The sequence below is a fragment of the Bubalus kerabau genome, chromosome 10, assembly GCF_029407905.1.
Source record: "Bubalus kerabau isolate K-KA32 ecotype Philippines breed swamp buffalo chromosome 10, PCC_UOA_SB_1v2, whole genome shotgun sequence".
Taxonomy (NCBI): domain Eukaryota; kingdom Metazoa; phylum Chordata; class Mammalia; order Artiodactyla; family Bovidae; genus Bubalus; species Bubalus kerabau.
Genome location: NC_073633.1, coordinates 43,909,083 through 43,981,171, shown reverse-complemented (window position 1 = coordinate 43,981,171; position 72,089 = coordinate 43,909,083). Strand labels below are relative to the sequence as shown.

The 72,089-nt window shown below is 36.0% G+C and overlaps 1 non-coding gene across 1 annotated transcript; it reads left to right on the top strand.

Annotated features, from left to right (window-relative positions):
- Nucleotides 1–29,862: 29,862 nt before the first annotated feature.
- Nucleotides 29,863–29,945, top strand: LOC129622185 (small nucleolar RNA SNORD86). The gene has a single exon (XR_008699862.1). It is a non-coding gene; the product is annotated as a small nucleolar RNA SNORD86 (small nucleolar RNA).
- The last annotated feature ends 42,144 nt before the right edge of the window (nt 29,946–72,089 follow it).

Sequence of the window (72,089 nt, the reverse complement as noted above, 5' to 3'; positions counted from 1 at the left end):
AGGGAAATAATAACAATTTCAGATCAAGAGTTGCTTATTGGAATGGTATTGCCCAGTTGATACTTGGAAATAGGTGTGTTGGTGAGGGCTGAGTTGGAGTTATCTTATAGGACTCAGGAATGTAGGCAAGTGGAGTGCTTGCTACTGTCATTTAGAGAATAGAGAAAGGAGAGGCTAAAGGTTGTTCGCTGTGAAAGAAGGGACCACAAAACAATAAATATCTTGCCCCAAATGCCAATAGCTCCCTAGTTGAGACACATTACCACGGGAACCCAGCTTTAAGACACAGTGAAAAGTCTCTATAGCTGAAGAGGCAGCTTTTAAATTATTATTATCTTTAGGGTTATATAAGTTGTGTCTTAAGAAATATATTAGTCTGTTAAGATTTTCTATTTCTTCCTGGTCGAGTTTTGGAAAGTTGTACTTTTCTAAGAATTTGTCCATTTCTTCCTCGTTGTCCATTTTATTGGCATATAATTGTTGATAGTAGTCTCTTATGATCCTTTGTATTTCTGTGTTGTCTGCTGTGATCTCTCCTTTTCATTTCTAATTTTATTGATTTGATTTTTCTCCCTTTGTTTCTTGATGAGTCTGGCTAATGGTTTGTCAATTTTATTTATCCTTTCAAAGAACCAGCTTTTGGTTTTGTTGATTTTTGCTATGGTCTCTTTTGTTTCTTTAGCATTTATTTCTGCTCTAATTTTTAAGATTTCTTTCCTTCTACTAACCCTGGTGTTCTTCATTTCTTCCTTTTCTAGTTGCTTTAGGTGTAAAAGCCCAGGTCCAGACGGCTTCACAGCTGAATTCTACCAAAAATTTAGAGAAGAGCTAACACCTATCCTGCTCAAACTCTTCCAGAAAATTGCAGAGGATGGTAAACTTCCAAACTCATTCTATGAGGCCACCATCACCCTAATACCAAAACCTGACAAAGATCCCACAAAAAAAGAAAACTACAGGCCAATATCACTGATGAACATGGATGCAAAAATCCTTAACCAAATTCTAGCAATCAGAATCCAACAACACATTAAAAAGATCATACACCATGACCAAGTGGGCTTTATCCCAGGGATGCAAGGATTCTTCAATATCCGCAAATCAATCAATGTAATACACCACATTAACAAATTGAAAAATAAAAACCATATGATTATCTCAATAGATGCAGAGAAAGCCTTTGACAAAATTCAACATCCATTTATGATAAAAACTCTCCAGAAAGCAGGAATAGAAGGAACATATCTCAACATAATAAAAGCTATATATGACAAACCCACAGCAAACATTATCCTCAATGGTGAAAAATTGAAAGCATTTCCTCTAAAGTCAGGAACAAGACAAGGGTGCCCACTTTCACCATTACTATTCAACATAGTTTTGTAAGTTTTGGCCACAGCAATCAGAACAGAAAAAGAAATAAAAGGAATCCAAATTGGAAAAGAAGAAGTAAAGCTCTCACTGTTTGCAGATGACATGATCCTCTACATAGAAAACCCTAAAGACTCCACCAGAAAATTACTAGAACTAATCAATGACTATAGTAAAGTTGCAGGATATAAAATCAACACCCAGAAATCCTTTGCATTCCTATACACTAATAATGAGAAAATAGAAAGAGAAATTAAGGAAACAACTCCATTCACCATTGCAATGGAAAGAATAAAATACTTAGGAATATATCTACCTAAAGAAACTAAAGACCTATATATAGAAAACTATAAAACACTGGTGAAAGAAATCAAAGAGGACACTAACAGATGGAGAAATATACCATGTTCATGGATTGGAAGAATCAATATAGTGAAAATGAGTATACTACCCAAAGCAATCTATAGATTCAATGCAATCCCTATCAAGCTACCAACAGCATTCTTCACAGAGCTAGAACAAATAATTTCACAATTTGTATGGAAATACAAAAAACCTCGAATAGCCAAAGCGATCCTGAGAAAGAAGAATGGAACTGGAGGAATCAACCTACCTGACTTCAGGCTCTACTACAAAGCCACAGTTATCAAGACAGTATGGTACTGGCACAAAGACAGAAATATAGATCAATGGAACAAAATAGAAAGCCCAGAGATAAATCCAGGCACATATGGACACCTTATCTTTGACAAAGGAGGCAAGAATATACAATGGATTAAAGACAATCTCTTTAACAAGTGGTGCTGGAAAATCTGGTCAACCACTTGTAAAAGAATGAAACTAGAACACTTTCTAACACCATACACAAAAATAAACTCAAAATGGATTAAAGATCTAAATGTAAGACCAGAAGCTATAAAACTCCTAGAGGAGAACATAGGCAAAACACTCTCTGACATACATCACAGCAGGATCCTCTATGACCCACCTCCCAGAATATTGGAAATAAAAGCAAAAATAAACAAATGGGACCTAATTAACCTTAAAAGCTTCTGCACATCAAAGGAAACTATTAGCAAGGTGAAAAGACAGCCTTCAGAATGGGAGAAGATAATAGCAAATGAAGCAACTGACAAACAACTAATCTCGAGAATATACAAGCAACTCCTACAGCTCAACTCCAGAAAAACAAATGACCCAATCAAAAAATGGGCCAAAGAACTAAATAGACATTTCTCCAAAGAAGACATACAGATGGCTAACAAACACATGAAAAGATGCTCAACATCACTCATTGTCAGAGAAATGCAAATCAAAACCACTATGAGGTACCATTTCACGCCAGTCAGAATGGCTGCGATCCAAAAGTCTATAAGTAATAAATGCTGGAGAGGGTGTGGAGAAAAGGGAACCCTCTTACACTGTTGTTGGGAATGCAAACTAGTACAGCCACTATGGAGAACAGTGTGGAGATTCCTTAAAAAACTGGAAATAGACCTGCCTTATGATCCAGCAATCCCACTGCTGGGCCTACACACTGAGGAAACCAGAAGGGAAAGAGACACGTGTATTCCAATGTTCATCGCAGCACTGTTTATAATAGCCAGGACATGGAAGCAACCTAGATGTCCATCAGCAGATGAATGGATAAGAAAGCAGTGGTACATATACACAATGGAGTATTATTCAGCCATTAAAAAGAATACATTTGAATCAGTTCTAATGAGGTGGATGAAACTGGAGCCTATTATACAGAGTGAAGTAAGCCAGAAAGAAAAACACCAATACAGTATACTAACGCATATATATGGAATTTAGAAAGATGGTAACAATAACCCTGTGTACGAGACAGCAAAAGAGACACTGATGTATAGAACAGTCTTATGGACTCTGTGAGAGAGAGAGAGGGTGGGAAGATTTGGGAGAATGGCATTGAAACATGTAAAATATCATGTATGAAATGAGTCGCCAGTCCAGGTTCGATGCACGATACTGGATGCTTGGGGCTGGTGCACTGGGACGACCCAGAGGGATGGAATGGGGAGGGAGGAGGGAGGAGGGTTCAGGATGGGGAACACATGTATACCTGTGGCAGATTCATTTTGATATTTGGCAAAACTAATACAGTTATGTAAAGTTTAAAAATAAAATAAAATCTAAAATTAAAAAAAAAAAAAAAAGAAATAGATTAAAATAACACTAACGTGAAAATGGCTTAAATGGTATGGTAGAGAAGAATATCAGTAGGCATTTTTATATATTCAGTTTCAACTAGTTACTCAAGAAGAGTGTTCTTACACAAACCTAGTGATTCAGGAAAACTACACTATTGAAGTTTACAGAAGTAAATTCAGTATGCCCATACCATGACTTAGTATGTCACCTGGGTTTAAAAATAAAACTACACAGCCTCTCTTTAGGAAATAAAGTAGGTAAGCAAATATATTTTTTGAATTATTGGAAACAAAACAATTTTTGGGATGTAAAAAATTTTTATTTATTGGTTTGAGGGCTAAACACATTTTTTTCCTAAAGAATATTTGTGTGTTGTGAATTGTTGGTAATCACATTAATTGCAAGGCTTTTCTCTGATCTAATTAATTATTATTTTCCCTGTTACTAACACCTGTTGGTGGCTGTCCTAGATTTAAAAGCTGAGAAACATTTCTTAACCTACAGATAAGAAGGTTAACAGTAAATTGAAATAGAGAAAATTTTTCTTGTTGGAAGGTTCATTCAAGTAAGCTAGTCTTCAAAGTAAAAGAGATTTATTTTTTTTTAAATATGTTCAATTCTAAAAAAAATACACAACAGCACTATCCAATAGAAACATAATATAAGCCACAGATGCAAGGCATACAACTAATTTTAAATCTTAAGTTTAAAATTTTTCTAGTAGCCATATTAAAGTTAAAAAAATAGGTGAGGTTAACTCACTAATTTCAATAATATATTTTATGTATCCAAAATTCTATTTCAAAATACAATCAATATAAAACTGTTGATATATTCTTTGTTTATACTGAGTCTTCAAAATCCAGGATGTCTTTTACACTTAAGGCACATCTCCATGTGCACAGCCACATTTCAAGTGCTTGGTAGCCTCATGTGGTTAGAGGCTACTGTATTGGACAGTAGAGGTCTCGAGGGTCTTCATCCCCTACCAACTCTTTCCAAATCTTTTGTTCTTTTATTTTTTTAAAGGATATACATGCCTTCATATATCCTACTGTGTTTTAAAAACTTAATGAAGAACCAAATAGTTATTGTAGATACCAGCTCTTTATTACTCTCTCTGACCTCAAGAATCTTACATAACAATGAAAGAAGTAAAACATATATAGAAATAACCATAAGATACAGGATATGATGAATACATTAAGAATTAAAAAATAATGCCATAGGATGTATGTCTTGAAACAATATTTCTTCCATGCCTCTATTTTGCATCATCTTCCTTCCTATTCATATTTCCACATCAAATTATTTCTTCTCACTATATAAATAAGTGATAATAGGAATTTAATTTATTGTAGTTTCAATGAAGTTAAATAAAATCAAATATAATCCTCATTTTAATAATCACATGAACCTAGGGAACTCTAGAATATATTTTATATGATAAAAAACATATATCCCAAAATAAAAAAGTCAGTGCTAGCAATCATCCAGGAGAAGGCAATGGCAACCCACTCCAGTACTCTTGCCTGGAAAATCCCATGGACGGCAGCGCCTGGTGGGCTGCCGTCTATGGGGTCACATAGAGTCGGACATGACTCAAGCCACTTAGCAGCAGCAGCAGCAGCAGCAGCAATCATCCAGAGAAGATTATAAAGAAAAATAAATAAGAAAAAACTCATTAGGAATAATTTACTCCCAAAGAAATTGTTATGTGATCATTATCTTCCACTTCCTAGTTCTTAGTTGGTAGAAAATAGTCGTTCATTGTTAACAATATCAAGTTTTACAGGAAATTTCTGACTGATTATTCCTCCTCCTGCCAAGTCTGCGTACTCCTTTTTTGATGTTATATACAGGAATTCTATTATGTCCTCTTTTTGTATATATAAATACTCTTAGCAACAAGAAAAAAAGCTGAATGGATTTACTCTGTGCTGTCTCTGAGATTTAAAGCTTATCTGTAAGAGGTATATGTGCATGCCAATGTTTAATTCAAGAGTTATTCAACTGAGGACCTTTAAGAATGAACAGATATGTTTGCATCTCACATAAGTGGGGAAGCCACTTGGGGATACAACTTGGAGTTGAATGTCGAACATTATAACTGGACTGTTTTCTTGTACTTGAAGTACAAAAGACCTGTTTGACATATCTTTCTGTTATTTATACTAAATAAATGATGCTTGGAGTATTTTCTGTTGGAGGGTACTGTGTCTCCCAGATTATTTACTCAGCAGGCATGAATTGGGAGAGGAGGGAAGATCCAATGGCCAAATTTCTGTGGATATGAAGTAGGGTTTCCCAAAGCGTTGAGGACAGAGATACAGACTATAGAGTTTTGAGAAAGAAGGTCCTCTTTGAGAGGTAGGAACACCTACCTCTCAAAAGCATTATGGCTAGAAACTAGATTGAGTCCATAAGAGAACTCCCACAGGTGGGGTTTAACCCCTGTATGCTTACCATTGGAATAAGGAAAGAGTCATATTTAGAAAACAGTTTTAAACGTGGAAACCATTATGTATTTATTTCACACTTCAGCGAAATCTGACACACCTGGCCAACCTTCAGTTGACATTGGTGGAAGAGCAATGGAATGGAACAGAGAAAGAGATGTGGCTTGCTTTGTATCCATCTCCTCAGCCCAGGCCCATACATAGCACACAGTGGGAGGAGTGACAGGCTGCAGGAGTTTGGGAATCCTGCACAAAGAAAGCGCCAGGCCCCAGTGAAGTTAGAGACCACACGGAGGTGCAGGCACCCCGGGATGGAATTTTCAGATATGGGCCAGAAATGGATATGGAACAACCTTCCTTTTTCTTATGTATTCAAAGGAGGGTACTTTTATTAGAGAGATGGTGTAGCATGTAAGAGGGAGGCTGGAGGAAGATGCACCTACTTTACACTACTGTTATCCATAATTAGGACAAGATAGTGATGAACAAGTTGAGCTCTTAAGTTAGGATAGATGTATGTTTGTATCCCATCACTACCAATAAATAGCTGTGTGAACTGAGGCAAGTATCTGCTCTTGGTTTTCCATCAATAGAAGGGAAATAATAGCAATATCTCTTTTGTAGTGTTGTGAGAAATAAATAATACATAAGTTTTTAGTACAGTACCTATCAGAATCAAATGTTTAATATTATCTAATATTGCAATTGGTCTTTTTACTTTAGTCTTTATATTTTTATGTTTATATACTGACTGTTTATTACATTAATACTCAGAAAATAATTTAGTATATCATGTTGAATAAATATATTTCCATGCTGTGGAAAAGAAAAAGAGAAATTGACCATTAAGGGGATATTCTGAAATGTAAAAGCAAAAGACTCTTACTTTCAGCTGAAGTTTCTGGCACTTAAGAATTCTCTATTCAAGTTGTAAATTACTTTCAAATTATATTTCTTTAATTTTTAATTATCAGTAATGACTGACCCTGAGAAAATTTGAGCCATTTATAAGAAGTCATCTTTAGAGAGGTTGTAGTTGAAACATGTAAATAAATCTAGGAAACGTGAAGACAGCCAAGACAGGGTAAATAAGAGACAGACTAGAAGTTTTAGAGAGCTGAAGAATAAAAAGAAGCACAATATGTTAGAAGCAAAAAGGAGAGAATTTCAAGGAAGAAAAGATAATTAGTTTCAAATTCTACAGAGAGAAGAGAACTGGCAGGATTGTTAAATTTGACAAAATGCCAAATTGAAAGAATTTTTTTGAAATAACCAGAAAGTTTTATAAATATCAGTATTAGGCTATTTTCCAAGAACTTTGAAAAAGAGGGAATAGATAGTGAAAAAATAAACCACAGGAGGGTAAGTAAGGGAAAGATATTTTTGGTGCACAGGAAAGCCAATCGGTTTGGAGGTGGAAGGCAATTTGCAGGTTGGCACTAAGGTTTTAAGGTCTTCTACATGTTTTTAGTACCTGAAGGGACATAAAACCACTGAACTCAAGAAAGGGGCCCCAACATCTCAAAGTAATAAATCTTACAAACAATCTAAATACAAAAAGGAGCACGCATGTTTCTCACCCTCTGTTCAGTGTGGGCCTAGCTGCCTGGGGTTGTGCATAACAGTTCCCAATTCACAAACCAAAGCCATCAATATCATTTATCTGGATTTACCGTCTCTGACAAGGCTGCACAGACTTATAGGTCCCTTTGGTTTCCTTCCTAAACTCCCTGTTCTGGAAAACAGTACATCCTCTTAATAATCAAAGAAATTTCTCTTCAACTAGTGACAGAGAGAAACTAGTGGTACAATTTGTTTTTCCTCTTTGAATTTCGTAAAATATGCAAAGGTTTTGAAAAGGGTTGAGAGAATCTTTCATCCAGCCCCCTCCCCCATATCAGTTATAATACTCATATTAAGCTTTTTAGAGAAGTATCTTCAGAATCATCATAATCATCAACTTTAATGTGTGTCTTAGAAGATGGAAACTTAGACTGAGTGACTTGTCCAAGGAAATTAGCCACTGGATAGCAAAGCTCCTCACCAAATCTGTGCTTTCTAACTGTTGGTCAAGGGTTTTCAAATTAACCAGACTGTCTCTTAGTTTTTGTAATGACTAAATTCTTAGTGATGTGCATGCTCAGTCTCTGTGTTGTGTCCAACTCTTTGTGACCCCATGGACTACAGCCTGCCAGACTCCTCTGAATATGAGATTTTCTAGGCAAGAATGCTGGACTGGGTTGCCATATCCTACTCTAAGGGATCTTCCTAACCCAGGAATTGAACCCACGTTTCTTGCATCTCCTGCATTGGCAGACATATTCTTTACCACTGAGCCACCAGGGAAGTACAAGGCAACAAATTGTGGAATGTTTTACTGCAGAACTGAATCTTCCTATTATCCATGAATATATTTCTAGTAGGCAAGATTCTCTTCAATCCTTCCTACTTTAGACCTTGACACAAACTGTTTGCTCTTTCAAGAAAAATTATCCTGTTTTTCCTGAAACTCATCATATGATAACTCCTCCTCACATTTCATACTGAAAACTGCTTTCTTCTGTAGAATTCTGTAACATTCAGACACAAGTCACTATACTCTCTATTTCTATACCATGTTTTAATAATTATTTGTGGATTATTATTTAAAGTCAGTCTTACAGACTGGACTTCAGCTATGTGCATCCATTTTCTGTTCTTCAAAAATGCCAAGTGCACTCCTGTCTCAGGGCCATTGTGCTTGCTCTTCCCTCTACCTGGAAATTTCTCTCCTCAGATGTCCACCCTCTTCCTTCTCATCTCTGCTGCAATGTTACATAAGGGAAAGCCTGACCATGCTAACATAAAATCTCCTTCTCCTTGTTCCATCACTCAGTATCTCCTTGATTCTGCTTTAATATTCTTTATAATGATTATTACCATCTATATTATTATTATTAAATATGTATATATATACATATATACTTAATATATCAGTGTGTATATATATATAAAGCTTCCAGGTGGCACAAGTGGTAAAGAACTTGCCTGTTAATACAGGAGATATAAGAGACAGGGGTTTGATCCCTGGGTCAGGAAGATCCCCTGGAGGAAGGCATGGCAACCCACTCAAGTATTCTTGACTGGACAATCCTATGGACAGAGGAGCCTGGCGGGTAATAGTCCATAGGGTTGCAAAGAGTTTGATAGGACTGAAGTGACTTAGTATATATATATACACACACACACACACACACACACACACACACACACACACACACATCTAAAAAATGTTGCTTTCTTTCTTCTACAACTAGAATAGAAGCTTCATAAGAATTGAAACTGAGCTGTTTTTTTATTGCTATTTCCCTAGGATCTACAAAAATGCTTGATACATAGTACATGCTCAATAAATACTGTAGCTGTTGAATGTATTACTAGATTAGTCATACTTCCTAGTTCACATTTCTGTTTTGATTACTTGTACAAAATCAACAAACTAAAAAGTGAACTAAATGTGAATTTGAATTCATATTCTATATTCACACTGAATTTCACTTACTAATACATTCAAAATGTTTTTCAAAATTGTAATATTTACTTTATTTTCAGCATTATTTTACAAATTTATAAACTACATTGAGAAATTGATTTCTTTTTGTAAGCTGGAGATACAATGCATTATATCAATAACAGCAAACAAGAATCCAAAGTTAGACAAAAGCAGTATAATCCAAATGAACTAAAACATGTTTCCTGAGATGGTAAAAGTAAAAGAGCATTGCTCAGTCATGTCCAACTCTTTGCGACCCCATGGACTATACAGTCCATGGAATTCTCTAGGCCAGAATACTGCAGTGGATAGCCTTTCCCCTCTCCAGGGGATCTTCCCAACCCAAGAATTGAATCCAGGTCTCCCACATTGCAGGCTGCTTCTTTACCAGCTGAGCCACAAGGAAAGACCTCAGATCAATGTTAGCTAAATTATCAATTCAGTGCCTATGGTCTATGTGCAGCCTTAAAAATGCAATCATTTAGAAGAAAATGATGTTTTCATAAAATCATAATCTCACATTTCAGATTTATTATGGGTATGTAAACAAAAATTGTTTCAACTTCTTTTCTTCTAAAATGACCAAAATACCCAACCCATTTGCTAGACAACCAATGGTTTAACAGATTAGAGTAGATATTTTTAAGATAAGAGCTTCTCTGGTGGCTCAGATGGTAAAGAAACTGCCTACAATGCAGGAGACCAGGGTTCAATCCCTGGGTCCAGAAGATCCCCTGGAGAAGGGTATGGCAACCCAATCCAGTATTCTTGCCTGGAGAATTCCACAGACAGAGGAGCCTGGCGGGCTATAATTCATAGGGTCTCAAAGAGTCAGACACAACTGAGCAGCTAACACTTTCACTTTCCCATATAAAAACCTAGCTCAGATCCATAATCCATGCCTCCTTATTATCTCAGGTTTTGCATTTTTTTAAAAGCATATTTTATAGATAATATGTCTGTCACTTGTTTCATCAGGATATTGATGACAGATATATCCAGTCAGCCACTTCAGCTAGACAACTAATAATCAATTATTACAGAACATTCTGCTGGGGAAAAATGGATTGGACTTTAGATGGACAAGACTATTTTATTGTAAAGTTATTCAAAAGAAGAGAAACATGGGTAATAAAAATTCAAGAGAGAGGCGTACTTAGAACATTTTTTCCAGACCATGAATTATTTCATAGAATATAAATGGATAAAACATGTAAAACAGCTTTCATACAGTACAAAGTTAGAATTTGTATAAATATAAATATAATATAAATATATAAATAAATATAGATATAAGTGCATTTATATCCATTTATTCATATGCTTATTCATCTATTCAAAAAATAATTGAAAAATTATTACACGCTAAGCGCTAGGGATCTACAAATGAAAAAGATCATCCTTGAGTAGAAAGGTCGTACTACAGACTCTCTCTTCTTAAATATTTATTTTTCTGCTGATATTTTCCTGTCAGTATTCTACTCAAATATCTTTACTATAAAGTATCAAAATAATCTTTTGAATTCTAGAGAAGGTATCGTATATATGTGATTATACTGTTATTTTTAGGTTTTTTTTAAAGTCACTAATTATAACAATAGTTTACCAGTTAGAAATAACTTATTCAAAAAAAGATTTAGAACTACTATTCATAAATAAATCTAGACTAAGACAGCAGAATCCACCTAATAAGTATTCTAATGTGATTCAAAGGACACATATTAGAAAGGTAGCAGCCCCCATGCAAAAGTAGTAAAGGAGAATTACATTGCTTAATGGTTTGATGGATGTGTAGAATACCTATTTGAATGTTTAAATGGCAGTGTTTTGCAAATGGAATGCATTAGTGCTTAAGCACCAATATCACCTGAATAAATCCAAGCTTATAAGAGTACAAGCCTGGATACTCTCTTTGTATATGTATAATCCAGGTGATTTTCTACAGATAATGTGACACAATATTCCTTTCTTCCTTAAACATGCTGCTGGCTAAATAAAGCAAGAAAGTATCACCTGTTCTTGCTAAATTGAAACACATGTAATAACTGTGCACCTTCTAACAAAAAAGACATAAAGGAAAGTTTGAGTTAGTACTTTTAAATTTTGTTTGAATCAGATCAGAGCAGATCAGTCATGTCTGACTCTTTGCGACCCCATGAATCCCAGCACGCCAGGCCTCCCTGTCCATCACCAACTCCCAGAGTTCACTCAGACTCACGTCCATCGAGTCAGTGATGCCATCCAGCCATCTCATCCTCTGTCGTCCCCTTCTCCGCTTGACCCCAATCCCTCCCAGCATCAAAGTCTTTTCCAATGAGTAAACTCTTCCCATGAGGTGGCCAAAGTACTGGAGTTTCAGCTTTAACATCAGTCCTTCCAAAGAAATCCCAGGGCTGATCTCCTTCAGAATAGACTGGTTGGATCTCCTTGCAGTCCAAGGGACTCTCAAGAGTCTTCTCCAACACCAGAGTTCAAAAGCATCAATTCTTTGGTGCTCAGCCTTCTTCACAGTCCAACTCTCACATCCATACATGACCACAGGAAAAAACATGAGTATAGAAATAAATTATTTTCTTTCTTCCTTTATCTACTTATATTGAATTGGGAATGCTTAGTGTTTTGTTGTCTATAAATATATTAAAATATTACTATAGCCAAAACCCATCACTTTCTTTTTTTTTTTGGCCATTAAAATAATGAGACTTTAGTAAAAAAAAAATCATAAGATATTACATATAGTAGAAATAAGAAGATGGAAAATTTGCTGTAATAAATGCTTTGTTTAAGTTTATACTTTGTAAAGAAGTGTCACAAGGCAAGTTTAATGAAAGCTCTATTTTTAAGTAAAGAATAAAATAAAAGGCATTTACAGACAGGAATAATTTGGATGACAGTTTGGATGCAAAAGCTGGCAAGATAATCATAATAATGTTAATAATAATAATGATAGCTGATAATCATAGAAACAGCAAATCCACATATAGGAAATGCAAATACATGAGGTTCTAATAATCCTTGATTTGAGAAAAATCTATAAAAAATATGGCCTTTAGTAATGAAAGCAATTCAACGGTTAGTGTTCCTGAGAGCTCTTGATTTTTGTTTGTTTCATGTTTGTAATTTATTTTACTGCATTCCATTAGGGAAGAATGCTGCTGAACTTCACAGTGAGGATTTTGGTTGGCCAATGTACCAAGATTGAGATTTGAAACCAAGAGTGCATTGATGGATAGTATGCATTTTTCTTTTTAATGGAAGAATTTGAAGTCTGATATCACTTAAAACATATTTAATCTTCCATTAGAAAATATGGTGACCCTGTGATATCACTTTCACATTAACAGTTGACACATACACTCTTTCATAAGTCAATTGTTTAAAATTCTTACTTGAGGTTTGCTCTCAGCCATGACAGATTAGTTAATACTAGGCTATCTCTCCCATGAAGAAAACTTCTAAACTAGAAAAAAATGTATGCAGTCCATTAAAGAATATTTGAGAGGGGAGACAAACAAATGGAATGCTTGATAGTGGATTGTATCTTGGACAAGGAGATTAAGAAAACTAACATGACAAAAGTTTAATATGTAATGTGATTATATACATAAAACATCAATATAAAATTTTTTCTTTGAAATTTATACTGTAGCTATATAAGAGAATATCTTTCTTCCTAGTAAATGCATACTATGTAGTAGTAAAAGAGCATTGCTCAGTCGTGTCTAACTCTTTGTGACCCCATGGACTATACAGTCTATGGAATTCTCCAGGCCAGAACACTGGAGTGGGTAGCCTTTCCCTTCTCCAGGGGATCTTCCCAACCCAGGGATTGAACCCAGGTCTTCCACATTGCAGGCAGATTCTTTACCATCTGAGCCACAAAGGAACCCCAAAAATACTGGAGTGAGTAGCCTATCCCTTCTTAGTGGATCTTCCCGACCCAGGAGTTAAACTGGGGTCTCCTGTATTGCAAGCGGATTCTTTACCAACTGAGCTATCAGGGAAGCACTAAAAGAGCATTATATCTCCAATTTACTTGCCAGTGATTTAGGAAAAATGTATAACTATATTAAGCCCTGTGTATCTGTGTGTAATACATGTGTCTTAATGTGTGTATATATAGAGAGAATGATAAAGCAAACAGAAATGCAAAAATATATAAACAAATATTGAATCTGAGTGAGAATGTTTAGAATTTTTTTATTTTATTTTATTTTTTAACTTTATAATATTGTATTGGTTTTGCCATATATCAACATGAATCTGCCACAGGTATACACGTGTTCCCCATCCTGAACCCTCCTCCCTCCTCCCTCCCCATACCATCCCTCTGGGTCGTCCCAGTGCACCAGCCCCAAGCATCCAGTATCGTGCATCGAACCTGGACTGGCGACTCGTTTCATATATGATACTATACATGTTTCAATGTCATTCTCCCAAATCATCCCACCCTCTCCCTCTCCCACAGAGTCCAAAGACTGTTCTATACATCTGAGTCTCTTTTGCTGTCTCGTATACAGGGTTATTGTTGCCATCTTTCTAAATTCCATATATATGCGTTAGTATACTGTATTGGTGTTTAGAATTAAATTGTACTGTTCTTCCAATTTCAAACTAAGTTTCAAATTATGTAAAAAAATTAGAAAGAAAAATTCTTACTTTGTAACAGAACTGTGTCTATGAAAAAATTTATATGTGATACAAAAAATATCTAGAAACTAAAAAGGGTGTTTTAATAGATATCTCAAGGAATTTCTGAACACTGTGAGAGAGTACCTAAGCCTAATACTTGATGAAAAATGCCCAGGAAAATAGATTCATAAAAAGATAATACAAGACCCACAGCAATAAATTTAAAATTCAAATTGCAGCCTATGTGGTAAAGAATTAAATATACAAGTAACAATTTCTATTGTTTAGGTTTTGATGAATGAAGTATCTATTTTTAAACTGAAATTTCTGAGTAAGATAGCCACTTTTCTCAACTGAATTTTGCTAGCACCAGTTAGGATTTAATATTTATATTATTTTTATTCACATCTATTATGAAGATGGACATTGATCAATGATGTAATTATTTGTTCCAGAATGAAATTAACTTATATCTAAATGGACAGTATATGGGTCCGTCACCAAGGAATGTACAATTTAGACTGAACAATAAAATTATACTTTGCCTCCATTATACACAGAAGCCCAATTTTATTAGGCCTTCAATTGCCATTACACATCATTACCCAACTGGGTAAGCTACTAGCCCATGAGTTTCAAAGCAACACATGGGATTTTGCCACATAACTCCTACCAAAAAAATTCTTGCTTTATGCAATGAAACTATAGGGTTCATAGATTTTGGGAATGGAAATGTCTCATTAGATCATCCAGTTCATTATTTTGAAAAATTATTACTCATTACATGGTCTCTATTCCCAAGTGGTTTACCCAGTCAGATTTTTAACTTCTGTGCCATTACAACTTTCTCTGCTGACTTCTGAAGACCACTTTATAATGCCCCAGGGATTTCTTTATAGCCTACATGTATATTTTCCTCAAAGAATTTAAAGGATGAAGTCCCAAATTTTCTTTTATCTCCATAAAAACTGAATCTCTCCACTGATTTTTTTAATGTATTTTTTTTCTTTCTACTGAGACTCACAAAGTTTTGCTTCAAATTTGCACCACAAACAAAAAAGAATACCACTGGCAAGATTTTTTTTAATGCTTATGATTTCACTTGCCAAGATATATACCATAGAAATAATATGGCTGTAAATGCTTCAGCCATTAAGAAGGATCCCATTAATAACCACTTGAAAATTAACACAACAACAATATTGTTCTCCAGAGAAAAATTTCACAGCAAAATCAATTTTAATTTATTATGTAGTATGCCCAGATAACAGAGAAGGCAATGGCTACCCACTCCAGTACTCTTGCTTGGAAAATCCTATGGATGGAGGAGCCTGGTAGGCTGCAGTCCATGGGGTCCTAAGTCGGACACAACTGAACGACTTCACTTTCACTTTTTGCTTTCATGCACTGCAGAAGGAAATGGCAACCCACTCCAGTGTTCTTGCCTGGAGAATCCCAGGGACAGGGAAGCCTGGTGGGCTGCCATCTATGGGGTTGCACAGAGTCAGACATGACTGAAGTGACTTAGCAACTTAGCAATGCCCAGATAAATAAGACACAAAACAAAGCTTAGTTTTCCTCAAATGAAATTAGATTTGAGAAATCTTATATCACATCTTATGTCAAAACTAATGTGGCCAATTTTATTTATTTCAGTTACATTTTTGCCTTATTTATGAACTGGCATTTTGGAAACTGTCTTGTATTCTTATTTAGGTCTTGCCTCTAGTGATGGGTTCCACAAAAGGATCTGAGATCAAGGATTATAGTCACCATCAAAGCATTCTAACATTTAGGAATACCCTATTCCTAAATCAATTAGTAATTGAGTTTCATTATTAGTCAAGGCTATGGTTTTTCCAGTAGTCATGTATGGATGTGAGAGTTGGACTGTGAAGAAAGCTGAGCACAGAAGAATTGATGCTTTTGAACTGTGGTGTTGGAGAAGACTCTTGAGAGTCCATTGGACTGCAAGGAGATCCAACCAGTCCATCCTAAAGGCAATCAGTCCTGGGTGTTCATTGGAAGGACTGATGTTGAAGCTGAAACTCCAATACTTTGGCCACCTCATGCGAAGAGTTGACTCATTGGAAAAGACTCTGATGCTGGGAGGGATTGGGGACAGGAGAAGGGGATGACAGAGGATGAGATAGCTGAATGGCATCACCAACTCGATGGATATGGGTTTGGGTGGACTCTGGGAGTTGGTGATGGACAGGGAGGCCTGGCATGCTGTGATTCATGGGGTCACAAAGAGTCAGACACTACTGAGAGACTGAACTGAACTGACTGATTTCTATATTATTCTCATATTAATGTAATATAAATATAATATTTTGATTGTGTCTGGAAAACATTAGTGCTCTCTGTGAGAAAGTAAATTTAATCTAATTATTTGGTTTTCATTTTTAAGCATCCTGAAATATTTATTTTCAAGTGTTCTAAATAGTGTATTAATTAAATGATTTAATTTCTATTTTCTTAAATATATTTTAATTTAATCCATAAAGGATATCTCAATAAATTCCCCAAATTAAAAATAGTATAAAACATATATTCTTACTACAGTGCAGGACATATAATATTTAAGAGAAAAAATTAAGTAAAATAGTTAAATCTCAATCATGTATGAAGTAACAAAATAACACAAACTTCTCTCTGACTCTTAAGAAAAAAATTCAAACCCACAGTTATGAATTTCTGACAAAAGTTTACAGAAAATCTACATTTTAATGGATAAATTTATAATCGTATTTAATCAGAAAGAGAGCTCTCTGTTAAATAGAAGCTGTAGGAAATATCTAAAAGTAGAAAGCAAATAAGAAGCTCCACAGTAATCTTCAGTTGCAGACAATAATTCTACCACAGAATATTAGAACAAACTCATGAATTATCAATATTTTTAGGAAAGTCAAGACACTGAAATAGAACCAGCAAATACAATATGCAGAATTTACATCTAAGGAAAGAGACTTAAAAGAGTAATCATAACAGTAATGTAAAACAAATGCATTTCATATGTGCCTAAAAAGAATGAAGCATATTCACAGTAACAAAGCAGGAAAAGTTATGAAAAGCATCACTTACAAAGGTATAAATTTAATTGAAATTTAATTGTTGAATTAAACATTTCCTCAGATTTTAAAATGGCAGAATGGACACAAAGACGTAGTGTCTTTAAAGTTCAATCTGAAAAATCATTCCTAAATATCATTAATACCATAAAAGTTGACAAATAAGAAAAGTATCAAGAAGTTTCAATATCTTTTACTTACTCTCTAAAATGAAGACTTACTAATGAGATTTGACTTACTCTCCAAAATAAATGTGAAGAAGACCATGAGCATCCTACTAATGAGATCAGACAAGTCAGCTTCTTGGTTCAGAGAGCACAGTGGAGGGGAAAGAAGTCCATCAGGAGGGACAGTTTCCACACAATGACTTTTGTCCAATTCTAATTGGATTGTCTCTTTCTTGCTGCCTTGCAAGATACAAAGTTTTTTGTCTTCTCCCTGTTTGCAGCTAACCTTTTAACTCTCTTTGTAGTTCCTTTTCACCCACAGAATGACTTGATTTTTATAGAATTATACTTAGAACATTTCTCTCTACATAGTTTTTCTTTTTAATTAAGTTGTGTGTGCATGCTGAGTCATGTCTGACTCTTTACAACTCCATGGACTATACCACCAGGTTCCTCTGTCCATGAAATTTTCCAGGCAAGAATATTAGAGTGGGTTGCCATTTCCTCTTCTAGGCAATCTTTCCGACCCAGGGATCGAACCCACATGTCCTGTGTCTCCTGCATTGGCAGACAGATTCTTTACCACTGAGCCACCTGGGAAGCCCCTTTTACTAAATTATTCTATTTCAATATTTTTGTAATCCATACAGAAAGCATCTGCTTTTCTCATTCTACAGATTAACAAAACAGCCTTCAAATGTTGTATTATGGCAAAACCAATACAATATTGTAAAGTTAAAAAATAAAATAAATAAAAATCTAAAAAAAAAAAGGAACAAATAACTCATCTGTGAATTTTCATTCAGACATTTTGAATCCAAAGCCTACACTCTTACATTTTCTGCTATATGACCCATATTGAATAGTTTGCTGAACGCAGCTGTACAATTATACATGTCTCTAAAACTCCTAAATTTAGACTTACAGTATCAGACTGTATATATTTGAAATTCTGATGAATATTGCCAAATCTCTTTCCTAATTTTTCTACCCACTTGTTATCTTTGAGTACTATCATTTAAAAGGAATATTATGCTAATCTTATAAGTTTAAGTGATGTTATATCTTAATTTGCCTATATTTAGTTATGAGTTAAGTTTAATATATTAAGATTTGTTATTTTTTTATAGTTATTTTTTCCCCTGAGGAATTTTTTTTAAATATATTTTCTCCTCTTTCTACTTGGCAGGTATTCTTTGTCTTTTTGGTACTGATTTGAAAATTTAAAATGTTTCCTCCTTGTCAATACCTGTTCCCTCCACTGCAATTTTGTTTTTATTTTCATATTCTTTATTGTTTTTGACAAATGAAAGATAAAATTTCTAAGATAAAATTTCAATCTATAAAATTTCTATTTATTACTTTTTCTTTATAATTTTTTATGGATTTTGTAACATACAAAATTCTGTTATGTTATTGCTAGTGCTGCAAATGGTATTTTTATTATATTTTAACTGATTATTAATTATTGTATATAAGCTTTTGAAAAATAACCATGTGTCTATCTCCTTAATCAAATTATTTTATTATTTCTTATAGGTTGTTCAGTTTTTCCTCCTAGAGTAGCAAATACAAATCATATCACTTAGAAACAGTCATTCTTTTTGATCTTTATGGTAGTGGGAATTCCTCTAATGTTTTACCACTATGCAAAGTATTGTCTTTCATTTCGAGATACATTTCAATATTTAGTCCAAATCCATCAGTTCCTTTTCATAATTTTTTAAAAAATAGATGTTAATATTTCTCAAATGTTTTACTAACATTCCACTGTATATATTTATAAAACATTATATTATATAATCAGTTTGACTTCCTATTTGTCAAATATAACATTATATTATCATTAATTTCCAGTTCTGAGATAACTATATCATTAAACATTGTATTCTATGGATATAGCAAAATTTATTTTAAAACTGTCTTGCTGTACATCTGGTTAGTTTCCAATTTTCTTCTATTATAAATCAATATTGCAGGACCATTCTACCTTTCTAGATTCTACTTTTGCATATGCTATCCTCTCTTTTCTGACTGTATTTCATCTTCCTATCTAAAACGCATCTACTCACTTTTGAACACCCAGCTTAACGGTCAGTTTTGAATATATACATGCTATCTTTGTAAATGTACTCTCTTTCAGTCTTCTCATAGTAATTGGTTTATGAGTCTTCTATGACATTTGTTAATTTATGGTATCATTAATTTCTCTGAATGTCAACCCCTGTGAGACCACCGGATCAATTACATCAGCAATTTTCTCTTATTCATTGATCTTTTCCTAATACCTACCTCAGCATCTAACACAGAATAGGCCATCAAAAACATCTGTGCAATATTAAATGATCAGATGAAATAGTGAATAAATAAAGGATTGAATAAAGAAACATGAATAGAAAGACAATGAAGGACCATGTTGATAAAGGTTATATAGGTTCTTTAAAGATGTCTGGAAGTTAGTTGTAGATAATTATGAGCCAATGAAGTGTTGAGCAAGTTAGTGCCATGGTTATCATGAATTTCTCTTTACCATCACTTTTGTATTCACAATCTATCCACTTCTCATAAATATCTTTTGTGTGCTGTGCTTAGTCTCTCAGTTGTGTCCATCTCTATGCAACCCCATGGAGCCTGCCAAGCTCCTCTATCCATGGGGATTCTCCGGGCAAGAATACTGGAGTGGGTTAGCACACAACACAAAACCAGGTAAGTCTAACACATGTGTAGCATAGAAACACAAAACCAAGTAAGTCTAAATTCCATCACAGAGGTGACTTGTTACAATGGAAGGATTTAATAATTCAATATAATTTTTGATACTAATAATAGAAACAGCAATAAGAATGATCATTTAATGGATGCCTTCTCTAAAGGAACAATGAAATACCAGATTGTTTTAAAATATTTATATAAAAACCGATTAAATATATTTTAATTCCAATTATAGAGAAAAAATACAGATTTAAAAAGAATAAATAGGCTACATAGGGCTTCACTGGTTAAAAATCAGTGAAACTAGTATCCAAACCCAAATATACTTGATTCTGAAGTTAATCTGTCATCTCTAATGGCACAAACACAATTCTAATCTATGTTTTACATCTCTTACTACAACAGTATGTTTTCTTTTAAAAGTAAACCATTATATTCCATTTACTCCATAAAATTCCATATAATCCATTTAATAAATGATTTCAAGATCTTTATAAAAATAATTTCTGAGAACACAAAGCAACTTTTCTGAGGTTACAAATTAGACAAATTTATTAAAAGAGCTAAAGCAGTTAAATGTCAATTCATCTCCTAATTATTGTTAATCTATTAACTCTTTCATTTTGAAAGAAAAAAAGCAGTTCAGTTCTCAATTATTGTAATAAACTTGCTCAGAAGAGAGCTTTGAGTAAGGGCGGTTCATGAGATAATTGCGTCTCCTCTCTTGGTTTGGTACTTCCTTCAAGGTGGACAAAGTTCTGGTCACACGAGAGAGATGGAAATGTTCCCTAATGCCATAGTCACCAGCATTAAGGAAAAAAAAGCTAAAAAAAAACAAAGGTCTTAAGCACAATGGGCACTTTACTTCAAGTAATTTTCCTGAAAATTTTGGAGTATTATGCTCTTAAGATGTCAATTATACGGTATTTCTATAACAAAGAATTTTACAGAATTGTTTTAGAAAGAGATTATTGTAATTGGGGACTCATAAATATCTTATGGGGAACTTAAGATTCAAAATGCACGGTTGCTAAGAAAAGCTATATAAAGAGGGTGCATTGATTATATATTTATTATAATTTTTCAAATAGTATAGTGTCTTTTTGAATAACACTGCGAAAAATGTTTTTATGCCAAAGCCCATTTAATTAGCTTTTCTGTATACATTATCATGCCACAGAATTACTGATGAGTTCTTTATGTATTCCATTTATAAAACATAATTTCAAGAGCTTATAGTCAAGCTATCATTCAAATCATTAATGTTATACTGTTCTCTCCCTTGTGAATACTCAAGATGTACTTTTTCTAATCCTTGAATAAGTTTTTTTTTTAAGTCTATGCTAAGCTTTTATATTACTGAATATGCTAACAAATAGCAGCAGCCTGATGATTCTGTAGATATTTTATGTAAAAATTTGCCAAATGTTCCCTGTAGAAATTCTTCTCTTGAATGTGATGGGGGCTTTGGGAAAATTATTTTAGAATCAAAGTTGGTTCCCTATTTTCTGAAGTGAATGACTTTTTAATTCCCTAGTGCAAAATAGCCTTTTGTGAGTTTTGAATAATGCTTTTCTAAGGCAGTGCTTATAATTATGCTCAAGCATCAGTGGAGAAGAAGAAAATAAAATCAGACAATGAGAATAGAATGTCAGAGCATTAAGCTGTCAACATATTTATGTTCCCAAGATTATTCACATTAGGACATTATATTTAAAGACCAGGATAAAGTTCAGTGAGAGCTGTAAGTTTTTAAATTTCTGCCAAAGCTTTTAGTAAATGAAATGGAAAATGCATTGTTTCAGCTTAGAATCACTTTATAAGATGAAAGCTTTCAATGCTTTCAAGTTTAGACCTATATAAGAACAAACCATCCCTCTAAAATTCCATCATCTTTCCTATTTCTGACCCTAAGGTCATATGCTTCTTCCTATTATTGCAATTCTATCAAATTCAGCAAACTGATCCTGGAAAAACACATCTATAGAGCAGGATCTCTCACTCAAGAAAAGTTGACAGATGAGGACAAAATGGATTATGCTATAATTTGTTAATGTATTTTCTTAATCATTTAGTAATGACACTGAACTATAGAAGCCCTTTTACTCCTTTAAAAAAGAAGTACTACTCTAAAATGGATACATATTTTCTAAATTAAATAGGAGGAAATCATACTGCCCAATCTTACTGTTTGAATTATCTTTTCCATGAGTTAGCCCATTCATAAATGTTCAAGATATTCCTTAAAAGATAAGATTAGTAAAGTCATATTTTGTAAACTAAATCATATTGTCTACCTACGACAATAATATTTAAGAAAGATCTTCCTAAAGACATGTGAGACTGGAGAATTCACTGTAGAAGAATGGAGGACAACAGAGAGATTCCTATTTCTAACTCTACTACTTTTCAGAATGATTTTGGGCAAGAACATTAATGCCTGTATGCTACTGCTTCACCTAATGTAAAATGAAGGAGTTTATACTAATCAGAGATGGCAAATAGGTTTTTATTTATGGGTCAATTCTTAATTAATAGAAGTGGTTACATGAAGTACATGTTGAAAATTAATCAGAGGCTATGTGACCTTGAAGATCAGAAGGTGAAAGTGTGATATATTAGAATCATCTGCCTAATCATGGGATGGGTCAGTGGTGACATCTATGCCTGAAAACAATCATCTGGAGGCTACAGGACAGTCAAACCTCTCCTGCTGCTGCTGCTGCTAAGTCGCTTCAGTCGTGTCCGACTCTGTGTGACCCCATAGACAGCAGCCCACCAGGCTTCCCTGTCCCTGGGATTCTCCAGGCAAGAACACTGGAGTGGGTTGCCATTTCCTTCTCCAATGCATGAAAGTGAAAAGTGAAAGTGAAGTCGCTCAGTCGTGTCCGACTCTCAATGACCGCATGGACTGCAGCCTACCAGGCTCCTCCGTCCATGGGATTTTATGTCTATAAATATAGTAGCTCTGTAGATGCACTTCAGGGACTACAATAGAGAAAGAAATAAGATTAAGATATTAAGGTTTCAATTGCTTACACACACACACACACACACACACACACACACTTCAATCAGTACACCTCTTTAAATTTTCTTTCAGGTTATTTTATATGTCGTGCTTTTAGATGAAATTCTCAATTCAGTCATTCCACTGCACACCTACACTAATACTTTAAGTCACTGTATCAGAGTAAAAGATAAATTTATTTTTATGAAACTGTAGCAAGTTTCTTATAAATAGATGCTATGGAAAACAATTCTATGTGACTGAAAAGATTTAAGCTCTCCCATCTCCCAAAGTCTGAGGTAATTAAAGAGAGATTCTAAAGGGAAAGTGGTCAGTTCATTTCTCACCCCATGAATGGGCTCTGAGGTCCAACCACTGCTCTCCCTTTAATCCTCTTAAAATTAGAGATTATCTTTCCACTGACATCATTGGAGGATCCAGGTTTTATTTTGTGATACGTTTTGGTATGCGATATATTTGGTATGTGATATATTTTGGTATGCGTTTCCAGGAGTGAAATTAGTAAGTGATCCTCAAGAAAAAAGATGAATGTTGAAGATAAGAGCTGAGACTGTAGGGCTGAGCCATTTTCTGCAGAGGGTTTCTTTCAAATCTTAAAAATGTGAAGTTATTTAAAAGAATCAAAAGTTTCTCTTACACAAGAATGTCAATAAATAGATGGAACGGGCTCTAGTGTATTCAACCTCATTTTGTCATAAGGAAAAAATACTGAAAAGAACTAAACACATTAAGTTATATAATAAATATTAGATAATTATTGAGACATAAAATAAGAGATCCTAATGTAATTTCTGGGAGAAATAAGAAATTCTTCATGAGAAAAAATATCGTTAGTGTGAAGAGTTTACCAGGTAAAAAAGATAGGGAAGAATACAGTTAGGTGAGAAAGCCATGTACTCATAGCAGTGAGCTTCTACATAAGATGAAATGGAAGAAGTACAGGAGTAAAGGGAGAAATCAGAACAAATGGAGAAGGCCAGAAGATTATAGGAAATGAGACTGGTGACTTAGAGCTCTTATTTTAAAGAACTTTTGAATGACATGGGATTCAACTAAAGCAACAGATACGTTTTAAGCAACCAAATGATTTGATCAGATTTAAAGCAATGTTATCTGTGTATATATATGAGATTTTAAATAGAAAATGTCCTTTTTTGTTTTCTGATTACTATGAGAATAATATAAATTTAGACATATTTTCATTCTTCAGGTGCTAAAAAGAACAGAGTTGTGAAAAAATAGATTATTGTTATTCCCAGAGTGTCCTGGAAATTTTCTAGTTGGATTTCAATTTTTAATATTTTTCCACACAGAAATATGATATCTGTCAAGATGAGAAAGCAGAATCATGTTGACACTGCCTAAATAATTGCAGCATTGTAATAAATATGAAACCAGTGAGTCTGCATCCTTATAATAATATCATACACAATTATGGATTAATTGAAATTCTTATAATTGTATTATGCAAATGCCTGTGCTGAAAATTCTATCTAGAAATACATGTGGGGGGAATACTTAGCAGCTGTATTTCTAAACCACCAGCTAACTAGAAGTAATAGCACAATATTTGACTATACTTAAGTGCAATATGAAATCACAAGGCAAAACTAGAAAAAAAAAAAAAGTTGACTCGAATCTACTCTAGTTTCAAAGTCATTACCAGAAGTATTATATCTAAACAGGTAATATTCCACTACACTCATTTTGAGACCATGTCTGGCAACTACATTTTTCCCATTAAGGCAACTGCTTTAAAAACTATAGTGATATAACTGATGTACTGTCTTTAGCAACTTGAGTTACAAAGCAAGGTCAGAGCAACCATTCATGAAATCATGGAAATCCATCTTTCTTCCCAGCACAAGATTCCTTCCTATGATGATAACTTTATTTTGTGCTATGGAAGTGGAAGTGTCTGTCACTCAGTCATGACCAACTCTTTGCAACCCTATGAACTCTAGCCTGCCAGGCTCCTCTGTCCATGGAATTCTCTAGGCAAGAATACAGGAGTGGGTACCAATTCCCTCTTCCAACGGATCTTCCCGACCCAGGGATTGAACCCGAGTCTCCTGAATTGCAGGCAGATTCTTTACCATCTGAGTCACCAGGGAAGCCCTATTTTGTGCTAAGCCAAATATAAATGAGGGTGCTTGTCATTTCTACAGCACTCAGTCCTGCATATATTTCCTCAAACAAAGGGAGGAAAACAACTTATTTATCTGGCAAACACCACTGATCTCTGAGGGACTGTCTGAAAGTTGTCTCCTAACATATGGGGAACTTCCCTCTATATTATTCTAAATTATAAAAGCTGCATTACAGGTGTATGTGATACATGTCCTTTCACTTGACACAATAGTCATTGCCTATCACCATAATGTGTGTATCATGGTACCAGGGTGGCTGTGTATGGAAAGGAACCAAAATACAACCTCAAAAAACCTCTTCCTTGAGCCATTTCTTCATAAGACACCTTGAGTTGATTCCTTATCATCTGACTCACTAGAGTTGTTTCTCTCCTAATTGAATGAAAGGTCTTTGCTGGCTTTGGGGAGCCTTTTGTATTCCATGTCATTTTCCTATAGTTGGGGTCATCTCAGTCCATAGAGACATTATAACAGCTTTGAACTGTAAAATAAAAGGTTCTCCATAGCAGTCCTCCAAAAACAGTCCTTAGCCTCTCTGTGAATTTGCAGCTCACAATCTCAAAACACTAATTCTTGGGCCTTTGAAAATTTAACTCAATATAGCTACAAAGCTGGAATTGCAGTCTGCATATTTCACCCTGAAAGAGTTTGTATTTGTTCATTTTTTATGTACATAGTCAAAATGAGCCACATAGATAGATAAATAGCTATTGTGTTGTAGAAACCAGGAATCAAGAAACCAAGCACCACACTCAGAGAGGTGGAGAACTCAGGTTTATTATGCTGACAGGCCCAGAGGAGTTAACACTCCAAACTCTGAGCCCCAAACAAAGAGGTTACAGAGTTTTTATAGACAGACTAGAGTGGGCAACACTAGCTGCTAATAGGCTGGTTTAAACTAAAGGGGTTTCATGTGCACAGGAACAGCAGTCAAGACAGGGAGGGGGATGTCTAACCTTTACATGGACAGGCATGATTAAGCAGGTTTGCAGGGGCTGGGCAATTGCAAAGAGCAGGACAAGGGTGAATGAGATAAGATCCAGTTGCTAGTATTGTAAGTCCCCACTTTCTGAGACTACGTGACCTACACGATCCAGACTTTACAAGGAGCAAGCTGAGTTACAGAGGCAGAATGAGCAGGAGGTTATGTAAAATTTTAATTTTTGCCCCTCAATTTCAAGAGGGACTTGATGTCTTCACATTTAGAAACAGAAATGGCTGCTAACTTCCTTTGAAAAAATACAAATAATAATACCAACAACAAAGAGAAGAACAATGACCACTTACTTGAAGTTTCAGAATAGGTATTCAACAAATATGTGATGATCAACTAATAAAGACAATGTGAGATTATAATGTAGTCCAAGTACAATATGCACACTACTGTTTATTTTTTCAATTTTTAGCCAGGATTAAAAAACACGCAAAATTTCATTAAATATGTTATCAGCTTGAGGGTTGAAAGGTTTGATTATAACTATATTTCTAACTAGAGTATTATAAACAGACAAGATCTGAGATTCTTTTAAAGCAATGATTTCTAAATGACAGTGAAATGTACAAAAATGGAGAAGGAATGAAAGATCAGTCCTAGAGACATATATCAGGGAATCATTTGCATGTGGATGATGAAGAACTAGCACTTACTTGGCACTGCAGACCAAGAGCCTAGAAAAAGTTCTGCCTCCTTCTTATCCAGTTATAATTACCTGAAGAATTTATTTTAAGAAAATATTTCAAAGAAAGAAAAAGCTGTTTACTGATGGATATTAATAAAAATAAATAAATATATAAATAAATAAGAAACAGACAACACCAAATGCTGGCAAGGACGTGGAGGAAGAGGAACTCTCATTCATTGCTGGTAAGCATACAAAATGGTATGGCCACACTGGAACACAGACTGGCAGTTTCTAACAAAATTAAATATACTCTAACCATACCAATTCAGTGATTATGCTCTTTGGTATTTACATGAATACATTGAAAACTTATGTACAAACAAAAATTTGTATACGAATATTTATTAGCACATTTGTTCACAATCACCAAAAATTTGAAGGACACAAATTGTCCTTTAGTAGATGAATGGATGAACAGTAATGCACCCATACAATGGAATATTATTCAATCCCCCAAAATTAGATATTAAGTTATGAAAAGACATAAAGGAACTTTAAATACATATTAGTATGTATTCACATTAATACATATTATTGAGTATTCATAATAATACGTGTTACTCACTTAAAGAAGCCAATCTGAAATGGCTGCATACCATGAGTCCCAATGATATGACATTTTGGAAAAGGCAAAAACTCTGAAGAAGGCATAAAGATCAGCTATTGCCAAGAGCTGAAGGGAATGAATAGGTGGCACTGAGGATTTTTGAGGCAGTGACACTATTTTATATGCTATATGTCATTATAATGATAGACACATGTCTTGTGTTTGTCAAAACCCATAAAATGTTCCCTCATAGCTCAGTTGGTAAAGAATCCACCTGCAATGCAGGAGACCCCTGTTTAATTCCTGGGTCGGGATGATCCACTGGAGAAGGGCTAGGCTACCCATTCCAGTATTCTTGGGCTTTCCTTGTGGTTCACCTGGTAAACAATCCACCTGCAGTGTGGGAGACCTGGGTTCAATCCCTGGGTTGGGAAGATCCCCTGAGGAAGGGAAAGGCTACCCACTCCAGTATTCTTGCCTGGAAAATGCCATGGACTGTGTAGTCCATGGGGTCGCAAAAAGTCAGACACGACTGAGCAACTTTCACTTTCACACTTCACATAAAATGTTCAATACCAATAATGAATCCTAACATAAACTGTAAACTGTGGGCTCCGGGTGATAATGCTGTGTCAGTGTAGGTTCATCACCTGTAACAAGTGTGGTACTCTAGTGCAAGGTGCTAATAGCTGGGAAGGCTAGGGGTGTGGAGAGGTATCAGAGGGTAAATAGAAACTGTACTTTCCATTCATAATTGTTGTGAACCTAAAACTGCTCTAAAAAATAAAGCCTATTTGAGGAAAAATAAGAAACATCCATATGATGTATCATAAGCATCAGGGTAATTAGTATACACCAGCCTAACATAAAGATTATGAGTCGTATAGAAACATATGAAATGTTTTACAACACAGTAAGGAAAAGATCTAAATGCCAAGGTTTATATTTCCTATGATTACAGCTATGAAAAAATCTATAAATAGAAATCCTTAAAGGGAACATGGACTTTTTGAGTAATTTAAGTGAAATCGGGAATATAGGTTATTTTTGTTGCTTTAAATTCTTGCAATTACTGTACTATGTTGTTCAGAATAAATGTATTTCCAAAGGAGGACCATGTTATTGTAGGGTTCATTCAGTTGGTATTTCAGTGAGAAATAATATCAATGCTCACTCTGGATAAAGTCTTACTTTATTTGAGGACTCAGAATTATAATTTTCAACAAATAGTAAAATAACATTAGCATATTATACATATTGCTGATTCACTTTGTTGTACAACAGAAACTAATGTAACACTGTAAAGCAATTCAGTTCAGTCGTTCAGTCGTGTCCAATTCTTTGCGACCTCATAAATTACAGCACGCCAGGCCTCCCAGTCCATCACCAACTCCCGGAGTTCACTCAAACTCACATCCATCGAGTCAGTGATGCCATTCAGCCATCTCATCCTCTGTCATCCCCTTTTCCTCCTGCCCCCAATCCCTCCCAGCATCAGAGTCTTTTCCAATGAGTCAACTCTTCGCATGAGGTGGCCAAAGTACTGGAATTTCAGCTTTAGCATCAGTCCTTCCAAAGAACACCTAGGACTGATCTCCTTTAGAATGGACTGGTTGGATCTCCTTGCAGTCCAAGGGACTCTCAAGAGTCTTCTCCAACACCACAGTTCAAAAGCATCAATTCTTCAGTGCTCAGCTTTCAGTATAGTCCAATTCTCACATCCAAACATGACCACTGGAAAAACCATAGCCTTGACTAGACAGGCCTTTGTTGGCAAAGTAATGTCTCTGATTTTTAATATGCTATCTAGGTTGGTCATAACTTTCCTTCCAAGGAGTAAGCATCTTTTAATTTCATGGCTAAGGCTTAAATGTAAGGTCAGAAAACATAAAGCCTTTAGAGGAAACCATGGGCAGTATACTCTTTGACATAAATCACAGCAAGATCCTCTTTGGCCAACCTCCTAGATTAATGGAAATAAAAACAAAAATAAACAAATGGGACCTAATGAAACTTAAAAACTTTTGCACAGCAAAGGAAACAATAAACAAGACTAAAAGACAACCCTCAGAATGGGATAAAATAATTGCAAATGAAGCAACTGACAAAGGATTAATCTCCAAAATATATAAGCAGCACATACAGCTCAATATCAGAAAAACAAATAGCCCAATTAAAAAATGGGCAGAAGACCAAAACAGATATTTCTCCAAAGAAGACATACAGATGGTCAACAAACACATGAGAAAATGCTCAACATTGTTCATTATTAGAGAAATGCAAATCAAAGCTACATTGAGGTATTACCACACACCAGTCAGAATGACCATTATCAAAAAAATCTACCTACACTCCCTGACCTATACAGGCCTCTGCTATGGGGGTGATGGCCAGTCCTTGTGTCTGAGTGATTCCCTGGGCCCAGCAAAGGGACCAAGTTTCCAGGTCAGCAACATTGGATGCCTTCCCTCTTCCTCTGGGAGTGGTGGGTTGGCATGAGGTGGGGTAGAAACCCAACCTGGCCTGAGGCTCACTCTGGAAATTGTGGGGAAAGGGAAGGGAGGCACTGCCTTAGCTAACACCGTTGAAGTTTCTGATCTTAAAAGTCTCCACTGAATATTCTTCTCCCAGAGCCTTGAAGACAAGGGGTAACATCCCAAAATACAGACTCATTTTCCACTCTACCTTCATTGGCCGAGCAGCTGCCAAGAACAAAGGTTGCATCTCCCGATACCTGGCAAACAAATGCAGTATTGCCTCACGAATAGATTGCTTCTCTGAGGTGCCCACCAGTGTTTTTGGGGAGAAGCTTCGAGAACAAGTTGAGGAGCGGCTGTCCTTCTATGAGACTGGAGAAATCCCCCGAAAGAATCTGGATGTCATGAAGGAGGCAATGGTTCAGGCAGAGGAAGCGGCTGCTGAGATTACTAGGAAGCTCGAGAAACAGGAGAAGAAACGCTTGAAGAAGGAAAAGAAAAGGCTGGCTGCGATTGCCCTGTCTTCTTCAGAAAATAGCAGTGCCCCGGAGGAGTGTGAGGAGACAAGTGAAAGACCCAAAAAGAAGAAAAAGCAAAAGCCTCAGGAGGTTCTTCAGGAGAATGGAATGGAAGGCCCTTCTGTCTCTTTTTCCAAACCCAAGAAAAAGAAATCTTTTTCCAAGGAAGAGCTAGTTAGTAGTGATCTTGAAGAGACAGCTGGTACTGGAAGTCTTCCCAAGAGGAAGAAATCTTTTCCCAAAGAGGAGCCAGTTACTGACCCTGATGAATCAGAAAACAAGAGGGTCACCAAGAAAAAGTGGAAATTGTCTTCCAAGGAGGAGCCACTCAGCAGTGGACCTGAAGAGGCTGCTGCCAGCAAGAGCAGTGGCTCCAAAAAAAAAAAGAAAATCTCTGAAAGCTATCGGAAAAGGAAAGTTAGAATGGACCCTAGTGGGGCATAACTTAACACAGGTATTCCCCATCCCATTCCCTAGAGCCGAATAAAAATAAAAACAAAACAAACAAACAACAACAAAAATCTACCTACAATAAATGCTGGAAAGAGTGTAGATAAAGGGAACCTTCTTGCACAATTGGTAGGAATGTAAATTGATGCAATCACTATGGACAACAGTACGGAGATTCCTTAAGAAACTAGGAATAAAAACTACCAAAAGACCCAGCAATCCCACTACTGGGCATGCTGCTGCTAAGTCACTTCAGTCGTGTCCGACTCTGTGTGACCCCATGGACAGCAGCCTACCAGACTCCCCCGTCCCTGGGATTCTCCAGGCAAGAACACTGGAGTGGGTTGCCATTTCCTTCTCCAATGCATGAAAGTGAAAAGTGAAAGTGAAGTCGCTCAGTCATATCTGACTCTTGGTGACCCCATAGACTGCAGCCTACCAGGCTCCTCCATCCACGGGATTTTCCAGGCAAGAGTACTGGAGTGGGGCGCCACTGCCTTCTCTGACTACTGGGCATATACCTGAAAAAAACATAATTGAAAAAGATGTATGTACTCCAGTGTTCATTGCAGCACTATTTACAATAACTAGGACATGGAAGCTACCTAGATGTCTGTCAACAGATAAATGGATAAATAAGGTGTGGTACATATATACAGTGGAGTATTACTCAGCCATAGACAAAAAATGAATTTGAGTCAATTCTAGTGAGGTGAATGAACCTAGAGCCTGTAATACAGAGTGAAGCATGTCAGGAAGAGAACCAAATATTATATAGTATCACATATATATGGAATGTAAAGAAATGGTACTGATGAACCTATTCACAGGGCAGAAATAGAGACGCTGACACAGAATACAGACTTGTGGACACAGTGTGGGAAAGAGAGGGTGGGATGAATTTGAGAGAGTAGCATTGAAACAACATACATTACCAAATGTAAAATAGCTAGCTAGTGGAAAGTTGCTATATAATACGGAGTATGCAACCCACTACTCTGTAACAACCTAGAGGGATGGAAGGGAGTTTCAGGAGGAATGGCACATATGTATGCCTATGGCTGATTCATGCTATTGGATGGCAGAAACCAATACAACATCATAAAGCAATTATCCCCCAATGAAAAAAAAATTTAAAGATCTAAGTTGTCACATAAATATAATATAATTTTATGTGAAAAAATAAATCAGGGAAGGAAAATAGGAAATGCTTGGTGAGAACAGTGTATAAATTTAAGTGAGATGTGAAGACTTATTGAGAGAGATGGTCTCTAACATCACAATATATTCATTTACTACTCATGTATTCATTTGCTCAACCCTACTTTACTTTTGTTTTATTTTGAAGAAAAAAAAGCTTCAGAATAAGTCAAAGAATAGTAAAATGAATAATCTCATAGTTTTCACCTGGAGTCCTCAATTATTAACATTTTGACACATTTGCTTTCTTGTAAAACTGTTTTTGCTTTGTTTGTTGGTATAGGATATCTTATGTTTCATTATCGCCTGCTTCACTAAAGAGTTTTAGTTGCTTTAAACAATAATGATTTATTATTTCACATGACTCTGTAGTCTGAGATTTAGGCAAGTTCAACTGGTTTTTCTATTTGGTGTACATGACACTAGCTGAGTTCACTCACGGCTGCATTCGGATGAGAGTTAACTGAGACAAGAATATCCAAAATGACCTCTCACTTCACAGGACCTTTCTCCATGTGGTCATCAATCACTTGGGAGTGTAGCCTGAATTTCTTAAAATATAGAAGTTGGGATCCAAGAGCAAAGGCTGAAGGTTCTTGGATGAGGAAACTTAAACTCAAGCCAAAAACCTTGCCTGGGAATGGATACTGTCTTGCTTCTGCTCTGCTGCAGTCTATTGTCAGAGCAATTCACAAGGCTGGCCTACGTTCAGGGACTAGGGAATAAACTTCGCTTCATAATGGAAGGAGAGGGAAAGAATTTGTGGCCATTTCAATTCTATTATATCAAGGATCAGTCATTGCATTAAGTTGTTGCTTTGCTGTAAGCAACTTTAATTTAGAACAGCTTTTTTTTTTTCATTTTTAGACAATATATTTCAATCAACTGTATTCACTATTCTTTGTGATGCTCAAATGATCTCACAATTGGCTAGTAGGTCCTTCCTTGACTTCTATGTGCATTAAACATATATTGACTTCTATGTTCATTAAATATAGGGTTTAATATATGTTCATTCATTAGAAGGACTGATTTTGTCATTGGAAGGGCTGACGCTGAAGCTCCAATATTTTGGCCACCTGATGTGAAGAGCTGACTCCTTGGGAAAGACCCTGATGCTGGGAAAGATTGAAAGCAGGAGGAAAAGGGGGCAACAGAGGATGAGATGGTTGGATGGCATCACCAACTCAATGGACATGAGTTTGCTGAAACTCTCAGCAAACTTTGGGAGATAGCAAAGGACAGGGAAGCCTGGTGTGCTGCAGTCCATGGAGTCACAAAGAGTTGGACACAACTTAGCAAATGAACTGAATTAAATATATGTAATTTATAAATTCTAAAAAAGATGTTCTGCACATGCCATGCATTGTTTTCTTATTCTTTTTAAAGTGTTGAACACACACAGAATAGCTTTTCACAATATTATCTTCTTTTCATTTGTAGACAAAGACAATGTCAAAGTTTTTATATGTTTGGGGGAAAAAAGAACAAATAATAGTGTTGAACACACACAGAACAGCTTTTCACAATATTGCCTTCTTTTCATTTATAGACAAAGACAATGCCAAAGTTTTTATATGTATGGGGGGAAAAAAAGAACAAATAATAGATGTCTTTAATCTAGTTAGGAATGTAGAAAAATAATTCTCCAGGAAGAAGATATGACCTGAGTTCAGAAGGATAAGTCAACCTTAATTAGGAAGAAAGGGGATGAAAAAGCACTCCAAATAGAATGTTCCAAACATGGATTCCCTGGTAGCTCAGGTGGTGAAGAATCCGCCTGCAATGCAGGAGACTCTGGTTTGATTCCTGAGTTAGGAAGATCCGCTGGAAAAGGGATAGGTTACCCACTCCAACATTCTTGGGCTTCCCTGGTGACTCAGTGGTAACGAATCCACCTGCCATGTGGGAGACCTGGGTTCAATACCCGGGTTGGGAAGATCCCCTGGAGAAGGGAACGTACCCACTCCAGTATTCTTTCCTGGAGTATTCCTTGGACAGAGAAGCCTGGCAGGCTACAGTCCATGGGGTCACAAAGTGTCACACAAAACTGAGCAATTTTCACTTCACTTTAAACATATAAAAATGTTTGGGGGTGAAAATAACAGGGTATATGGATAAGATTTAGACAAAGTTGGTATAACTACAGAAAGAACTGAGGTTTGAAAGAGAAGTAGGGCCTAGTCAATGCAAGGCTTCCGGGACATGTTGAAGATTGTCATCCTAAGGATGACATAGGAGGCATTTCAGAGTCCTACACGAAAGACTGGAATATTTTAGCTAAGGTGGCAGAGTCAGACAAAAGTAACAGATCTGAGATGTAAACAAAATTCATCTAGTGAATTGACCACAGACTAAATTAAAGAGGTTAATAGGTCACAGTTAAGCTATCTTAGCATGTCCCAGAGGGATGTTCTAAAGTTCTTTTCCAAACTGCCACCATCTTCATATTCCACCACTTCCTTTCTGCCACATATGTTCCATTCACATGGAACGATTAGTTTGGCCACCTCATGCGAAGAGTTGACTCACTGGAAAAGACTCTGATGCTGGGAGGGATTGGGGGCAGGAGGAGAAGGGGATGACAGAGGATGAGATGGCTGGATGGCATCACTGACTCGATGGACATGAGTCTGAGTGAACTCCGGGAGTTGGTGATGGACAGGGAGGCGTGGCATGCTGTGATTCATGGGGTCGCAAAGAGTTGGACACGACTGAGCGACTGAACTGAACTGAACTGAACTGAAACATGGTTCACTCTAACATATCTGCTTTTTGCCTTACACTGTTTATACACTTTTGCTCAAGATTTACTAGCTTAAATTTTACCTCTTCTGTGAGTTTATTTAAATTTTATTTATATAGATTTATTTGTTCTCAAGAACACCATCGAAAACTTTTCTGATGTATGGCAAAACCAATACAATATTTTAAAGTAATTAGCCTCCAATTAAAATAAATAAATTTAAATTTTAAAAAAAAAGAAAATTTTTCTGTGCCTTACTGAACTGTGTCCTGTCAAATTTCATATGTTGAAGCCCTAACTCCCCAGTGTCTTAAAAAGTGACTGTGTTTGCCAACAGGGACTTTATATAATTAATTAAGTTTAAATGAGGTAATCAGGATGGGACCCTAATCCAATTGGCCTAGTTTCCTTAAAAGACACAACAGGGATGCACATTCAGAGAGGAAAGTTCATGGGAAGACAAAGGAAAGAAGACAGCCATTGCAAGTCAAGATGAGAGACTTCAGGAGAAACCGAACTTGCTGACACCTTGATCTTGGACTTCTAGTGTCTAGAACTGTGAAAAGCCTGTGTCACTCCAGGAGTATTCAAAGTCAATTGTCCATTACCTGTCTAAGTTAAATAAGCAAGGTGACAATATATAGCCTTGACGTACTCCTTTTCCTATTTGGAACCAGTCTGTTGTTCCATGTCCAGTTCTAACTGTTGCTTCCTGACCTGCATACAGATTTCTCAAGAGGCAGGTCAGGTGGTCTGGTATTCCCATCTCTTTCAGAATTTCCCACAGTTTATTGTGATCCACACAGTCAAAGGCTTTGGCATAGTCAATAAAGCAGAAATCGATGTTTTTCTGGAACTCTCTTGCTTTTTCCATGATCCAGTGGATGTTGGCAATTTGGTCTCTGTTTCCTCTGCCTTTTCGAAAGCCAGCTTGCACATCAGGAAGTTCACGGTTCATGTATTGCTGAAGCCTGGCTTGGAGAATTTTGAGCATTACTTTACTAGCATGTAAGATAAGTGCAATTGTGTGGTAGTTTGAGCGTTCTTTGGCATTGCCTTTCTTTGGGATTGGAATGAAAACTGACCTTTTCCAGTCCTGTGGCCACTGCTGAGTTTTCCAAATTTGCTGGAAAAAATACAAGCTGGAATCAAGATTGCCGGGAGAAATATCAATAACTTCATATATGCAGATGACACCACCCTTATGGCAGAAAGTGAAGAGGAACTAAAAAGCCTCTTGATGAAAGTGAAGAGGAGAGTGAAAAAGTTGGCTTAAAGCTCAACATTCAGAAAACTAAGATCATGGCATCCGGTCCAATCACTTCATGGGAAATAGACAGGGAAACAGTGGAAACAGTGTCAGACTTTATTTTTTTGTGCTCCAAAATCACTGCAGATGGTGACTGCAGCCATGAAATTAAAAGACATTTATTCCTTGAAAGGAAAGTTATGACCAACCTAGATAGTATATTGAAAACCAGAGACATTACTTTGCCAACAAAGGTCCATCTAGTCAAGGCTATGGTTTTTCCAGTGGTCATGTATGGATGTGAGAGTTGGACTGTGAAGAAGGCTGAGCGCCGAAGAATTGATGCTTTTAAACTGTGGTGTTGGAGAAGACTCTTTAGAGTCCCTTGGACTGCAAGGAGATCCAACCAGTCCATTCTGAAGGAGATCAGCCCTGGGATTTCTTTGGAAGGACTGATGCTAAAGCTGAAACTCCAGTACTTTGGCCACCTCATGCGAAGAGTTGACTCATTGGAAAAGACTCTTATGCTGGGAGGGATTGGGGGCAGGAGGAGAAGGGGACGACAGAGGATGAGATGGCTGGATGGCATCACCGACTCAATGGACGTGAGTCTCAGTGAACTGCGGGAGTTGGTGATGGACAGGGAGGCCTGGCGTGCTGCGATTCATGGGGTCGCAAAGAGTCGGACACGACTGAGCGACTGAACTGAACTGAACCTGTCTAAGGTCATTAGAATATGGAAATTTGGTTCTGAAACCTACCTCAAAATAAATATTGGAAATTATTTAAAGTAGCACTCATTTTTTTTATGCTAACAAATGTCTCATCAGAAATCTCTTGCCCTTTTCTGAAGTTGAACCTGGAGAAAAATCAGCTGACCAATTCTGAAGCTAAGATAAGTGGACAACTAAAACTTATTAGATGTCTTAAGTTGTTGGTCAACTGTCAGTTCATTGACAAAGAGAAGAAAATGAAGTAAAACAGTTTTCCATAAAATTGATGCCTATCTTCAAAACCAGTTAAAATAGCATTTTATAACATTTGTGAATTAGCCATCTTGGTATAAAGTTAATAGTAAACTTTATTACTAAATCAAATGTTCCACTGATCAATCAAATTCAGAGATAATCTCTCAAACATCTTTTTTGCCCAATAGCAACAACAAATGACATTATGTGAGCTATGCACTCTTTGGTTAATGCAGTTATAATGTCTTTACTATTATAGTTTTAAAAGCAAAATGATGAACAAATAGGAAACAGACTGGCATTGGGAAGGGGGCAAAGGAGGTTATCCCCAATAAGGTAGTCAATTTTCAGGTAACCAAAAATTGACTGCATACAGAGTCTGCATCTTGCTGATTTATAGTAATAATTCTTAAATGTGGCAGTTCTCCACTTACATTAGCCTTGAAATTGGTCAGCTGATTTTTCTCCAGGTTCAACTTCAGAAAAGGTAATGGACAACTGACTTTGACTATTCCTGGAATGACACAGGCTTTTATTTTTGACTATTATTTATTTTCTACCTTCTACATACATATTTAGGTAACTTGGATTTTTTATTTTTGGTGTCAACCTCCATGAAGTTTTTTTAAAATCAGTTTAAATGCCAATTATAAAAGCATTGAAACATTTAATCTTCAATTCAAATATTTTATTTTAAAATCTACAATAACAAATCAAAAATAGCCTACCTGAATTCACATGTTATTATTGCAATGGCTTCCTCTCCAGTCATTATGTTTCTAGCTCTAATATTTTAACATCAAAACAACTGATCCCACATCTTATTTCCTCTCTGGTTAAAGTTTATGTGAAATCCCCTTCGATGTTTTCATATGCGGGGATTGAAGAGATGAAGGAAAGGTGCAGCCTATTATGACTTGCTTCAGTTTTGTTTTTATTATTATATTTTTATTTTTTCTGAGCTCAACTTTCTAGAAAAAGAAAATAATTTGTGATCAATACACCCACTGGGATCAAAGATTTAACTGACAAGTGGTTTCTAAAGTGTTCACTTGAACATCAGGCAATAACATCTGTACAAGGATTGTATACTGAAGATAAACTATCAGACAGGGTAGGCAAGCAGTCTAAGCTATTTTTAGTGCAAAAAATATTTTAGAAATAATTTTTCATAGATTTTTAACCCTTAGAAATATTTCACTGACCATTTCAGAGCTACGTGAAGAATTACTAAAATTTTCAGTAAACTGTTCAGTCAGAATATCTTTCATGCTTATCATTATTAGCCCATTACTTTGCAAATTTGAGGTCATTTTTCTGACTCCATATTCTCAGCCACCATTTATTTCTTTATTCATATCTGCTGCATGTCTGCACAGACACTGGGCACCTGTGCTTAAGTAGATCTAGTCAACACTGAAAAAAATAATATATAAATTAGCTTTAATAGTATACCCTCAACATGCTACTTTAAGTGACTACAGACTCCATTTTTATCTGCTACACTATAGCCTTTTACAGTACAGACAGCATGAAGCCAAGTTTCACAGAGATTTTTTTAATAATACAGGCATCATGACACATTTATTAATAACTATGCATCCTGAAATAAGCAAAGTTATTTTTGCAATATGATCTGCATAGTGCAAACAAGTAAAAGATTTTTAAAAACCCATGCAGTACACACAGCAGGTTCATTGGAATACAGATTCATAGGTGCACAAAATTTAGACAAGCATGAAAAACATCTCTCACTTTGTAATTTTTGCTTTTCTTTCTATTCTTTACCTTCCTCAGGAAAGACTGAAAAATATTTTTGTAAGAGCTGATAAGCCTTTCATTTTTTGTCTTTTTTTCTCTGACAATAAGAATTTTTACACAAAAGCGAGAAAAGCATTTCTAATAAGTAATGTGTTGCTAAGAGCAGTCCAAACTGTCCAAAAATAAACTGTAGTGAATCACATACTGCTTTCAATGATTAAGGAATTTAAGTGTTCTAAAAGCAATACCTGAACCGTGAACTTCCTGATGTTCAAGCTGGTTTTAGAAAAAGCAGAGGAACCAGAGATCAAATTGCCAATATCCGCTGGATCATGGAAAAAGCAAGAGAGTTCCAGTAAAACATCGATTTCTGCTTTATTGACTATGCCAAAGCCTTTGACTGTGTGGATCACAATAAACTGTGGGAAATTCTGAAAGAGATGGGAATACCAGAGCACCTGACTTGACTCTTGAGAAACCTATATGAAGGTCAGGAAGCAACAGTTAGAACTGGACATAGAACAACAGACTGGTTCCAAATAGGAAAAGGAGTACATCAAAAAGGCTGTATATTGTCACCCTGCTTATTTAACTTATATGCAGAGTACATCATGAGAAACGCTGAGCTGGAAGAAGCACAAGCTGAAATCAAGATTGCCAGGATCAATAACCTCAGATATACAGATGACATCACCCTTATGGCAGAAAGTGAAGAGGAACTCAAAAGCCTCTTGATGAAAGTGAAAGAGGAGAGTGAAAAAGTTGGCTTAAAGCTCAACATTCAGAAAACGAAGATCATGGCATCCGGTCCCATCACTTCATGGCAAATAGATGGGGAAACAGTGTCAAACTTTATTTTGGGGGGCTCCAAAATCACTGCAGATGGTGATTGCAGCCATGAAATTAAAAGACGCTTACTCCTTGAAAGGAAAGTTATGACCAACTTAGATAGCATATTCAAAAGCAGAGACATTACTTTGCCAACAAAGGTCCATCTAGTCAAGGCTATGGTTTTTCCTGTGGTCATGTATGGATGTGAGAGTTGGACTGTGAAGAAGGCTGAGCGCTGAAGAACTGATGCTTTTGAACTGTGGTGTTGGAGAAGACTCTTGAGAGTCCCTTGGACTGCAAGGAGATCCAACCAGTCCATTCTAAAGGAGATCAGTCCTGGGTGTTCTTAGGAAGGACTGAAGCTAAATCTGAAACTCCAATACTTTGGCCACCTGATGCGAAGAGTTGACTCATTGGAAAAGACTCTGATGCTGGGAGGGATTGGGGGCAGGAGGAGAAGGGGACGACAGAGGATGAGATGGCTGGATGGCATCACTGACTCGATGGACGTGAGTTTGAATGAACTCTGGGAGTTGGTGATGGACAGGGAGGCCTGGCATGCTGCGATTCATGGGGTCGCAGAGTCGGACACGACTGAGTGACTGAACTGAACTGAACTGAAAATCAATTTATACAGAGTGAAGTAAGTCAAAAAGAAAAACACCAATACAGTATATTAACGCATATATATGGAATTTAGAAAGATGGTAACGATGACCCTATATGCGAGACCGCAAAAGAGACACAGATATAAAGAACAGACTGTTGGACTCTGTAGGAGAAGGTGAGGGCGGGATGATTTGAGAGAATAACACTGAAACATGTATATTATCATATGTGAAATAGATCGCCAGTCCAGGTTCGATGTATGAGGCAGGGTGCTCAGGGCTGGCGCACTGGGATGACCCTGAGAGATGGGATGGGGAGGGAGGGTCAGGATGGGGAACACATGTACACCCATGGCTGATTAATGTGAGTGTATGTCAAAAACCACCACAATATTGTAAAGTAATTAGCCTTCAATTAAAATTTTAACATATTCAGTCATTTAAAACTAATATATGTAGTCATGGTTATTTCCAAAGGAAATAAAAAGTGATAGATGCTCTCTCTATGGATTTGGAGGAAGTGTATAAAATGCAACCATCATAATAAATATACCTTTTATTAATCTTTTATTGTCTACCCTGTAGCCCAAAATAACTCATGTTCTTTCCAAGTACAAAATACATTCAACCCTCTGAAGTTTGTCAAAAGTTTCATTCCATTACAGCAACAGGTCACAGTCTAAATTTTCATAATCTCATCAACTCACAGTCCAAAACCTAAATCAGACCCAGGGAAAGAGGAGTCTTCTCCATAATAAAGGACACCTGCTAAGGAATAATTCCTCTCCATCTATTGACATGTGAAACTAAAGAGACAAGTTAGCTGACTACATCTGAGACAACTCAAATGAGGTTGAAACAAAGAGTAATAGTTATAAAAATTCCAGTTCAAAAATTGGAGAAGTGAATGTGAAAAAGACATAATAGTTCTGAATTCCAGCTGGAAAAATGTTAGGTTTTTCTGGATTAAGTTTCAAACTCTGGGAAATTTATCTAGTGATTCTCAGCTCTACCTTCTTGGCTCTTGGTTCTGACCTTGGAGTCATCCTTCCATTTTCATGAAAGACAGTTCATTTTTCATAACTTTCCAAAAAAATCTAAATCATAAACTGCATAATGTTTTAAGTGACAAAAGATTTGTCTTCTTAAATCAAATATTTTCTCAATCTTCTAAATATTTGCATAATATTCCATTATATAAATGTAACCATTTTTAATTTAACTAGTCCATAGCAATGATTATTTTGATTTCTAACATATTTTAATTATAAACAATGTTGTAATTAGCATCCTTGTATATGTGTGTATATATATATATGTGAAATATAGGTATATATATAGATATATCTATGTAATTATACAAGTATTTGTAGTGAAACAGGCTGGGACCTAGGACTCTTTGCTGTAGTGCTTGCACCTGGACAAACATCTCCTAAAGTAACAAAATACAAAGAAACTATAAGGGTCTAAAAACAACCATGTGCATACACAGTTGAGTCAAATTATGGACAATAAGATTAAAAAAGACCAAAAGCCCAACTGCTACTTCTGAGAAGCTGGGAGCCAAAGCAGGGTACTGCGGATGTACCCTGCAGAGTACCACCAAAGGGGTGGGCAGGCCATCTAAGCCACCCTTCTGGCCTGACCTCTGGACCCACCTCTACCATCACCCCATATAATAAACCAGCTTGCCCACCTAAGTAAGTGAGCTTGGTAACCTGTTACTTGTTTTCCTCCCCACTGCTGCAGCAGAAACTCCAATGAAACCTTGCCTGAATTTCTTGTCTGGCCTCTTACCAATTTCTATTGATTAAGGCACACCAGCAACTCTGGTCAGTAACAGTAGGATAAATTTCTAGAAATGAAATTACTGGGGTAAATGTTTTGCTCACTTAAAATTTTAATAGATATTACAAAATTATTCTTAAAGGAGTTAAAACAATTTATATTCCCACCTGTTAGTCATAGTTTCTGTGTTCCACAAACTCTGTGTAATATTTTTTAAAAATAAATCTATCATGTTTCAACATTATGCAAAATTTTATATTTCATTATGTTTTAGTTTGCATTTAAACTACTAGTAAATTTTAGCAATGCTATTATATTAACTTATTGGTAAACATACATGCATGTCTTTTGTTCTCCTGTCTTTGAGGTTGTTGATCCTTTTCATGTTGATTTATATAAGCTTTTATATAGCAAGAAAACTGCCCCTTTGTCATATGTATCATCAATGTATTCAAGTTTATGTTTCATTATTAAAATTTTATACAAGTAAATTTTATTCGTATTACTATGTAAAATGTATAGATGTGTTCTTACTCATATGGGAAACACTGATCATAATTTTATTAAATAGGCCATGTTAAATCCCAATAGAGAACACTGACTGTTCTTGATTCTGATATCGATGGATACTGTAATAAATTAACCTGAGACATTCAATCTTATCAGCAATTCTTAGTGTTTTTCTCAAGGCTCTGCTATAAGATGTTGGCAAGAAATTGAGTCTTTAACAAAGAAGGACCATTTCAAAGCTTTGGTAGAAAAGCATGTATTGGATATGCTAAACTATTCTGCTGTGAGTAGAATTTTGCTTGTTTGGAGTTCTAAAAAAAAAAAAAAAAAAAAAAAAAAACTGGCTGAAATAGTTCAAAGAACTCAGGTAACCAGGTAAACTGGGGTCATTACCATGTATGGACCACAGTGAGCTGGCACCAGGTAAACAACTTTTAGAACTCTTTTTAGTCTGAAACCAGATGATATTAGAAAGGATAAAGGTAAACCAAGATCCAGAAGGACAAGAAATAATCAAAAGGACTGAATTAAATGAGAAAGATTAATTGTGCTTATTTGTTTTAGGACATTGTTGGCATTTAAATTTTTTTCTATGTCCTGACAAGCATCTCTGGAAGTCGTTTCTCTTACTGATACATCTCTAAGTCTCACTTTAGACATACAATTTTGTTCGGTTTTGTTTTTTAGATTCTTTGGCAGTTTGAATGTAATTTTTATTATTTTGATAAACTGACAGAATAGTCTTGAGTAATTAACTCATAATAAAAATGAAAACATTTCAAAAATAAAAAGATTCTGATCCTCCCACAAAATGAAAACATTTTGAAGCAATAATAATAATAATTGATATAATAAAATATTCATTCAATAAATGTATTTGAATTTCTACTTATACAAGGTAGATATCAGACTAAAAGAATACATAGAAAAGTAAGACATAAAATTTCCTTTTTTCTTTGCTGCTCTGCCCAGCTTGTGGGAATTTAGTTCCTGGACCAAGGATTGAACCCCAGACTTGTGGCAGTGAAAGCCTAGAGTCCTAACAACTGGATCATCAGGGAACTCCCATAAATGAACCTATTTACAAAACAGAAAAGAGTCACAGAAGCAGAAAACAAACTTATGGTTACCAAGGGGGTAAGAGAAAGGGGAGGGAAGAACTAAAAGACTGGGATTAACATAAACACTACTATACATAAGAAATTACTCTACTTAGTATTCTGCAATGACCTGTATGGGAGCAGGACCTAAAAAAGAGTGGTGCTGGTTTAGTCGCAAAGTCGTGTCCGACTCTTGTGATCCCACGGACTGTAGCCCGCCAGGTCCTCTGTCCATGAAGTTTTCCAGGCAAGAATACTGGAGTGTGTTCCCATTTTCTTCTTCAGGGTATCTTCCTGATCCAAGGATCTAACCCAGGTCTCCTGCATTGCAGGTTGTCTCCTGCACTGCAGGAAGATTTTTATGGACTGAGCCACCAGTGGATATATTTATCTATCTAAATAAACATACAACAGATTCGTTTTGCTGTACAGCAGAAACTAACACAATATTGGAAATCAATTATACTCCAATAAAAATTAATCTAAAAAAGCATAAAATAATCTTATCTTCATTGAACTTACATTCTGATAACAGGAGACAGATAATATTTAAGTCAGTAGACAAGTAATCAAGAACATTTTCCAATGTAAAAAGTATTTGGAAGGATGTCAACAAGATTAAAGAACCTGGAAAAACAAGTAGACAAATCAAGGAAAACCTATTTAATGAGCTATGACCTCAAAATGATAAATATTCAGCTGTGTAAAGATGCTAAGAAAGAATAACAAAATAAATGTTAGATAAATTAGAACATCAATGCTTTAAAAGAAAGAATATATTAAAAAATAGAAAAATATATGAATACTGCATATTCTAAGCATAAAAAAACAAAGTAAAACACATATGAATAAAATTTTGATGGATTTGACTGCCTGAAATAGATATTTTACCTGTGGGAAAATGTAACCAGAGGGAAAAGCAATAAACTGGACAAAGTATTTGCTGTGGCTATAACTGAAAAAAAAAATATTGCTGTTAATATATAAATATGCTATAAGTCAATTTTAAAATAAATAGTAATTTCTTAATAATAATAAATTCTTCTTTCCCAGTAGAAAGTGGCCAAAATACATGGAAAGGAAATTCTCAAAGGAAAAACAAAAGAAACCATGTCTAAAATACTCAAATTCTGAATTAATCACATGAGCAGTAAACTAGTTACATATAACTAAAAAGATAAAACATGATGTTTGTAAGCATGAATAAAAATCTTAGATATACACCTGAATAGACATTTCTTCCAAAGAAAGCACACATGGTCAACAGGCACATGAAAAGATGCTCAGCATCATTAATCACCAGAGAAAGGCATATCAAATCACAAGATATAGAGGCTTCGCTGGTGGCCAGTGGTAAAAAATCTGCCTGCTAGCACTATTTACAATAGCCAGGACATGGAAGCAACCTAGATGTCCACTGACAGATGAATAAAGAAGCTGTTGTACATGCACATGCACGTGCACACACACACACACAAACATATATATACATATAAATACATGCATTCAATGAATATTACTCAACCATTGAAAAGAATGAATTTAAGTCAGTTCTAGTGAGGTGGATGAACCTAGAATCTGTTGTACAGAGTGAAGTCAGAAAGACAAAAACAAATATCATATATTAATGCATATATATGGAATGTAGAAAAATGGTACTGATGAACCTATTTGCAGGGCAACAATAGTGACACAGACATAGAGAAGAGACTTATGGACACAAGGGGAAAAGGAGAGGGTGGGACAAATTGAGAGAATAGCATTAAAACATATACATTACCATAGGTAAAATAGATAGCCAGTAGAAATTAGCTGTATGACACTGGGAGCTCCACCCTGTTTTCTGTGACAACCTAGATGGGTGAGATGGGGTGAGAAGTGGGAGGGAGTTTCAAAGGAAAGGGGACATATGTATACATATGCTAATTCATGTTGATATATGGCAGAAGACAACACAACATTGTAAAGCAATTATCCTCCAGTTGAAAATTAATTTATTAATTAAAAAAAAAGAATCCACCTGCCAATGAAGGAGACATAGGTTCAACTCCTGGTCCAGGAAGATCCCACATGCCATGGAGCAACTAAGCCCATGCAACCTAACTACTGAGGCTGTGCTCTACCGTCCTGGAGCTGCAACTATTGAGCCCATGTGCCACAACTACGGAAGCCCATGCATCCTAGAGCCTGAGCTCTGCAATAAGAGAAGCCACCACAATTAGAAAGAAGCCTGTGCACTGAAACTAGAGTAGCCCGCACTTGCCATAGCTAGAGAAAAGCTTGCACAGCAATGATATTTGACATTTTGAGTTACAGTAGTACTTTTCACATACTCTTAATTTTTCTTTAATGACAAGTTATGAGCTTGCTATATTAGTTTATGATCATTTTAATATTTGCTAAACATTATGAGATGCATGCTGTAAGCATTTAAGGCTACTCCTATATAGTTCAAGTTTCTATGAAATCTGCTATACAGATTTGTATATGTAGATATAGTCCTGTATTTACATATACATTATTTGTCAGAAAGAACCACTCTAAGCTTTTACTTTTTTTATCTAGCACATCCATCTCTCATGGTAATGAACTAAAAGCTAAGCTGATGGTTCACAAAATCCCCTGAAGTAAATTCATTTTAGGTTGCTCTCCCAATTCATTTTTGCACACGACATGTTTTACAGAGGCCATCAAAGTCATGTTTTCATTTGGTGTGAATTAAAAAAGATAAAATACAAAATCCGGCAGCACAAAAATCTAAACATCTTGTTGCTGTGCCATTTAACAAAGCTATTTATCATCTCATATTTTATTCAAAACAATCATATGCCACATTTTGAGATTTTCTTGTTTGTGGATGGAGGCAAGTCTGAAAAACACTCAATTAACCTTTGTGTAAGTAGTGTGATATATGGGGGGAAAAATGTGGACTTCAGATGGGTAAGGGTTTCAACACCATCTTGAATACTTAACCTCTTCAAATGACAATCTTCTTAGCCATTAAAACACAAAAATTTGATTTTGAAAAGTTGTTTTGAAGACTTAATGAGATAAGATAGGTAAGGTGCATAACAAGTGACTAGTGTGCAATGTAGAAGCAGACTCTCCGACAGGGAGTTGTAGGTAATCATGAACTTACAAAATCTAATATTGCAAATAATAATAATAATCCTTTACATTAAAAAATAATTTTATTTATATTGTCATAACAGTACAATGATGAAAACTTTGTAATGATGTAAAATGTAAAACTTCACATTTTACAAAAAGAAAAATGAGGGACAGAAAGCTTACCTAAACTGAAAGCAGGATGATGATATAATAAAATTAAATTTTAGTCTTTTTTAGAATATTTCAGTGCAGTTCAGTCACTCAGTCATGTCCAACTCTTTGCGACCCCATGAATTGCAGAATGCCAGGCCTCCCTGTCCAACACCAACTCCCAGAGTTCACTCAAACTCACATCCATCGAGTTGGTGATGCCATCCAGCCATCTCATCCTCTGTCGTCCCCTTCTCCTCCTGCCCCCAATCCCTCCCAGCATCAGAGTCTTTTCCAATGAATCAACTCTTCACATGAGGTGGCCAAAGTATTGGAGTTTCAGCTTTAACATCAGTCCTTCCAAAAAACATCCAGGACTGATCTCCTTTAGAATGAACTGGTTGGATCTCCTTGCAGTCCAAGGGACTCTCAAGAGTCTTCTCCAACACCACAGTTCAAAAGCATCAATTCTTTGGCTCTCAGCTTTCTTAACAGTCCAACTCTCACATCCATACATGACCACTGGAAAAACCATAGCCTTGACCAGACGGAACATTGTTGGCAAAGTAATGCCTCTGCTTTTCAATATGCTATCTAGGTTGGTTATAACTTGCCTTCCAAGGAGTAAGCATCTTTTAATTTCATGGCTGCAATCACCATCTGTAGTGATTTTGGAGCCCCAAAAAATAAAGTCTGACACTGTTTCCACTGTTTCCCCATCTATTTCCCATGAAGTGATGGGACTAGATGCCATGTTCTTCATTTTCTGAATGTTGAGCTTTAAGCCAACTTTTTCACTCTGCTCTTTCAGTTTCATCAAGAGGCTTTTGAGTTCCTCTTCACTTTCTGCCATAAGGGTTGTATCATCTGCATATCTGAGGTTATTGATATTTCTCCTGGCAATCTTGATTCCAGCTTGTGCTTCTTCCAGCCCAGCGTTTCTCATGATGTACTCTGCATATAAGTTAAATAAGCAGGGTGACAATATACAGCCTTGACGTACTCCTTTTCCTATTTGGAACCAGTCTGTTGTTCCATGTCCAGTTCTAACTGTTGCTTCCTGACCTGTATACAGGTTTCTTAAGAGGCAGGTCAGGTGGTCTGGTATTCCCATCTCTTTCAGAATATTTTCAACACCCCAAAAAGTAACTCCATACCCATTATCAGTCACTCTTCATTCCTCTACAATTCTCCCACCTTCTAAAAGAAAATATTTAACTATTTTCATCTCTATGCTGCTGCTGCTAAGTCGCTTCAGTCATGTCCGACTCTGTGTGACCCCATAGAAGGCAGCCCACCAGGCTCCTCCGTCCCTGGGATCCTCCAGGCAGGAACACTGGATTGGATTGCCATTTCTTTTCTCCAAAGCATGAAAGTGAAAAGTGAAAGTGAAGTTGCTCAGTTGTGTCCAACTCTTTGCGACCTCATGTGGGTTGCCATTGCCTTCTCGGTTTCATCTCTATACAGCTGCTTAAACTAGACATTTCTCATAAATGGAGTCATATAATGTGTATTTTTTTTGTGAGTGGCTTTTCACCTAGCACAATGGTTTGATGTTGCAGCATGTATCATTCTCTTTTTACTAACAAATAATAACCATTCTAATAATATACCATATTTTGTTTATTCATTAGTAGAAGAGTATTTGGCAGGTCTGCTGCTCTCTACCCCATTACCCATTCTGTCTTCCCTCTTACTAACTAAGCCCTTTTCATTGTTGAGAATGATAATTTTGCTTGATAGAAAACATTTCCAATCCATTTTTCAGATTGCTACTGCTAAGTCACTTCAGTTGTGTCCGACTCTGTGTGACCCCATTGATGGCAGCCCACCAGGCTCCTCTGTCCCTGAGATTCTCCAGGCAAGAACACTGGAGTGGGTTGCCATTTCCTTCTCCAATGCATGAAAGTGAAAAGTGAAAGTGAAGTCGCTCAGTCGTGTGCAACTCTTAGCGACCCCATGGATTGCAGCCTACCAGGCTCCTCTGCCCATGGGATTTTCCAGGCAAGAGTACTGGAGTGGGGTGCCATTGCCTTTTCTGATTTTGCAGATTAGTTGGCCACATAACATAATTAGAATCAATTAGTCAAGGTTAAAGTTGTTGAGTGGGGCTTTAGTGCCTTAAAAGATACTATCAAGAAAGTAAAAAGATAACCTTCAGAATGGGGATATTATTTGCAAATTATATACCCAATAAAAGACTTGTATCTAGAACATATAAGGGACTCTTACAACTCAACAACAAAAAACAACCCAATTTAAAAATAGGCAAAGGTTTTGAATAGACATTTCTTCAAATAAGACATATCTAAGTTACCAAGAAGTACCTGAAAAGATATCCAGCATCATTAGTCATTAGGGAAATGCAAAATCAAACCACAGTTAGGTACCATGTCACAAGCACTAGGATGGCTATACTTAAAAAGACAGACAATGTGTTGCCAGTGATACTGAGACATTGGAATTATTTTGCATTGCTGATGGGAATGTAAAATGATGCATTCACTTTGGAAAGCATTTGGCAGGTCCTCAAAAAGTTTAACATAGATTTACTATATGACAGAAAGTGAAGAATTTAAGAACCTCTTGATGAAAGTGAAAGAGGAGAGAGGAAAAAGTTGGCTTAAAGCTCAACATTCAGAAAACGAAGATCTTGGCATCCGGTCCCATCACTTCATGGCAAATAGTGGAAACAGTAGCTGACTTGATTTTTCTGAGCTCCAAAATCACTGCAGATGGTGATTGCAGCCATGAAATTAAAAGACGCTTACTCCTTGGAAGGAAAGTTATGATCAACCTAGACAGCATATTCAAAAGCAGAGATATTACTTTGTCCACAAAGGTCCGTCTAGTCAAGGCCATGGTTTTTCCAGTGGTCATGTATGGATGTGAGAGTTGGACTGTGAAGAAAGCTGAGTGCTGAAGAATTGATGCTTTTGAACTGTGGTGTTGGAGAAGACTCTTGAGAGTCCCTTGGACTGCAAGGAGATCCAACCAGTCCATCCTAAAGGAGATCAGTCCTGGTTGTTCATTGGAAGGACTGATGTTGAAGCTGAAACTCCAATACTTTGGCTCCCTAATGTGAAGAGCTGACTCATTTGAAAAGACCCTGATGCTGGGAAAGATTGAAGGCAGGAGGAAAAGGGGACGACAGAGGATGAGATCATTGGATGGCATCACTGACTCAATGGACGTGAGTTTGAATAAACTCCGGGAGTTGATGATGGACAGGGAGGCCTGGCTGCTGCGGTTCACGGAGTTGCAAAGAGTCGGACACAACTGAGCGACTGAACTGAAAAAGACAGGTATAAACAGTAGGGGGGAAATATAACTCTTATAAACTAACACTACAGTGGTTGTTGTAAATGTTACTATTGCACTTCTCATGTTTGTGTCTATACTTTAAAGAGTGTTGGATTTGCTGCAAGTGAGTATGTTTCACTTTTGAAATAAATATTTCTGTTTAATCCAGTGTTCCAGTTCATATAGCATACTTTATACTCATCTTATTCATCAACATATTCAAGAAAATTTTTTCATTTCCAGCAAGATCAGTGAATTTTTGCCATGGATCCTATATGAAGTATATGAGACTATGTCAACATATATTTAGTACACAGTGTTTAGAGAAAAACTACTGAATCCAAATTGAAATGTAATTAATATCATAATTAACATACTCAGAACAACAAAATATATTTACATGAAGGATCAGCCTATGAAAGATACTAATATTTATCTATTCAAGAATGTAATACAAGAAAATAAATTTTAGTACAGGTTAAATCCTATATAACATTTGATAATTTGGAGAAAAATCTGATATATTTTTTCTTAAATTTGAAATAAATTTTAGTGCCAAGATGTGGAACATCAAGAACATGTCCTAAAAAGGATGTGTGAAGTGTCATATGATAAACCAAGATTTCTTTAAATTGGAAAAGTTCTTGAATGCCATTGTGCAATTGCATAAGTCACGTCCTACTCTTTGTGACTCTATGGACTGTAGCCTGCCAGACTCTTCTGTCCATGAAATTATCCAGGCAAGAATATTGGAATAGGTCATACCCTCCTCCAAGGGATCTTCCTGACCCTGGGATTGAACCCACATACCTTAGGTCTCCTACATTTGCAGGCAGATTCTTTACCACTAAAGCCACCTGGGAAGCCCACTTGGACACCATTATGTAACATCAATCATCCTTTTGAAACATCCTGCCTTCATTGAATTGTTATAAATTCACAGTGCTTTATCTTCCAATGTAGACAATAAAATACACCATGATAAGAGTTGCAAAACATTTACATTTAATAGAATTCTAGTCTCAAAAATGAATATAAATGTGCTTTCTGCTAACATATGACTTGTAACATCTGTAGTAGATTGGATTGGCCCAAAACTTCATTCAAGTTTTTCTGTAACATCTTATAGAAAAATTCAAACAAAGTTTTTTGGCCAACCCAATATATAAATTGTGGAGAAGAATTTTATATAGTATACAATTCTAACCATTGTTATATTTATTTTATAGTCACATTCACCCAATTTGAACACACTGATCATATGGTCTATTATTTGTGTTTGACACATTGACATCTCTGAAGTCTACAGCATCTCAGTATGTTATGAAGGCATGTTTATTTAAACTATTAAGTAAATTAGGAAAAATACAACATATTTTTAGTTTACTCTCTTTACCATTTTCAACTTCTACTTTAAATCTTTTTTCCTTCTTTGACACAAAGGTTTGTCTTTTTCCTTTAACTCTGGAAAAGTAGTCAATGACTTCTCTGGAGTTTTCAACATTAGGTATCTATAAATGACATATAAATACTTAAAATATACTTTGCTAGCCAGTTATAGTGTTCCAATTACAAGACTGATAATAACCAGATAGAGATGACAAGACCTTGTAGGAACTCTCTGAATGTAAATGTGGTAAATTATTTTATTATTTCATATCTAAATACAATTTAAAGGAAGCTATATTATTTCATTGACGAGAGTAAAATTTTTAATATCTTAAAAATGTTTATCAAACATGTGTTTCACAGATATTTTTCAAAGTCACAGAAAATACATCCAGTACAAAGAAGTGCTCCATGTCAGTGGGCTCTGGAATCAGAAAATCCTATGTTCAAATCCTCATTTATCATGTAATCCTGGTAAAATCAATCAACTTCTCAAGATAAATATCTCATTTGTAAAGTAGGAGTAATATTACATACTTACTTCATGGTATTTTTGGGAGGATTAGTTGCAAACACAAATGTAAAGAGTTAAGCAAGTGCCTAACCAAGGATAAACACTTAATAAATGTTAGATTTTCTTTTCATCAGAAGGCTTAGAGATAGACATGACAGTAAAAGAAGTAAATAAATTCTGACTATAAGACTATTAAGATAATAAAGAGAACTACCAAAGATCTTTTAAAATTTCCTGTGTTTTCCCAAAATAGGTAAAACTGTTTCTGTAATAGACTAGGTATTAACCTTATATCTCAACAGATTCAGTTGCCTCTTTGTTGAACTTCAATATCCTGTTGCTTCCACGTATGATTTAACATCTAGAAGCAGCTTGCTTAAGGAAGAAAAGAGTTTCTATTTCCAGAGGAGTGAAGAGCTCTCAACTCAAAATTCATGATATGAACATAAAAATCCTTCACTATTGCTCCATCTTTATCATGTTTATCTCCTGAGCTTATGGTTCAATATATTGGATTCTTTCATATTAATTTCTTGCTGGTTAACTCTTACCAGAATGCAAAACAAAAGAGCATAGTTTGAAATGAAGAACTTTATTTTATTTTATTTTTTTAAATCACAAGGATTTTTTTAATTAAAAGTTCTTTTTTTGTTTTCCAAGGGTCCAAAGTTTTGATGGCAGAAATCTTACCCAATATAGAGAAAAATGTTAAATGGAAAGACACAGCGACAGTTTCACTACATGTTTTCAACAGTTGACTTTTGTTTTACATCATCCACTACACAACAGAATATAACAGAAATACTGTTAACAAAAGTGAATGTTCTATTTTTCTACCTATCTTGTTCCAAGAACTTAATTTTAGGTCTTGGCTCCAGCATTGTTCCTGAGCATCAGGCTCTACATTTGTGAAACAATTACTACCCTTCCTCCATCACAGGAGAAAGTCAGAGTTCACGTGATGGAGAAAGTAAAAGACATTGAAGATATGACATGAAAAACATTTTAGACAAAGCTTAGACTGTTAATAGAGAATTCCAGGCAAGCAATCAAGGCAGGGTGAAGGGTGCCATGATGAGGGAAGCTTATGCTTTAGTTTTATAGTACTATAAATCTAATATAGGCTATCTCTTCTGCTACTAAGATATTTTTTTCCTGTTTTCACTAAAATGTTCTAATTTAAACTAGGTAAGATCAACAACTAAATAAAAGTCAAAACTCATCAATCCCATCTACAAAAGCTTCCATGGGCTCCTTTTACTTTTCTGTGTATGTGTGTGTGCATGTACATACAAACACATCCATTTGTTTATGTAACACTAAGGCTGATTTTAATTACATGGACATTTTTACTTGTATATTTTTGTCTTTTTGCTTTGTCCCTCTTACTATGTAAAGTATTTCACTTTCCTTTATGACTCCTCATTATCCTAAAGTGTTTCAAGTAATAGTGTTCTTAAAAAATAATTTCCTCTTGGAATTTGGTAAAGGAAGCAAATATATTAGATATATAATTTTTCTTGACATTCATTTTCAAATTTTAAAAATAAACTATGAATTCTAGTTTCTTAAGCACTCAATTTTCACTAGAACACACAGTGACAATTCCAGATCAAACTTAAGGCAGAAATACTTGTTTTATTCAAACTTTTTAAAAGTTTTACTTGTTATTATATATCATTATGTAAGCAATACACATGTATTGTTTAAAAAATAGCAGAAACTAAAGGGAAGTTAAAAAGAATCACCTCTAATTCTACCACACAGCTTAGATTTTACAGTATATGTTTCACAATTTTTATGCGCATGAATATACCATACTTTGAAAATGTAATCCTGTTACTCCTAGTTTTATAATTAGTTTATTTCACTTATACGTGCTGTCTCTTCATGACAATAACAATGTATGTATATAGTAATTTATAATGCCTTCATTATATATTGCATATACCAAGTTTTATTTATCAATTCAACAAAACTGGACATTTACATTGCTTTTTTATATAAACAATATTATGATAAATATATCCAAATCTTTGAATGATTGTCCAATTAATTCCCTTAGGATAAGTGTCTAACATCAGAGTTACTTATGCCAAAGGAATAATTATCTTTTTAGCTTTTTAGTGTAGTTTGCTTAACTCACATATCATTTATTACCATTAAGGTTGATCTTAGTTAGCCACTTGATTTTGTCCTATAAAATGCCATTTCCCATCCTTTGCTTATTTTTTCAAATGGTTTTCTTTGTATTGCTTAATAAAGAACTTTTTATGTGTTAATGTAGATAACCTTTTATTTTGTATTATATATTTGTTTTTCAAGGTTTTCTCCTTTTAAGTTTATTTACTGTCGTTTTTAATATATAGAGGACATAAAATCATATATATATGATTATATATATTATATATATTTCTGTCATAATATAATATATATTTATTATATGTAACATATATCATATTATATATTATATAATAATATTATATATTATATTATATATCATAATATACATATTTCTGTCATTTATATATATATATATATATATATATATATTTCTCCACATAAATATATAGTGGAGAACCTCAAGTCTCCTTGGGTTTTAGATTCAGAGTTAGTGTCCCCTCCCTAGGACCCTTGCTTGGTCTGAGGGCACACCTGTTACACATCCAAGGCTCATCTGCTTCTCAAACACAACATTTAGCAAACTATACTACCAATGTCTGCTTACTTTTCTGTCTCCACCTCTGACTATAAGCTCCTTTAGGTTATGAACAGTCTTACCTATATATTGGCATAAATGGAAACTTTGCTAAGTTAGCGCTCTCAGTTATTGTTTAGCAGCATTCATAACCTGTGTTTGAACTTGCTGGCATAAGTTGCATTAATTCTGCATTACTGATACAAGTATTTAATTACATAAGTACTTGATAACCATTGTACTTCTCCAAAATATGTCATAATTATATTAGTTATATAAATGCTATGTTAATACTGGCTGCTTCTCAAGAGAGAAATTGTCTATTTTTTACATTTCTGGATCATCATTTTATTTCATTAACTGAGAATAACTGAGAATTGTAAATGAATGAATCAACAAATAAATACACAGTTCATAATCAAGGACCTCTAAACAAAATATATCATAATTGCTCTAAATTTCCTGAAATTAATTTAAAATACTTTAGTTTCTCTATCCATATTATGATAGGACAGACCATAAAGAAGATTTCTAGTTTAATTTCTGCATTCATTATTGTGTCATATTGAAATAACCCAGGGAGCCTACAATATTTAAATTTCAAAATAGCCATCAATGCCATGCTATCAAACACTTTACAGCAAAAGCATTTTGTCTCAAGTTGCCAATGAACTTTTATATTTTTTGTTAAATCATGGACTCATATGTATAAATAGCCTAGTGCAATGCTGGACAGGAGAATAATAAAAACAGATGGAAGACATTTTCAGTTGAATGACCTTTTAGTTCACAGGCTTGAATAAGGCTGAATCTAGTTATGCAAAATAACCAGTGGTACCTCTGAGCACCTGTTCAGTCTTCTAATGTATTTAACCTTTGCTTCTAGGTTGTTGAGAATAACTGTGTTCTGTGATGGGAGGCAGATGTGACTTGATGTTGATGTGGCTGTACAAGCCTATTCTAGTAAATTCTCTAGGGTAAAAAATGTACAACCTTGAAGATAACAAACATTTGCTTCCGGCCTTTTCTCACTATGGAAAAAAATTAAATGAGGAGAGTAATGCTATATTTATTTTTCATCTTTTAGCATGAGAGGCAACAGCAAAACCAAATTGGGTTTATTCACAATTTTTAACAACATATACAAGATTAAGAGTATGTTAAAGTCACTTTTAGCAAATTAAAACACTGATTTATTTAACAGAAGAGGACAGTAGCTCAGATGCTAGAGTCAGTATCCCCAACCCCAAATCTTGGTTCCAGCTCTTTACTGTATTAGCTGTATGAACTTGGAAATGTTCCTCAAATTCTAGGTCTTCTTGGCTATAAAATGGGGTTTATAATACTATTAATCATTACCTCAATTCTTTAGACACTTAATGTTAATAATTTTCATAGTGCACATTTAAGCATTCAATAATTATTAAGGTTATTTATTATGTGAATGAAAGCCTAAATTATAACAGCTTCATGAATTCTTATGTATCCTTCAAAATCCAGATCAAAAGTCACTAGTTTTGAGAATCTTTCTTACCCAGAGAAGATCTAATTTTCTATTCATCTGCACTTCTATTTCTTCATTATCAGTTAATATGAGACTAATTTGTTGGATTACTATTTCAAGAAGCATTTGGGCTAGGGTAAAACCCTTCAAATGGGATTCCTTGAGGAGCACCAAGTATTCACAGTTCCATTAATTTGGGGGCTTTTGCTTTATGGAAAGAAGTGGCCAGGCAAAACTATTAGTGTAATTATGGAGATGTAGCAAGTCTGTATATAAAAGGAAAAAATGAATAAATGAGGTGGCAGAGAGACTTGAGAAACCTTGGAGAGAAAAACCTGTATACCAGAAGAAATCTGTTAACTTTCTGGCATATATTGTGCAATGTGAGTTCTCTTCTCCACTAAATATTTAGTAAAATATCTATTTCTTATCAAAACCTTGTCAAGTTTGATGGGTTTGGAACAGTGGTATAACAAAGTACCATGTTTATCCTGAATAGTTCAAAGAGAGAAAGAAGACCGCAAATGAGCGTTCTGACATCTGCCTATTTCCATGGCTAGCCTGTGAATTTCTGCAGCTGAGACAAAGTCTTTGATAGTTGATCCCTGCCAAAAGGCCTAATACGTGCTAGGGATTAGAAGAAAAGTTCCTATGTGTCTTTAACCATCCCAAACTATGAAATCCCATCTTCCATTAATATTGTAAGATGAACTTGTAAATGTAGTCATATTATTCCTTTAAAAGGAAGTGAGATTCTGATAATATACCTAAACAGATCATAAACACATATAAACAGAAATACCCATGATCACATACATAAATAAGAAAATATTAACCTATTTTTAAGCTTTATATAAAGTTTTCAAAAAATTTAGAGTTTGAACATGGCATTCCAAAGGCTGATTTTTAGAGCCAGGGTTTATGTTAAAAACCAAACAGTGTTTATGGTAAAAAAAAAAATTATTAGTTACACAGGTATTTTCCAACATTCTTTAGTTAAATACACCAAACATACTCTTTGCCAGCTAAATATTATGCCTATTTCAGCTGGGTGGGACTGGTGAAGCTAAAGCAAAATTAAGGGCTCAAGAGTGCTAAAGGTGGGTGAAAAAACATATGAAATATACCATTAGGGCAGAGGCAAACTACAGAAGCAAACCTAAACACATTGCAATGCACGTTTTTGTTTGCTCTTTTTTTAAAAGTATAATTGACTTTTTATATTAGTTTCAGGTATATAGCATAGTAACTTGGTATTTTTATACATTATGTTCCACACAAAGCTACAATAATACTATTGACTATTTTTCCTATGCTGAACATTACATCCTTGGGACTTATTTATTCTATTTCCTCCATCCCACACCCCATTCCCCTCTGGCAATCAATAGTTTGTTCTCTGTATCTATGTCCATTGTTGTTCTTCAGATTCAGCATATAAATGGAACTATACAATATATGTCTTTCTCTGACTTATAATTTCACTTAGTATAATGCCATGTGTGTCCATCTATGTTGTCACAAATGGCAAGATTTCATCCTTTTTTACGGTATATGCACACACAATGAAATACTACTCACAATTATTCACCATCTCTTCATTCATTCATCTTTTGATGGAGACTTAGGTTGCTTCCATATCTTGACTATTGAAAATAATGCTAAGTGAATATGGGGGTGCATATCCCTTTTCAAATTAGTGTTTTTCTTTTCTTTAGATTAAATACTCAAAAGTGGAACTGCTGGGTAATGTGGTAGTTCTATTTCTAATTTTTTGAGGAATCTCCATACTGTTTTTCAGAGTGGCTGCACCAGCTTACATTCTCAACAACAGTGCACAAGCATCTCTTTTTCTCCACATCTCTGAATTCCAGGTAAAGTTTTTTAAATTACTTCTAAAAATTGTCATTCTTACCAGTTTATTACAAAAATCCTTTGGTGTTTACAGTTAAAACATTAACACCTCTTGCACACCTAATTATTTCATGGCAGATTTGTCAATATATACACTTTCAATAACATAGACAGACTTGCTAGATTGTGTTTGTTTTGTGCATCGTCTACCAATGAATTTAGGCAAGGATAGTTTTAGCTACAGCATGAAGAAAATTGAGGAATGAGACCAGTAATACGGTACTCCACTCGGGATGGTTAACACCACACAGTGTCTCAACACATGGCTTGGCCACTTGACTGAACTCGTATTCAAAGTGCCACCAGTTTTGCTATTTGGAGCTGCTGAACCAAAGTTGATGAAACCAGCATCCACGGAAAGCAAAGAATTCTGGAGCTACTCATTCCTGACACTCCACAAGACATTTTAGAGATGAGCAAACAACTAGGAAAGGTAAAAAGTCACACACATGACTTTTAATGTTTCCATAGTCTCTGTGTGCATATTCTAGCAACGTCCATGCCTACACCCAACTGCAATGCTATCTCTAAAGGCTTAAGGAGATTACATAACTGAACAAAATTGTCACATCTTTTAAAATTACTAGCTGCAGAAGGTTGTTTTTTTTTTTTTTTTTTTTTGTCTTCAATCAACCAAAGCCTTTTATATTAGGATCCTACTACCTGGCTTTGGGATGATGACAATATATTAATAGCTTGGTCACTTCAATTGCAGCATTTTGTCTGTCGTTTTCCTCTCATGCACTTAATGCCTGCTTTGTACAAGATGAAAGACACTTAGTGCAAATCCCCCTTGAAAACGGACACAAATAAGTTGACATAGTCAAAAATTAAAGACAGACAATCTTTCATTTCTACCTGTTTGTATCCTTTCGTCTGCGTGCTCCATTAGTCCCTCTCATCTGAAGTTTCAAATAAAGAAAATGCAATGCCACCTTTAAGTATAATTAGAATGGATAAATGAACAGAAAAGGAAGAAGCATTCACAGTCATTAATTGTCCTAACGGGTTCAATCTTGGAAACATGAATAATGGATATCCTAAACAAAAGAGAAAGTGCACTTTATGCTTAGAAGCAAAGTAAAAATCAGTGAGAGGATTGGCAGACAGGAAAAAAAATACACGGTGCACATTACTAGGCATCACTTAGAAATGTATGCTCCCTCCTTATGACATTGTTATCATAATGGAATGACGGCCATACTGATAGAAAGCTTTGGGTTTGAGTGAGTGAGACCTGGAAAACTCCACTTACTGAGAGGGCTATTATTAAGATGCTAAATTCTTTCCTTAGACTGTGTTTACATATTCAAACCATTTGATCATTTTTTGTTTGGTTAAAAAGAGATTCTGTTCTTTGTATGTGTTAAAAGATGAAGTGTATAAAAGCTTTTGAGTTCATTTAGGCAGCACCAAACTGAAAGTGGTTAAGGAGTGTTCTACCCAAAGAAGCTTAGAGAGACTTTCACAGAGAAAAGGCAGAAGCAAAGCAAGGGAAATGATTGGCTATACCTAAAAGCCTAGTTAGCTGTGATTGGCTGTCCTTTGAATTCAATATTGAGGTATTTGAAGACTTAGATTTTGGTTGACTCCTGTAGTGCCGGAGTCCAACTTTCTGCGACCCTACCGACTGTAGCCCGCCAGGCTCCTCTGTTCATGGGATTCTCCAGGCAATAATACTGGAGTGGGTTGCCATGCCCTCCTCTAAGCGATCTTCCGGACCCAGGGATCAAAGCCCTGTTTCTTGTGTCTCCTGCATTGGCTGCGAATTCTTTAACCCCTAACTGCGCCTGGGAAGTCCGTCTCCTGTAGGCTGCTGCTGCTGCTAAGTCGCTTCAAGTCATGTCCGACTCTGTGCAACCCCATAGACGGCAGCCCACCAGGCTTCCCTGTCCCTGGGATTCTCCAGGCAAGAACACTGGAGTGGGTTGCCATTTCCTTCTCCAATGCATGAAAGTGAAAAGTGAAAGTGAAGTCGCTCAGTCGTGTCCGACTCTTAGCGACCCCATGGACTGCTGCCTACCAGGCTCCTCTGTCCATGGGATTTTCCAGGCAAGAGTACTGAAGTGGGGTGCCATTGCCTTCTCCGCTCCTGTGGGCTACCACAGCGTTAAAGCCACCTCAGTTTAATGGTCTCCATGTTTAATTAATTTAGCACATATATTTGCTGTGTTTATTTGTATCTGTGATTAAGTAGCAAACTTTTGAAGTAGGCTCAGTTGCTAGCATTCTGGTAAAGAATTTACAGCAAGAGATGAAGGAGAAACTGCACATCCAAAAACCAAAATCCATAATTTTTTTTCCTATCAGAGAAACAGTGTGGTGAGGGAGTTAAGATTTGGAAAGCCTTATTCCCGGGGACTCAAATCTCAGCTCTGTCACGTTCTCAGTGCTCTTGACCAAATTGTTTTTTCAGTATGCCTGTTTCCTTTGCAAACTGAGGATGTTAGTAGGTAGCTAATAGGATTTTGTGAGGAATGAATGATTGAATATACAAGCATTTGCTTGGAACAGTGCATAGCCCATGGCAAACATCCCTTACCTATCAGAATAAATATAAAAATTCATGATGATACATGGTACTGACAGCTGTGTTCTGGTTGATGTTAGAAGGTGGCATTAAGTTTTTCTATGATAACCCAGGATTAAAGTAATCTATCCAGAGTCTGAAGGGAAAGGCATTTGCAAAATATAAAAATACTAACTATTATTTATACTACAGGACTGATACATTGAGCTGGCAATAGTAGGTTTTCAGTTCAGTTCAGTGGCTCAGTTGTGTTCGAATCTTTGCGACTCCATAAACCGCAGTAGGCCAGGCATCCCTGTCCATCACCAACTCCTGGAGTCCACCCAAACCCATGTCCATTGAGTCAGTGATGCCATCCAACCATCTCATCTTCTGTCATCCCCTTCTCCTCCTGCCCTCAATCTTTCCCAGCATCAGGGTCTTTTCAAATGAGTCAGCTCTTCGCATCAGGTGGCCAAAATATTGGAGTTTCAGCTTCAACATCAGTCCTTCCAATGAACACCCAGGACTGATGTCCTTTAGGATGGACTGGTTGGATTTCCTTGCAGTCCAAGGGACTCTCAAGAGTCTTCTCCAACACCACAGTTCAAAAGCATCAATTCTTCTGTGCTCAGCTTTCCTTATAGTCCAACTCTCACATCCATACATGACCACTGGAAAAACCATGGCCTTGACTAGATGGACCTTTGTTGGCAAAGTAATGTCTCTGCTTTAGAATATGCTTCTAGGTTGGTCATAATTTCCTTCCAAGGAGTAAGTGTCTTTTAATTTCATGGCTGCAATCACCATCTTCAGTGATTTTGGAGCCCAGAAAAATAAAATCAGCCACTGTTTCCACTGTTTCCCCATCTATTTGCCATGAAGTGATGGGACTGGATGCCATGATCTTAGTTTTCTGAATATTGAGCTTTAAGCCAACTTTTTCACTGTCCCCTTCCACTTTCATCAATAAGTTCCTAAAGTTCTTCTTCATTTTCTGCCATAAGGGTGGTGTCATCTCCATATCTGAGGTTATTGATATTTCTCCTGGCAATCTTGATTCCAGCTTGTGCTTCTTCCAGCCCAGCGTTTCTCATGATGTATTCTGCATATAAGTTAAATAAGCAGGGTGACAATATACAGCCTTGACGTACTCCTTTTCCTATTTGGAACCAGTCTGTTGTCCCCTGTCCAGTTCTAACTGTTGCTTCCTGACCTGCATATAGGTTTATCAAGAGGCAGGTCAGTGGTCTGGTATTCCCATCTCTTTCAGAATTTTCCACAATTTATTGTGATCCACACAGTCAAAGGCTCTGGCGTAGTCAATAAAGCAGAAATAGATGTTTTACTGGAACTCTCTTGCTTTTTCAATGATCCAGCGGATGTTGGCAATTTGGTCTCTGGTTCCTCTGCCTTTTCTAAAACCAGCTTGAACATTTGGAAGTTTATGGTTCATGTATTGCTGAAGCCTGGCTTGGAGAATTTTGAGCATTACTTTACTAGCGTGTGAGATGAGTGCAATTGTGCGGTAGTTTGAGCATTCTTTGGCATTGCCTTTCTTTGGGATTGGAATGAAAACTGACCTTTTCCAGTCCTGTGGCCACTGCTGAGTTTTCCAAATTTGCTGGCGTATTGGGTGCAGCACTTTCACAACATCATCTTCCAGGATTTGAAATAGCTCAACTGGAATTCCATTACCTCCACTAGCTTTGTTTGTAGTGATGCTTTCTAAGGCCCACTTGACTTCCCATTCCAGGATGTCTGGCTCTAGGTGAGTGACCACACCATCATGATTATCTTGGTCATGAAGATCTTTTTTGTACAGTTCTTCTGTGTATTCTTGCCACCTTTTCTTAATATCTTCTGCTTCTGTTAGATCCATACCATTTCTGTCCTTTATTGAGCCCATCTTTGCATAAAGTTTTCCCTTGGTATCTCTAATTTTCTTGAAGAGATCTCTAGCAGATTTTCCCAAGATCATAAAGATAAGTTTTTTTTATTATATAATAGAGCCCATGGGGACATTGCTTTTCCTGTTATCTCTGAGTCTTTCTAGTTTTAGTTAGAAATGTGCAGTAAATCAAATTTCATGTAAACTTATAGCCCAATGTAAAATGGGTAAGTCTAAAAGTGCCTAATTCATTTTGATATGCCCCTTGTCTTGTGTTTCAGGAATTCATCAATAGACAAAAAGTGACAAGTTTTCACCATAAGTAGAGAACTAGCCCTATATGGAGAATCATTTTGGAGTATGTCTTAACATAATGGTCTTTATTAGTAAGCAGGTTTCTCCCTCTTGCCCCTATCCACCATCAAGACAATGAAGCAGAGCAAATGAGGCATTAGAAGATATGACTTAGTCAGAGATCTACCAGGCATGAAGAGGAAGTAGGAAGCAATGTATACATCCTGTGGATTTTGGAAGGAAAAAGCAAAATGGAGAGAAATTGAGGAAAGCATGCTTCTATTCCTATCTCTTATTCTAGTTTAAACCTGATGTGTTCCTTGAAAGGGGGGTAGGGAGCAAACTATAGAAATATCCAGATAGGAATAGGGAAGCATGCCCTGGACATGGCATGAGAGAGTCTATAAGCTCCTAAGAGACAGCCTTCAGAGACCTCAGCAAGACATCCTTTATGACATGCAGTTTTCACAATTGCCATAGGGAACATACAAAGGTGCCAATGGGCTTCCCAGGTGGCACTGGTGATAAAGAACCTGCCTGCCAATGTAGGAGACTGTGTAGAGACTTGGATTTGATCCTAGGTTCAAAAGATCCCCTGGAGGAGGGCATAGCAATTCACTACAGCATTCTTGCCTGGATAATTCCATGCACAGAGGATCCTGGTGGGCTACAGTCTACAGGGCTGCAAAGAATCGAACATGACTGAAGTGGCTTAGCATGCACATAAAGCTGCCAATGAGGACACAGAAGACTGCAGTTGAGAAGAGCAGCCAGCGGCAGAGACCCAATATCTGAAGGCAAGGGCCAAATTAGCCCTTATGGACCAGTACATTCCAAAAGGCAAAGTGACACACACAGCCCAGCAGAGCAAGTTCAGAGATGGAGCTGACTGGGCCAGCCCTCCTAGATGGACAAGGGCCAGGTTACACAGACTGAAACCTCTCTCCAGTGTTGCTGGGGACCAACTCACCGCCCCCCTCCCCAAAGACTTGAATGCATTCAGGGTGCTTAAGACCAAAAGAGACTAACATATTTTTAAGTTTTAGTTGAAAATACACTTGTATACCTCTATGCAACACTGCCCCCAATCCAGCTAGTGGGGTTTATATTAATAATTAATTCACATATACAAAACAGAGAAACCACATTTTCTTTCTTGGTATCAGTGTTCATAAATAGTGTGACCCCTTACATTCCTTCACCATGAAAGGCAATTGTACTGAAATATATGAAAATTGATTTTCTCTACACTATCAAATGGCCAAATGTGTTCTCACTTAAGAGTCAAATAGTGGCTTTTCTTAGTACAAAGAAATATTTGTACTATTGTACTTTTCATCTTTACATAAGATGAAAAAACTTATGTATCTTTCAATAAATGGAGAATTGAGATTGTTTTAGGTTTGGGTTGGTTTAGGGAGATCGGTTTCAGGGTGTTTTAAACTCAGTCATAGCTTTGGTTTTCTTAGATACATAAAGTGTCCAAGGTACAAGAAAGCAAAGAGGACACACCAGAAGAGAATAGTAAGGTTTCCCAGGTCAGAATTTGCATGCAATTTGTAAGCAGTGGGAACTCAGGGGCCAAGAGTGAATGTTTGGTTTGCATTACTTAACATGCTGTGCTGTGTTGTACTTAGTTGCTCAGTCATATCCAACTATTTGCAACTCCATAGACTGTAGCCATACAGGCTCCACTGTTCATGGGGACTTTCCAGGCAAGAATACTGGAGTGGGTTGCCATGCACTCCTCCAGGAGATCTTCCCAACCCAGGGATCGAACCAGGTCTTCCACATTGCAGGCAGATTCTTTATCATATGAGCCACCAGGGAAGCCCAAGAATACTGGGATGGGTAGCCTACCCCTTCTCCAGTGGACCTTCCCGACCCAGAAATCGAACCAGGGTCTGCTGCACTGAAGGCAGATTCTTTATCAGCTGAGCTACCAGGGAAGCCCATTTAACATGCTGGTTTTCCCTTAAACAGTCTACAAAACAGAAGGAAAAAAACCCCTCTTTTTAACTTTTCTTTTTACCGAACATTGCTTAACAAATCTTTTCCTAGAAAAAAATGGGAATCATACTTCTCATTTTGAATTATAACCTCTGATACTTACCCAATCAAAAGCCAAGATTATTATAATCTATGAGGAAAAAGGGAGAAAAAATATTCTTAAATTTTCCAATATGACTCATACAAAATTTAACCAGATTGTCTTAAATAACTATAAGATATCCCCAAAATTTTTTAAGTAAATAAAAACAAAGACAATTTTGTATTGGTTTAGGGAGATGGATTGTTTACTTTTCTTACTAATATTCCAAAATATGTTACCTAAACTGTCATATATAATATTATATGTAATCTGAAGTCTGAATATTTCTCAGAATTATACTATGGAAAGAATACAGATTTAACAGAATAATGTTGATTCAAGTTCAATAGGGACACAACTTAAATATATTCACAACTCACAATTTCAAAGACATTAATATCCAATGAATGAATTAAGAGAATATGAGTTTTTCAGCATTTAAGGTACAAGAGAAACACAGTAGATATGTGTTTCTAGATAGATACGAAAGCTCGGTCTCTAGAGTTGAGTCTTAAGAGTCCAGCAGGCTTTACTGGAATAGGAGATATCAGGCATATCTTATGGCTTTCAGTTTCAGCCATCCCTGAAGGACCACAGCAAACCTAATAGGCCAGTGAGAAGTTTAAAGCCAGGTGTTCTTGGTATATGTGGAGCCAAATCCACATCAGAAGTTGGGCGATTTCTTGGCTCCTTTGACTCCTTGTTTGTTAAAATCTTGTACTGGTCTATATGCTCACTGTTTTATCTATCTCCTTCCAATACATGCAAGAAAAGCATGATTTGTAATAAAATCAAAAAATTATAAATGAGATGTTGCTTTTTATACCCAACCTCATCTTTTCCTTAGGTATCTATATAGAGAAATTTTAAGGAATATCATTATAAATGAGTAAGGGTCAAATTCATAATTAATTACATGACTCATCAAGTGATAAAAAAAATTTTATGCATGCAGGATGGAGAATATTAATACTATATTTAGCCTTACCACAAGCAAATCTATTTTTAAACCCCTGTTCTATTTTCCTTTTTTTTTGTAACTTTTGTCTTCTTACTCACTCTTGACTCACTGCATTGTTTTATTGACTCTGAGCTCATGAATCATAAAGGAACCTACATCAACTGTTCATGGATGGTATTGTGGTTAGAAAGGTCAATATATTCTTCAGCTGAAACCTAGACAGAAGCAATAGAGAACAAAAAATTTGAAAAATTTACTCCTCGGAGGTAAAATTCTAAGAAACAGACTCTTCTCACCTACCTGTATTCTTTTACAAATAGACACATTCTTGGTGTATTTGAATGTCTGTTTTTAACTCTTGCCAGGAAAATCATTTTATAAGAATGGTTCAAGCCTTTGTCTTACTGTTAAAGTAGAAGATTCTTAAAAATTTTATGTGTGACTCAGAAAAGTCATCAAACAACCTGGAATTCAGCATTAATCCACTAACAGTCTGTTATATTTAATGTGGGAAAAAAGAACCTCAGGTTTATAGTTTCCAAGATTTAAAAAGTGACCATGTTTAAAAACTGTACTAACTAGTACCCATTTGCAAGAAACAACAGCATCGGTCTACAGCAGAAACGTGGATCAATATAACTTAAGCAGATTGTTAGAATTATGATTATCATAGTCACAGTTGAAGAAAGATTCCTCTATAAGTCTATAGTTTTAAAAAAATTTTATCGGATGCTACTCTCAAACTGATAAGATAGTAAGTATAACAGCCTTTTATCAGCCTTTTATTACCCTCACTCTTGACTGCATGCATAAAAATTTTTTATCACTTGATGACTCATGTTATTAATTATGAATTTGACCCTTACTCATTTATAATGATATTCCTTAAAATTTCTCTATATAGATACCTAAGGAAAAGATGAGGTTGGGTATAAAAAGCAACATCTCATTTATTATTTTTTGATTTTATTACAAATCATGCTCTTCTTGCATATTTTATATATGATATCATACATTTTTTATGATATATGTACTAAGAAAAATGTACTAAGATGTAGTTTCTTAAACTATGGAACATAACACATTTGCCCATATTCATTAATTAGGCATATTCAGTTCAGTTCAGTCGCTCAGTCGTGTCCGACTCTTTGCAACCCCATGAATCGCAGCACTCAGGCCTCCCTGTCCATCACCAACTCCCGGAGTTCACTCAGACTCATGGCCATCCAGCCATCTCATCCTCAATCGTCCCCTTCTCCTCCTGCCCCCAATCCCTCCCAGCATCAGAGTCTTTTCCAATGAGTCAACTCTTCGCATGAGGTGGCCAAAGTACGGAGTTTCAGCTTTAGCATCATTCCTTCTGAAGAACACCCAGGGCTGATCTCCTTTAGAATGGACTGGTTGGATCTCCTTGCAGTCCAAGGTACTCTCAAGAGTTTTCAACACCACAGTTCAAAAGCATCAGTTCTTCGGTGCTAAGCTTTCTTCACAGTCCAACTCTCACATCCATACATGACCACTGGAAAAACCATAGCCTTGACTAGACGGACCAAATTTTCCTCTAAAACACATACTACTAAAAGGAAAAAATTCTAGCTCAATTAACTCTCATTTATATGGAATATAAATTATTTCAACCACTATGAAAAATTATTTTTAGACTATTAAAGATAAATACATGCATATTCTACAACCCAGAAAATTTCACTTTCAGGTATATATCCAACAGAAATATGAATATATGTTCACCAAAGAACATGAACACAAATGTTTAGAGCATCAGTACTTGTAACAGCTTCAAATGCAAAACAATCCAAATTTTCATCTATGGTAGAAAATACAAAACATTTTCTGTATTTGTACAATACTAAACAGCAATAAGAATAAATGAACTAGAATCATAAGCAACAGGGGTAAACCTCACAAACACAAACTTGAATGAAAGAAGCCTGACCACCCCTCCAAAAAAAGGGTGTATGACTCCATTGACTCCATTTTACACAAAGTTCAAAGACAGGTCAAATGAATCCATGGTATCAGAATTCAAAACAGTTTCCCCTTGGTACAGGATAGGAGGCGGATTGATGTGGTGAGTAACTGTAGAGAGGAAAGGACTTCTTGTTATGCTAATACTCTGTTTCTTTATCTGAATGCTGGTCACATAGGTGAGTTCACTTTTGTGAAAATACTTTTAGATATACACTTACTACATTGCACTTTGGGGAGATATGTTTTATATCCAAAGAACTGATTTATATTAAACATAGAAATTTCATCCACATAGTCAGGCAAAGTCCCTAGGGATCATGGAATAAATATCACTTTCAAAGTGGCCTGCTGTTGCTATTTAGCCATTAAGTCGTGTCTGACTTCGAGATCCCATGGACTACAGTCCACCAGGTTTCTCTGTCCATGGGATTTCTCACAGAAAAATATTGGAGTGGGTTGCCATTCTCTTCTCCAAAAGTAGCCTGATACAGGGATAAATTTATGAAATTTCAATTGGTCAAGGAAATCTTTGGCATTTATCCCAACACATCCTAAAATGTCCATGGTACATATTCAAAAGTACACATACCTGTACCTTACAGCACAGTCTGCTGTAATCCACCAGGTACTCATTTCTATCATTTTCAATTCATTCAGTTCTTTTTTATTCATTACCAAGCAAATTTTCCATACAGTTTATACCAACTTTAACTAAAAGATATTAGACTATTTAATGAACATCTGTGTTTGAAGAAATAAATTACAATATTACACCTTCAGTTCAGTTCAGTCACTCAGTCATGTCTGACTCTTTGCGATCCCATGGACTGCAGCGTGCCAGGCCTCCCTGTCCATCACCAACTCCTAGAGTCCACCCAAACTCATGTCCATTGAGTTGGTGATGCCATCCAACCATCTCATCCTCTGTCGTCCCCTTCTCTTCCTGCCCTCAATTTTTTCCAGCATCAGAGTCTTTTCAAATGAGTCAGCTCTTCTTATCAGGTGCCCAAAGTATTGGAGTTTCAGCTTCAACATCAGTACTTCCAATGAACACTCAGGACTATCTCCTTTAGGATGGACTGGTTGTATCTCTGTGCAGTCCAAGGGACTCTCAAGAGTCTTCTCCAATATTGCACCTTACCTTTTGCTATTAGGGATGTGTTAAAGCTAACAAAAAAGATATTATCTCTGGCAATATAGTATTTGCTTTTCTTAACTGAATTCACAGGTGATGAACAAGTATTACTCCTAAATCTATATTGATGTTGGACTTTGCACTCAATATATCATATTTAAAAAGCAGAGACATCACTTTGCCAAAAAAGATCTGTATAGTCAAAGATGTGGTTTTCCCAGTAGTCATGATGGATGTAAGAGTTGGACCATAAGGAAAGCTGAGCACTGAAGAATTGATGCTTTCAAACTGTGGTGCTGGAGAAAACTCTGAGTTCAAATCAGTCATTCCTAAAGAAAATCAACCCTGAATATTCACTGGAAGGACTAGTGCTGAAGCTGAAGTTCAGTACTTTTAACTATTTGATGCAAAGAGCCGACTCATTGGAAAAGACCCTGATGCTGGGAAAAATTGAAGGCAGGAGAAGAAGGGGGCAACAGAGGATGAGATGGTTGGATGGCATCACTGACTCCACAGACATGAGTTTGAGCAAATTCAGGGAGATAGTGAAGGACAGGGAAGCCTGGTGTGCTGCAGTTCATGGAGTCACAAAGAGTCAGACACAACTTAGTGATTGAACAATAATATCAAATTTAACACACTCTTTCAAAATACAGTGATGGAGAGGTTACCATATGGCAGGCACTGAAGTAGGTTCCAACAATTCAAAGAAGAAATGATGTCCCTTAGTGAACTTTCATTCTATTAGGGGCAAGGGACAAATCAATAACTACAGTGAAGTGTAAGAGATAACTGAAGAAATAAGCACAATATTTTGGTGTACTGATAAGAACACAAAGAAAAACAAAGACTCCATATTTAAGATCTTCATAGTACAGGTTACCTTTGGGCAAGGATTTTAGTAAATATGTCTGTGGAGGGAAGAGAATGAGGACTAATTAATCAACTAATGGAGGTAGGGAGGACTCCAACAAGTAAGAATGGCTTATGACTAGACACAAATTTCAAATCTTTCTGGTCCCTCAGATGATATTTAAGTATGACACCCAACTTTCATATAAGTCTGACTATAAAATAGCAGGATGACTACAAATAGTTTTTCAAAATGGTAGAATGATTTTGTGAGGTCAAGTGGCAAACGATGAGGTTAGAGTTATAGGCAGGAATTAAATCATGAAGGGCCTGTGTAGCAAGTTAAAGAGTATCTTTATCCTGAAAAATAACTTCTTCAAGATCTCATGACAGATGAAAAGTGCACTAGGATTTCAATCCTGATCTGATTCCAGAGGGGTTTCCCAGGTGGTAACAAACCTACCTGTCAATACAGGATATATAAGAGACACAGGTTTGATCCCTGGGTCAGGAGGATCCCCTGGAGAAGGGCATGGCAACCCACTCCAGTATCCTTGCCTGGAGAATCCCATGGACAGAGGAATCTGGCAGGCTACATTCCATGCACACAGTTGGACATGACTGAAGTGACTTAGCACACACGCATGCACGCACTGATTCCAGAACTCACACTCTTAACCACTGAGCTACTTTGCATTGTATTTTAGAAAGATGGCATCAGTGTGAATTGTACTTCGAAAAGATGTGGACTGCTAATACATTGTCACGGCAATTAGGAAGCTCTAACAGAGATTGAGATAATGAAGTTCTAAGTGGAAAAGGAATTGAATCGGGTAAGGATTCAAAGGAAAGAGATTAAAAGCCAGTTCAGAGATTTAAGGGTATTGATAAGATAGCTCCACAAAATTCAGTTTAAATCAGGTCTGTAACATTACTTAAACTGTCACTGAGATAAAGAAAATATTTAGGATCAAGTAGACTAGTGTCCACCCCGATTTTTTATTTACTAGCTGTGCATCATCGGAACAGGAATTTAACCACACAGAGCTTTGGTTAATTGTCTGTAAAATGGGAGAAGGTTTAATCTCATGAAAATGTCATGAAAATTAAATAAAGGAATAAATTTTACAACATCTATCATTATGTCTAATGCATGGTGAGTGAAAGTCACTCAGTCATGTCCAACTCTTTGTGACCCCATGGACTACAATTCCATGGAATTCTCCAGGCCAGAATACTGGAGTGGGTAGCCTTTCCCTTCTCCAGGGGATCTTCCCAACACAGGGACCAAACCCAGGCAGGCGGGTTCTTTACTAGCTGAGCCACAAGTGAAGCCCCTAATGCATGGCATGCTTTCTCAAATCAAGGTTATAATCCAGGTTCAACAAATGTGGATTATGTTTCATTCTAATGCTGTCTCTCCCAAAAGAGTATGTAAGGGAGCTTGTGTGCTACACACTGTTTACTTACAAAGATAAATAGGAAAGTCGTTCTACGTGTACAGATGACACTTGTTTGAATATGCATGTCATGACCCAGCTTCCTGGTGACATAAAAGTTTAGGAATGATTTTGGGAACTAGTAATTTTAGGGGAAGGACATGTGTGAGATTTTATGTCTCCTCTTAATGCTCCTTTCTTTATGCCTTCAAACCAAGTCTTTGAGATTTATTTTCTTTACTTATAACAAATAATTAAATCATCGTTGTTTTCCTCTGCTCATGTAATATCAAAGGTTAACATTTATTTTGTTGTTAGCAAATTGAGAAAGGGTGCTAAATGAGAAACTACACAAAACTGATTTATAAACCAAAAATTACCTCTCCTCATTTAGGAGAAAAGTGTAGGTACAAAGTTTAAATCTGTCTAAACAACATGGATATACAAACTAGAAATATTTAATAGCACAAAGGATGTGAATTTAAATTCATTCATTTGTCACATAGATAAATATTTTTAAGTCAAAAAAGAGCTTCATCAGAAAATAATGGGAAAACTCTGAAATATCAGCATTAGAGTACTTTGACAGGAATATTTATTTTCCTT